The following is a 53,050-nucleotide window of genomic DNA, read 5'->3' as shown; positions in this document are numbered from 1 at the left end:
AGAGCTGCTTCAACAGTTCTACTTTACTGCCACGGGACGTAGGTTTGAATTCGGTGCTTCCAGGAAGTCAAGTAACGCTGGTGGCCATGATCGGTACAGGATACACACATGGAGCTTCCAGCTCAAAATGTTTCTTTGTCCTGTTTCTGGGGACCGATGCCAAACACCGTGTGACTGAACTTCTCGAGTTTCATATGGAAACCAAGTCTGGAAGAGCTCAAGAAGCTGACGTGTGCAGTGAGAGACACCTACCCATTTTTAGTTCCCCCCCAAAAAAACTCTTCCACTGAAGATCTATTTTCCCCCCAGAAACGAAAATGAGATCATTCAGAATCTCTTTACTGCACGTCTACAAACACAAGTACAGGAACGTGACACTTCAGAATGTTTTGTAGAACCGACAAACGTGAACTCGAGGCGCAACAACCATTTCCTCCTTGCATGCTGTAATCACATCACTGGACCTTCCTTCTCTGGAGAATCTTGAACCTGCTGCTACCTGCTGCTGCACAGCTACTGGTTACTTGCAGGGGCACCTAAAGCGCGTCTCATGGTCCTGGCACTGGGCCGACTCCTGCCGGACGTTCGGACGCACCGGAGCGGTGGACGGACCAAACCTGGGAACCCAAAGGCCGTTAGATCATGGCGTTGCTGCGGCGGGACCAGAATCCCAGGAGACCCGCAGCTCTCCTACTTCTCAAAGGAGTCTCCGGTGTGCCGGGCAGGGGTCCCCGTTGAGTGTACGAGCCTCCGAGCCAAGTGGGCGAGAACACGTGTCCAGGGTGCTTTGCTCCGATTTTAGTTGTGGTCTCAAAGTCCCCGGTTCCAGCGGGTCTATCGACATCAAGCCACTGCGTCCAGCAGACGGGGGGAAATAGCAGATTTCTGTTTCTCTGGAAAAAGGTCTTATCAAGAACACTGCAGATCTTCACGCCGGAGTTCTGTGTCAGTAGCCCTCCTGAAGTGGATCCACTAGTGAATGAAGGTACTGGAGTGTCCAGGTGACCATGTCGTTGGCAAGGATTCCTGCTGCAAGGAAGTGGCTCCTTACTGTTCCTCATGGGATCCACTCACCGTGTTACTGATCATGTTAAGCCCGGATAGGGCAATTTCATAGTCTTGGAGCGATCTCGGGCAAAGTGAGCCTGGAAGAGGCGAGTTTTCAGACTCTTTTTAAATGTAGACAGAGATTCAGCAGTTCTGAGTGAGAGGGGGAGGTCGTTCCACCACAACGGAGCCAGAACCGAGAACCTCCGTGCTTTACCTTTTATGCATGGGACCACGAAGCGAGCGGAAGCAGACGAGCGAAGGGGTCTGGTTGGGGTGTAGCGGTTGATCAAGTCCTGTAAATATCTGGGAGCAGTTCTATTGATGCATTTGTAGACAATAACCAGGGTCTTGAATTTGATCCAGGCAAGTATGGAAAGCAAGGGGGTGCAGTGGGTTGGGCCTGTGCCTGCTCTTGGGGGGGGTCTGGGGTTCGAGTCCCCCTTAGAGTGCCTTGCGATGGATTGGCATCCCCTCCAGCCTTGTGCCCTCTGTTGTCGGGTTAGGCTCCAGTTTGCCGCAACCCCATTTGGGACGAGCAGTTTCAGTCAACGTGTGTGTGTGTGAGCGAGCTATAGGAAGTCATTGTAGAGGAGATACATGCAAATGCTTTGGCAAGTCAAGCACAACTTATACCGTGGTATTCTGTTTCAGCTGTAGAGGTTTGATGGCAGTAGCAAGAAGGCCACATAGGAGAAAGTTGCAGTATCCAGATGGGATGTCACCATGGCCTGGACAAGTAGTTGGGCACACACATGGTAAACAGAGTTATCAGCAGTAAGTGAGACTGACTGAACAGAGAGCTCTGTTGGTGGAGCTCTTCATACTGGGACATCAGTTACCATTCTCTCAAAAAAAGTTTTACATACCTGTAATTTTACTGTTTCATACTGCAAAGCCATTTTATGTTCGTAGCCCATTGTGTTTGCAAGACTGTTGGACAGAACTGGATGTCTTTCTTTCTACTATTCACATCTGTAAATCTGTCATGTGTGACACATGGTGTCACAATCGTGTCTCTCCACATCGGTGTCATCATCTGTCCTTCGCGAAGGGTTACTGCACATGTGCCATGAATAATATGTGGTGAGAACTGCAAGAGCTCCGCTTTCCAAGCTTATCGTTCCTTATCGAAACTCCGAAGATCTTGGAACCGAAACAAGATTAGAAGATCAATTTCAATACTTTGAAAATTTGTAAGCTGGACTTTTGTAACACCAGGTGCAAATATAGAAATTCTTTAAGTTTTTAGAATTTAATGGAAAATATAGAGTACGAAACAACACAACAATATGAAAAATGACAGTTGACAGTCCGTGTGGATTTTGCATGCTCTCCCAGAGTCTGCGTGGGTTTCCTCCGGGTGCTCTGGTTTCCTCCCACATGCTGTTCAGGTTCCCGATAGTGTGTGAGTGACAGATTGTGTGTGTGTGTGTTCCACTGATGTGTGGACGAGTGACCCATTGTAGGTAGTGTATCTAGCAGTGTAAGTCCCTGCGGTGAGCAAGGTGTGTGGGCTGATAATATTTATTTAAATATACTTAGATTTACTAACAAGGGGCAGGGTGGCACAGTGGCAGAGCGGGTTGGACCGGGTCCCGCCCTCCCGTGGGTCTGGGGTTCGAGTCCCGCTTGGGGTGCCGTCCTGGGTGTCCCTCCGGCCCTACGCCGTGTTGCCGGGTAGGCTCCGGTTCCCCGCAAACCCGAATGGGACAAGCGGTTCTGAAAATGTATGCGTACTTATTTACTATTCCTCCAACTATATATATAATTGTACATATTTTTATCTTGTATTTTTCCACTTGTTTTTATATTTTTTATATTGCAAGTATTTTCAGACTTGTATTCTGCTGCTGTAACATAATAATTTCCTTTGTGGGATCTATCTATCCATCCATCCATCCACCCATCTAGTAACACTACATAGAGTTCATTGGAAGTTACTTTGTAGTAAAGCCCCAGCTAAATAAAGGAATATAAATGTAACATCAAATATTGATCATCTTCTATTTCATGGTGTGTGTGTGTGAGAGAGAGAGAGAGAGAGAGAGAGAGTACACTGAGTACCGTAGTCAGTCACAGTACCTCACCTGTAGAAACCAGGTGAACGGAGCCGAGGATGAACATGAGCACTGCACACACCCCCATGGCAGAAACAAAGTCCCTGCTGGTTACTCTCCTTGTCCACACACACACCCTGGATTTTAAAGATGTGTGTTAGTTTGCTATAAAATATTAAAGGACTTTGTGTGACATTAATGATAAAAGAGTTAAAAGTCACGTTGAAATGACGTTAATTCAGTCAGGAAGGAGGCCGGCGCCGGGGGAAGCTGAACCATGGTGAACACGGTGAACGAGGTGGAGTGAAACGATTGAGTTACACACTACATAATGGCACAAAGGAGCATCACTAACCTGTCGAACCTGTGTGACTGCAATAAGAAAGCGGCGGCTGCACGAGGGACGCTGGGACACGTTCGGCTCTCCTTGAAGGAGGTGACCCCCCTGCCCGGTGTGAACTGCTGGGGCCCGGTAATAGAAGCGGACACCACCGAACCCCACAATGCAGCGCTGGGGAAGCACAAGAGTTCCTTAAGCTGGACCAGTCTGGCTACTTCGTGCTGGCCGTCCACAGAGCGCGGTGATTCGAAGCTCTACGTGTTGCCTGGTGCTTCGCTCCCCCCGCAGCCACCGATGTCCACAGCAGCTCCTTCGAAGCGACGCTCGGCCGCTCGGTCAAGTTTCGTTGTTCTCGTTTTACACTCGGAATCCTCCGGGCGGCGTCCGGGTGCTGCGAGGTACCTTCCGCTTCCCGATGTCTGGACCGGCGGTGTCCCTGGGACGGATCCACGCGCTGGGACATTATTGCGTCCTACTTGTGCACTGGGTCCTTCTTCATCTCTTTCGTGTCATGTCTTCACTGACGACAGCAGCGTTTTATCCACAACACGCACGTTTCTTTCTTGGTTTGCAGGTGCATTTACATTTACTTGGTCACTTATCAGACACTTTTGTCCAACACCCTCACTTTTGACGAACACCTCATAGAAAATACAATGCGTTCATTACATATTAGCAGGAGGAGACACTTAGATACAGACATGCGATTCTGAAGTGCAGTGAGTTTGTTACTTTCTACCACATGAAGCATCGTTCATCACGAGAAGCTGTGTAAAACTATCCTAACGTTGACGATTCCTGATCACTTTCCTAGTAATAGTTTTATTTTTTTGAGAAAAATATAAACACTTAGCAACTGTGTAAAGGCATATCTGGTGATGATCATGAAGTTACGATACATGAACATTTACACCACACGAGCTGGAGATCTCGGGCAAAATGGGTCCGGAAAAGGCGAGTTTTCAGACCCTTCTTGAATGTAGACAAGGGTTTCAGCAGTTCTGAGTGACAGGGTGAGGTCGTTCCACCACAACGGAGCCAGAACCGAGAACCTCCGAGCTTTACTTTTCGTGCACGGGACCGTCGAGCACCAGCGAGACAATAAAAGTTGAACGAAGGACAGGGGCGGGATGGGCGGCTGCCCGGTTCTCCTCGCAGAAGGACACGGAGCCACGACCTCTGAACTCAGTTGTTCTTCAAGAATTTATTCTTTCAGCTGGAACAAGGGCGCCGGGGAGAAGAAGGGCAATGGGAGCAGAGGGCAGCCACTCCAGCTTCTCAACTCTGGTCGCTCGTCTTTTTCCGTCTCTCGCTCCGGGGGGACAACCGCCTTCACCCTGTCAAAGCACAGCATTAAGTGGGGGAGTCGTGGAAACTAGGTGCTCGTTTACCCTTAACTCGTTGTTTTCGGGAGGCATGGCAACCAGCGTGGTAAGCAGATGCCAAAGATCCCCCAGTTGATGGTACCGCTCACCTGGGCGGGAAAGCGACTCGTCTTGGGGACACAAACGGACACGTTTCCATCGAATTATTGCAACTCTGCCATTACCTGCCGCCGGAGTCTCCGGGCTTCTTGGGGGAGGGGCTTTTGTTTGGGGCTCCCCGCCGACTCGTGGTTCTGCCGGAGACCCAGGCGCTGTCCGAGAAGCACGAAACACGGCCTGAGCGGACGAGTCGACTCAAAGGTCGAACGAGGACCACGTTTCCCCCAGACAGTCGGTCTGGGTGCTCGCATTTATCTGACGACTCCAGAGAACCCAGAGCACGGCGCCAACAGCGAGCAGCAGCAGGACGATGCCGAAGATCCCCCCAACGATGCCACCGGTCACCGGAGCCTGGTGCGGCAGCGGCTTGTCTTGGGGAGACACGACACATGTAATTACTCAGGGCTCATTAAGAGCTCATTACTATTCATGAACGGCTCAACTCTCGTCTCTTTAAAGGTCGGCCTGTAAAAGAGGAACGACTAAAGGAAGCCGTTGCACTGATTTATAACCAAGTTCCAAAGATAAGCTTTTGCTCCGCAGCCTTTGCAAGAGAACTATTGAAACACACAGTAATGATATGTGAGAAACGCGGAAACAACTGTCTAAATATGTCGGCAAAATCGCTTCAATGCGCCACCGAGGTCTCGTGCGTCCCGTCTTCCACGCACGACACTCCCTCGAGTTATCGGTGTCGCGGGGAGGCCCGGCTTCCTTCGGCTCGCACTTCACAGCGCAGACCCGAGTGGCGTCACGCAACGCGAGCGCTGAGCAATGCTCCATGCGTCCATGCGGGGGCGCCGCCACCAGAGGAGCGGCAGGGACGCGCTGATGTTTGGACTCGGAGGCTTCGCATTGATGTTTTTGAGAAAGCCGAGCAGAGCTCCTCGCAGCCCTTGGGGAAGTCCCCTGAGAAGAAGGTTCGGAACCGACTTGCCACCCAACGGGTAAAGCCTACCTTCGGTTAGCGCGTGTCCCGTGTGGACCCCCAGGGCCGGGCGCGGTGCGCGTGGCAGTACGGCTCACCTCTGATCACGGGCGTGACCCGCTGCCTCCCCACTCCCAGGCGGTTGGACGCTTCGCACACAAAGGTGGCGTTCATCCTGCGGTCCACCTTCGGCACGGTCAAGATGTTCTCCTTGACCCGCACGGTCCCGGGCATCAGGTCTGAGGGTCTGGCAGAGAGGGGAGGGACACTGCTTGCTCTCATGTCGCCAGTAGCATATATACCTGTGTGTGTGTGTGTGTGTGCGTGCGCGCGTGTGTAGACACATACACTACTACATCACAGCAGTATATAACCCCGTTCCAGTAGTTTTATATCCCATCACACTCCCAACAAATGCGTCAAAGTGCCGCGACGGCTTCAGCCGAGAGCACAGCTGACCGATGTCCCCGGTTCCGACCGCACGCCCCTCTGTGCCCAAACACCGGGTCACTCACACTGTCCACGTCACGGCGGAGGGGGGAGGGTTCCCGTCGGCCTGGCAGACGAGCCGGGCGTTGCCGCCGCCCACGTACCACTCGTCATCATAGACCGCAATGGTCACCTGTGGGGGGTCTGAGACACAGAAGGACACCGGTGGAGATCGGGGCGTCGGGGTGCGAGCTGCCGGCGGACACCGAGAAAGGCCGCGCCGCTCTTACACTCAATGGAGAGCCACATGTCAATGGTCTCGGGCTTCTCCTGAGCGCGATGGCTTACGACACAGCGGACGTCTCTGCCGTTGTCGGCAGCCGTCGGTACGAGCCACAGCTCGCTCGTTACCGTCCTCGTGCTCCCGGTGCCCGGCGTCTCCGTGACGGTCGCGTTGCCGTCGACCCCCGTTGCCCAGGAGATCTGCGCCGCCGGCTTCCCGTTGGTCGAGTTGCAGCGAGCGACCACAACGGGCGCCGCGCCCGCCGCCACGGTCACCGGGGAAGCCGTGTTTATGGGCTTGGCTGCAGTGACGCGGGAAGAGGGAAAGGAGACGTGTTCCGAGTGAGACGAGTCCACGTTACCGGCAATCCGCCGTCCAAACGGTCACACGCAGCTGAGCGAGCGCACACTGACCGAGCACAACGAGGGACGTGACGATCCTCACAAACAGACCACTGGGAAGGTTCAGGTACGAGCAGATGTACTCGCACTCGTCGCTCATCTTCACGTCGGCGATGATGATGCTGCTGTCCGACAGCGAGGCCTCCGTGAAGGACACCCGTCCTTTGAGGGGGGAGTCCAGGTAAGCGGGACCCAGTCCTGGGGCCAACTGGGCGACGTCGACTCGCCGCCTCTCCGGGGGCTTCAGAAACCACTCGACCTACACGGCAGGGGACGGGAAACTGAGGACGCCGGAGCCCGAGAGCTGTCCGCTCGAGACGTCTACAGTTCTACGTGTCCACTTACGTACGCGACCTCGTCTCCGTCCTCGCTCGCAGGGTAACAGGGTAAAATGACCGCATCCCCCTGGTTCGCCTCCACTTCGTGGCGCGGCTCCCGCTGACCTTCGGCACCTGGAGGGAAGCATCCAAACGGGCTTGAGCGAAGCACCGTCCCCACCCGTCTGGACGGAGCCACGTCCCGCGTCCTGGGTCCGAGGTGCGGAGACCACCGCGCAACACTTTTACCGTGGTACTAACTGTTTTGCAGCTAATTCGTCAGAGTGGGAGCCGGGCTGGGCAGATATGGGTCGTCCAGTGTCCGGTGTCCAGCCAGTGTCCCTGTCCGGTCCAAGTCACGTTTCTGTCCATTCAGTCCGTTTCCGTCAGGAGACACAGACAGAGCGCCGCGTGCGTCTCCGCGTCTCACTTCGGCTCTTTCTTTCTTCGCACGGCGCGCGCGCGCGCGCGCACACAGACACGCACACGGACGGAGACACACGCGGAGACACACACATATTCCGCGGCATCGCGCAGGTGCCACTTTCGCTCCGACACAGGAGGAACCGGGCCGATCGGTTCTTACCTCCTACGGGTGTAAAGAGCAGGAGCACGTGCACGAGTGAAAGCGTGGCTCGAGCGCCGTCTCCTCCCATGATCTGGAGCGAAAGCGGTCCCAAGCAAGACGCGCAGAGCTCCGCGTATCCGACCAGTCGGGGTCCGGTGAGTCGGGGTCCCGAATTGCGTCTCGACAGGCGTCCCGTTGCCGTGGAGACCAGTGAACGCGGCAGGAAGCGGGCGACTGTTCACACACACACACACACACGTGCGTCCGGATGTGTCCAGCTGGATGGTCCGCGCGCCGCACGGGTTCCCAGAGGGAGGGAAGAGGAGCGCGTCTGCCATCCTATGGCCCAAATTCGTCCCCACACATTTACAGTTAACATTTATTCGTTACGGAAACTATGTAGTGTTATGAGCACACACACCGTATTCACCGCGTGACTTACACTGCTAGATACACTACTTACACTGGGTCACTCATCCATACATCAGTGGAACACACACACACACTCTCTGTCACTCACATTCTATGGGGGGAACCTGAATAGCATGTGTTTGGACTGTGGGAGGAAACCAGAGCACTCCAAGGAAACCCGCGCAGACATTGGAAGAACATGCAAACACCACACAGGCTGAGATGACTGAGCACACACACACACACACACACACACACACACACACACACACACAGACATACAAATGAAACGTTTAGCGAGGGTCGTGTGAACCCCAGTCCAGGAGACTTGTACCCTGTCACAGTAGCAGAGTAAAAGTCCCAAAGTGCAGTGAGGGACATTCAGGGGATGAACTGGATGCCAAAGGAGCTCCGGGGAGGGACTTCACGTAGTCCTTAGAAGACAAGTCCTGTTCCCACAGCACCCCCTGAGTGCACCATAGAGCCAGTGCCACCAACACGTGGTAAAACAGTGTAAAATGCTCAGGTCATGTGCTGGGAGCTGCTTCTCACCTTTAGTTAACTCTGCGTGGCGGGTCTGGGGTTCGAGCCCTGCGTGGGGTGCTTCGCGACAGACTGGCGTCCCGTCCTGGGCGTGCCCCTCGTTTCTGGGATAGGCTCCGGCTCACCGCGACCCCGTTGCTGACGGTGGCCGGTCGGTTGTCCATTGTCCATTCTTGTGTCACAGATGCGAGGTGACAAACGTCAAGGTGCAGACACCGTTTTCTTATGTTTAAATTCTGGGACAGCGTGTTTGTCACGATTTTCCTGAGCAACAGCGTGAACTAAGGTGTGAGGTCACACTCGACGTGATTTCAAGAACGATTTCGGCTTCGTCTTGTCAGGAATGAGAGCGGTTCGTATTGACCATGTTCCCGGTGAGCTTTCGTTTCACACCGAAACGGTGACGCGTTGCGAGGACGAAAACGACGCGTCCAGTGAGCAGTCCAGTCCACTATTCGATACAATTGCGAGTGACGCATATTAATGAGCAGAGCTCCTAATAAGGGTCAGATAGGTGTGTGAGAAAGTTCTCCGAAATCCTGCATCTAACCGACGGCCCGGTGATCATTTCCAAAGGAAATACGAACCGTTTCAACACAAAAGGGTAAAAGAAGGATGCGACCCCAGTAAAAGTGTGTGACATCTGTCAGAAACCGGGACACGTGATCCAGGGAAGCAGAGAGCAGAGAGGGGGAGCAAAAGCCAAACTCTACCAGCAGCCGTGGACAAAGAAGCTCCGGAGCGGAGCGTCCACGGCGAGGAGCTGGACGGCGCCACTTCACACACAAAGCGTCGAAGGAACGATCGAGTCCCTGTTCGGTGTCACTTCCCTCCTGAACGTTTCGTCGGACCCCACACCTGCGCGTTGTGTCCCGTAATAAATACGTAAATACACAGGTAGCTAGATGGACATACTGTACGTATTGCTTCGTGGTACCTGCTGACAGTGCGAACATTTCATTTGCTCGAAATGCGTGACAAATAAAGAGTTGGTGCGGAAAGCGCGCGGTCCAGACGAGCGCGTGAAGAATTTGATTTCTACCCGAGGAACGTCCCCGTGTCTCCGTGGCGTCCGACTCGGCGCGGACGCTCGCAGGCCCCGGCGGAGGCGGCGGATGGGAAAGGTTCCCAAAGTCGCGAGGAAATTGTGCTAAACTACTGTACGCAACGGCTTCTTTGGGTTCGAATCCCGTTCGGGGCAGATCGCCGTCACTGTCCCTGCCGCCTTCCCCCGTCACCAAATGGCGGTCCTCCGGTTGCTTCTTTTCTGTCGGCGGCCCGCCTTCCGGGACGGAGCGCGTACCGTCAACATGGTTAACCAGGAGCCCTCCAGAGTACCGGGTTTCCTCGTTGGAGCCGCGGTAAGAGCGGAGCTCAGCGCCCGGCGTCACGGATCAAACGACAGGGTGATAAAAAGGTCCCGAAACGTCCCGTTTGGGTGAAAAGTGCACGTTTTCATGTCGTGAGCACAGTTTCGCTGTATTTGGGAGTGTGTGTGTGTGTATGTGTGTGTGTGTGTGTGTGTGCGTGTGTGTGCGCGCGCGTGCGTGTCTTTCGCACAGCCGAAATGCGTCACTTTGCGTCCCCGTGTTTCTTTTCCCTTTTGTCACTCGTGAGGAACTGGTTTTGCCACATGCTTCGCTCGTGTCTCTGTTAATAGGCAGCTCTCAACAGCACGTTCCGGACTTGCTGGACTCTCGTTCCCGGAGCGCGGCGCACCTGAGCTTCGGTTGCCATCATGAGTCTCTCTGGGGAGAACGAGGAGCCACATTCTGCCCCGGACCCGAGGACCGAAAGGTCGGCGTGAGTTTTACGCGGCTGCGCAAAAGTGACCCTTCTGATCTCTACAGGTTTCCTACACTCTCCATGGACGTGTAAAGGTCGTGCGTCGTCGCGCTCAAAACCCCCACCCGTCGCTCGGTCGGCGCTGCCTTACGCCGCTTCCCTACGGCAGCACGGCCGTGAGCCAAGGTGCTTCACGTGGAAAAGGTAAACGGTACACGAGGGGACGAGAGCGTGACGCTCACCGGGAGCTCTTTCTCTGTGTCCCGGTCAAAGAGTCCAGGTGGGGAGAGCAGGGTCGCCTGTGCCCAGCTGTTCCTCCGAGACGAGCGAAAAGCCCACGAGTTACCCGGCGGATGTGAACGCAGCACTTCGCGATGCTTCGAGGTGATCTCTTGGATCATTCTGACACGTACCCTGCATCGAGGCTCAGCCTCATCGCTGCTCTGTATCCTGTTTCAAGGGGTGGTAGCAAGAGCGGAGGCTGAGCGGAAGCCGATCTCACGTGTGATTCGCAGAGTCCGGCCGCAGAGAGCAGGGACACCTGTGGCCAGCTGCACGTCCATGAAGACTGACAACTCCATGGACTATCCCATCAATTTAAAGGGAGAAGAGGCGCGTGATTCCAGGTGATCTCGGTGGCTCGCAGCCCGATTTCTTTAACCTCGCCGGTCGTCCCATCGCACGCCGCGATGACTCTGCATGCTAGTCACCGTCGCACCGAGGATGCGGGGCTGAAAAATGTGAAAAATGTCGTCTCTCCCGTTCTCCCGCTCTCCTCGTTCGCAGGCCGAGACAACCCGCGGATCCCGACAAGACGGACCGGTCTACGTACTTCGTGCTCGCTCTCGAGGTCTGCTTTCCTATTCTCTTGCTACTCGGTTCTCCACGACGAAATGACAGCGGCGCTGCAGTGCGAGTCAGTCGCGGCAGTCTCCGTGATCGCTTCCTACCTGCCGCGCTCTTGCTTCACACACGCCGCTGTACACCTACACGTTCCACACCCGTGTTTCCTGCTGCAAGGCTACTCGTTTTCCCTCCTTGCCGTTCAGAGAGCCCGTTTCCGTAGCAACCGCACGCTCGCTTACCTCACCTAACTGGCAAGCAGCGCGAGTGCGGAGGCGCCGCGCTGCCGCAACTGGCGCTTCATCGCACTCCGTGTGCTGGGACACCTCTCCGCACGGCAGCGCCGTTGACTTCATTATTTACTCATTTATTTACTTCATCAGTCTTCATTACACGCATCTCTACTTATTTGGTCACACTTGGGAACCCTTTTTCTGCAAAGCATCAAAGTGCATTGTATAACACGCGTAGGGCTTAGACGCGCTACGCGCACACACACACAGTGTAATTCCGGGTGAGCCGTGCCTTTCCGTACAAAGTACTTCTCCGTGATCAGACGGATGTGTTCTTTGGCTCTCGCAGTCTCTCCAGAGCGCTCTCGGGAAGCTCACGAAGGACGAGCTGACAGAGTTCAGCAGGCAGGTGAGCCAACATTACCCAGAATGCTTTGAGGCTCTGCAGGACACAGGCAGCGCGATCATCCCTGAGAAGATGATGGAGGCCTGGGGTGAAGAGAGGGCTCTGAAGATCACACTGCACATCCTGAGGAACATCAACCAGATGGACCTTGCACACTCGCTGGAGAGAGAGGAGCAGAGGAGTAAGAGCTGCTTTGTCTTGGAAGACCTGGAACCGGTTCATTCGGTCGGTTGCGGCAGGACAGACCGCCAGTGGAGGAAGCAGACTTTGTTACCGTGTTTCCTCTCAATATTCCATTCGAAACCCTTGTCAGCTTTGCCGTTGACACCATTTAGTTTACTGCCGACGTTATAATAAATTCCATGATATATTTGAAAAAGGGGGTGCGGTGGCGCAGTGGGTTGGACCGCAGTCCTGCTCTCCGGTGGGTCTGGGGTTCGAGTCCCGCTTGGGGTGCCTTGCGGCGGACTGGCGTCCCGTCCTGGGTGTGTCTCCTCCCCCTCCGGCCTTACGCCCTGTGTTGCCGGGTAGGCTCCGGTTCCCCGTGACCCCGTAAGGGACAAGCGGTTCTGAAAATGTGTGTGTGTGTGTGTGTGTGTATTTGAAATGTTATGCTTTAAATGGTCTGGAGGTGGTGCGGTATTTGTTTGTGGCCACTGGTTCACTCTACGCGTGGCGCAGCATACTGTATACAGAGCCTCTTCGCCGCTGATATTCCACAAAACTCTGCTGTCCTCTCAAATTTTCTTTCCTTTTAGTACCATTTGGGTTCTGCAGTATTCCTTCCGGTGATCGTGCAACGTAGTGTTTGGCAAAGAGAATGACGGCATCACAATTCCTAACTCTAAAGCAGCTCTTAAATGACCAGTGGACCTGTTGTGCGGGGCAGCGATTGGGGACGTTTAGAAGATTCCTGAAGGTGTAAATACTGATTTCATTTAACTCGTTGTTTTACTTTTATCCTTAGATCAGTCAATAAAAATAGGCCAACAGAAACTGAAGGAGCATCTGAAGAGAAGGCATGAATGCGTTTCTGAAGGCATAGCAAGGCAAGGGAGCTCAGTCCTCCTGAATGACATCCACACAGAGCTGTGCATCACCGTGGGTGGAAGTGACCTGGTCAGTGAAGAACATGGCATGAGTGCGGTTAAGGGGACCTCGGTTAAATGCAACGATATCTTTAAGCGCTTGGCTGGGCGCCCGAAAGCCATGAGAACTGTGCTCACAAAGGGCATTGCTGGCATCGGAAAAACCATCTCTGTGCGGAAATTCATACTTGACTGGGCCGAAGGAAAGGCCAACGGACATATTAATTTCGTTTTTCCTCTTTCTTTTCGTGATCTTAACCTTCAAAAAGGTAAAAAATGCAGCCTTCAGCAACTGCTCCAGTTGTACTTTCCAGAACTTAAAGGACTTGAAAGTGTTGACCTGGATGAATTGAACGTTTTGCTCATACTTGACGGTCTGGATGAAAGCCGACTTTCTCTAGACTTCCACAACAACGACAACTTGTTTGACGTAAGACGGTCAGCATCTTTAGATGTGCTGCTGACCAACCTCATCAAGGGGAACCTGCTCCCATCGGCCCTCCTCTGGATAACCTCCCAACCAGCAGCAGCCGCTCGAGTCCCAGCTGAGTGTGTCCACCGCGTGACTGAGATACATGGGTTCGGAAAGCCTCAGACAAAGGAATATTTCCTGAAGAAAGTCGGTGACGTGGACCTTGCCTACAAAGTGATGTCGCACATAAAGAAATCAAAAGGTCTCTGCACCATGTGTCACATACCAGTGTTCTGCTGGATTTTAGCTACATTTCTTGAGCCTACCATGTCAGGTGAGAGCGAGAGCAGAGAAATCCCCACCACTCTTACACAAATATACATAAGCTTTGTCCTTATTCAGACCAACATGAAGAAGGAGAAGCATTCCGAGAGCAGAGAGCCAGACCTGAAGGTCCTGTCACAAGATGACAAAGAACTCATTCAGAAACTGGCCAAGTTTGCATTTCATCAGCTGGAAAAGGAAAACTTTGTGTTTTATGAGGGAGACCTGAAAGAGTGTGGGATTGACGCTACTCAAGCTTCATTGCACTCTGGGCTCTGTACAGAGATCTTCCCAGAGGAAGATGTGCTCGTTCAGTGCAAGGCGTACAGCTTTGTGCACCTCAGCGTCCAGGAGTTCTTGGCTGCTCTCTATGTGTTCAATTCATATGCAGACACATACAAGAACCTCCTTGACCCTGAACCAAGGACAGGTGCCCCACATCGGGAGAAGTGTGCAAGAATAACATTGTTTGACTTGCACAAGAGTGCAGTGGACAAGGCTCTGGGCAGTAAGAACCCTAACCTGAACCTCTTCCTGCGCTTCCTTCTGGGGCTCTCGCTGGAGTCCAGGAAAGGTCTCCTACAAGGTGCGTTGGCACGGACTGAGAGCGGGCCACTCGATCTGCAGGAAACAGCTCGCTACATCATGGAGAAGATGAAGGAGAACGTGTCTCCGCAGATGACAAACGAGCTCCGCTACTGCTTAAAAGAAATGGAGCACGTGTGTCCCGAGGAAAGAGGCAATCTAACAATGACTTTAGCGGACAGGAAGAACACGAGACGTGACGAGGAGGAGCTGGAAGACGGAGGAAGTGTCTTGCAGTGATTTCCCTTCGTTACACTGCTTTACTTATCCGCAGTGAAGCCAAAGAGACGCATTGAGCGGTAAATAGTCAAGTGACTTCTGGACAATGACTCAAATCGGTTTTGTTCAATGCATTGTGTGCATGTCTGATCACAACTGGTGTCTGTTTGGAGCTCATAATCTGGGCACCGTTGTATTTGTGTTGCACTTGCATCCAGTTACAGCCACAGCACTGTCCCCTCATTCACAGCTCATTCTCATACGTCTGCATGTCATTTATAGCACGTTAAAGTTATCGCTCTTTACGATTATTTTATGTTTCACGTTTAGAAAGAAAGCCACTCGTCAGTGTCGCCCGCAGTACATGGTTTCCATGATAGGCGTTAGAGGAGGGAGAAGCAGGAGATTCGGCTCCTTTCATCATCTTTAACTTTTTGAACGACGCTTTTTGAAAAGGTGATCTTCCGTGCCGAACTTAGTTATCCGCTCGTCTCCACAACAGGGCGACGCGACACACACCTCCACAGCACCACTGAGCCGCTCAGCTCAACGCAAATGTTTGTTTGCAAAATCACTGAACTCTAATGGAGTTTTCTGCAATGTCAGCGCACTGTGGAGGAGCAGGTGGAGCGCGAGACGGAAAGGGGCACCAACCGAACCGTGACGCATTGCCCTTTTCGACAGGTGATCATGTCAGTCATGCTACTTTGAAATCCAGACGTTGCCCTTTAACCTCACACATGCTGCGAGAAGTGTGTTTGGGGAGGATACGTCTCTCTTCACTGGGACGTCCATGATGGAATAGAAAGAAGATGGGAAGTAGCAGCCTTTGCTCCTCTTAGACTTGCCTGCACATTTAGAAGGTAGAAACTTTCTGGGAAACAAAATGGTCTCCAAGAGCTGAAGGAGACAGAAAGAGCTGGAATAGCAAAGATGCGATGGATGTGCACAGAGCCGAGAGAAAGACACGAATGAACCAGAGCAAGTACATTTCGCAGGAAGCGCTCTGGGCAGAGAGTGTGGAGCAAAGAGCTTCTTCTGTGCCATGGTGTTTGGGTCTCCGCTGTTGTGGCGAAGAAGAGTGGAGTGACAGAGAACAAGAGAAAGTCAGAAAGGAGGAGGAGGAGAAGGAGGAAAACTAGGAGAAAGAGCCATTAGGAGAGAGAACGAGGAGGCTGTGCTCCGCTCCGCTGCACCACGGTCCCTCCAGTGAAGCAGGTGATGCCCCACATTCCACAAGTGTGTGTCCCTTTTCTGTTGAGGGAGCAGAAGACTGACTCTTGATGGACTGTAGAGGAAAAGTGAGGATAAGAAGGAGAAGCGGAGACCCCACGGCGACCGGTACGGTTCCTCATTAAACTTCATTGCAACGCCAGGGTTCTGTGCTCAGCTCCAGGGTAAAAGTGTGGTGTTCAGGTAGAGAGGAGGTCACTTCCTCAGCAGGGAACATGTCGCGAGGTGTGCAGAATGTGGGACGAGAGCCGGTGGCCCTGCTTCTGGAGCCGAAGAGCAGGCATGAGCAGCAGGTGTGAGCAGCAGATGTGCGTTTCATTCCTGGGCCAAAATGTTGTAAGGAGCAGCAGCAGTACAAGGCTGTGAGTGCAGAACTGTGCTGCCGGGTGTGAGACAGCGTGGTGTTACCGTGTTCCTTCCATTGGTTCACAGTTTGTTTTCACGTCCTTACTTTTTGTCTTTTACAGCCCTGTCTTGGTTCTGTGTTGTACTTTCTGTCTATTAAAAGTGTGACATGCCGCCCGAGGCACACAGCCCAACCCTACTGTCTTTTTTTCACACACGTCAGAGCTGTGCAGTGATTTCTTCTTTGTCCTGAAGAGCATTTTATAGAACAGAAGATGTGCGGTATGTCACTGAACGCGTTTTCAGTTCTCACACGTGTAGTGTACACACACACACACACACACACACACACACACACACACACACGGCAGCTGTGAAGCCCGCAGTAATGTGCTGCTGAGAAGTGACTCCAGGAACAACAAGGGTTTTCACAAGAAAGTGAATGCAAAACCTGCCAGACGAGGAGCACATAGCCGTCCATGTCATCGTGGTAAAGAAACATGTTCCAATTTGCAGTTGAAACAGAGAAGAGAAACACCAGTGAGTCATTAGGTTATTTTTATTGTACCTGAGAAGGACCGGTCAGTTTCCCAAGACCAGATTATTTCGGTCAGAGTACCGCAGTCATGCGACTGGGAACGAATCATCTTTACACGACGTCCACAGAGGTCAAGGTCACGTCCCCCCAGATCGCCAGGGTCTGAATGAGGCTGAAGTCACGGACACGATGCGGGAAGGTGAAGGGTTGCTGTCCAGTGATGTCCACGTCATACCCGTCCATGGTGCAGGTAACAGTGATCTGGGAGAGAAGCGCAGTGTGAACTCTGTGTCCAAAGCCACATCCACACACTGTATACTAGTATAAAAAATACTCTGCTGTATGTTAGTGTGCTGCTGAATAGTATGTTACATGAATTAGACTTTGTTGTCTTTCTTTGTGTTTCTTCGCAGTTCTTAGACTTTATATGTCAGAATCAAAGTACGAGTAGCGCTTGGACTAAGTGCACACAACTTTGTACAAGAGCACTGAGCAGCTCAGTGTGCCGTCTGTGCAGAGGAGCAGCTCTGAGAGCAGAACACACACACACACCTTGAAGGCTTTGTCCTTCTCAAAGGCACAAAGGCAGTGACGCTCCTCAGAGCACCAAGAACCGCAGCTGAGGTTGTTGCACACGATGATCTTCTCTTTGAAGCGCAGGTTGAGGTGGAACACAATGTCGTTTCCCTGCACGAAGTCCATTGCAAACCTGAGAGGATGAGAATCATCACATTACGGTGATTCACACATTAACACACCATGAGAGAATGAAATTGGCCACTTCTTGGTGACTCAGCAAAAGAAAGAGGATAACAGCACACGGTGACACTGAGGCAGCATGAGACACTGTCCCAGTGGCTGGATGTGCGGGAACAAGTCAAGAGAACCTCTGAGCCTCAGAATCCACCGAGCCGCTGACCGTGGCCGTCTTCCCCGGGGTCATTCCCTGGCAGATGAACTTTTTAAACTAGCAGACAGAGACAATTAATATTTGATCCCTTGAAGGTCAGCACAGTAAATGGCTCTGAATGGCCTGCAATGCACAAGAGTGTTTCTGGAGCACATGAAGGCATAGAGAACATTCCAGACTTTCACTATGTCGGTGTTAAAGTGGCTCTTTTTGCAAACCAGAGAAATACGGGATATAACAATAACAAAGATGATGCACAGAACATCTGAACACATTTCCCGTGTACATCCCTTACTCTGTTTTTTATGTCAGTAAGTGTAGAAAAGCGTAGCTCCAACTCACTTGCATCCTGGAGCAGAAGTCGAGTGTGTTCTGGAGAGTTCTGTGCTTCGAGAAAAGAGCTCTTTTCTGGGTGGACAGGAGCAGCTCCAGCTCTTTTTATGGTCTATCGAGCTGTGGATTGACCGCAGGTTTGAGTTCTTGTGAATCGCACACAAGGACTGAAGGGACTTTCTCATGAATTTAATCACCTGTTATGAACCAAAGTGCTGCTCAGATAAGGAAACGAGCAGTTCCACAGCACAACAAAACAGGAGAATGCTAATTCCAGTTTTTAATCTCTACATGTGCTGGTGTTGGGACTGTGCCGTGTGCAATAACTCCCTGGAGCACAGTGAACCACACAGTGCAATTCGGTTCATGTTGATGGAGCTCTTCTCACACAGAGACACAGAGCGCTAACAAAGGATGGGACACATCCACAAATGGAAGGTTGGCTATACAGTAAATAAGTACAGGAGGCAAACTGGGGCAGCTGGTACCGTAGTGCTTACAGCTATTGCCGTTGGACCTGAATGTTACAGGTTTGATTCCCACCTCTGGCTGTAGTACCACTGAGCAAGGTACTTAACCCTAAATTGCTCTACTAAAATTACGCAGCTGTATAAATGGGTGAATAATTGTAAACAACTTAACATTGCAAGTTGCTTTGGACAAAAGTGTCGGCTAGATGAACAAATGTAACCATGTCATTTTCACGGGCTAAAGAGGAAAAATGACGATAAGAAAAACCATTCAATGATACTTTTACATATTAAAGTTGTAAGTAAGCCAACTGGCCACAAAGGAAGGGAACGAAAAACTTCCAACCAAAAGGCAAAGGAGAAAAAAAGCTCTGGAGGTCCAAGAGCCAGTGAACTTGTGCAATAAAGCTAGATGGTAAATTAGAGGGTAAATGGTGTTCAACTAAATTGCACATTCATTATGTACCCTGGTACGACTGTGGAAAAAATACAGAAAAGCACTTTTTCATGCCAGATACAAACATTATGTGAAGTTACTTGATGAAAATCCGAATAATCCTCATTTTTTGTTTAATACCATTGCTTATTAAACACAAAGATACACACAAAGATGAACAATGTAATGATAAATTAGAGAATATCCAGGCATCCATTGTACCATGTACTCTTGTCTCAGGCAGCATAATGGGTTCGACCTTTAATAATATATGTTCTCTGCACTGTTTCAGTAACTTCAATTTACTTACTAAAGAGGAAATTACCACGGTAATTTGCTCTATGAAATGTACTTCCTGTCCTTCAGACCCAATCCCCACTAAATTACTTAAAGTCACAGTTTCTTGTTGTAATAATGAGAGGACGTGGGGAGAAGAAAGGTTGGACCCAAGTGCAGGTTTTGTTGAAAAGTATTGGGACACTGTTTTTGTTTGGGTGCGGTGTTGAAGAAGAGCTGTGGTCGAGGTCCGGGTCGAAGCAGAGCTGGTTGTTTTGATCCATGCAGCAAATCCAAAATCCAGGACCAGGGACCAAGCGCAGCTCAAAAGCAGTGGAACAGACAGTTGTTAGTATGAAATTCTGCAAGTGGTGTGTGAGGTGAAGCTGCTTTTATCCCTCCCCTCGATTTGGTGCAGGTGTATTTACCTGACTGTCTTCCCTGAGGTCATTCCATCGCAGAGGCACTTCTGTATCTGGGGCATGACAGGAATAAAGAAGAGTCACTTTGGCCCGTACGTGTGTGTCCGACAGACGAGCACAAGGAGCTCTGCGAGCAGGACCATTCGGCCTGAGGTGCAGAAGCAGGACAGCGTGAGACACCAGCAAACCCGTGAGCTCCCGCGAGCGCTGATACGAACTCGAGAATGACGCCGCGTTCCTGCTGCACACTTGGTTCTGTCGTTCTGAGCCCATTTAAGCCGTAGCAGTGTGCGTGCGGCACGGTGCGCTGTACCGGAACTCACCGGCATCCTTCGGGTTACTCTACTGTCCCCCGGAGACACTCTCCTTCCGTGCTGTGGTGTCAAAGACCGTGGGGGGTCTGCTGAGGAGCGCTCTTCATACAGTTCTTTAGAGTATCCCTGGGTGGGCCTGCAGTGCCATTCTAACGCACTCATTTGCATGTTTCCACATTAACCTTTTTCAGCTTTTTTTTTTTTTTTTACACAGTTGTTGACAAGCATCTTTCAACAGAGTTCACCGTTTCTAAACTGCACACAGCTCTCGACAGAAACAGCAAGTTTGATGCGAGTGTTCATTTTATGCTCAAACTGCGCTAAAGCTCTGGAGGTCAGTGGCTGACCCCCCACGCTCCCAGGCAGTCTTGAATTAGAAAAGATTTTTAAGTCAATTTACAGCTATTCATTTTTTTTTTATCATTTATAACATTGGTGCTATATTAGTACTAGCTTGACAATAGCTTGACAAGCTGGTGCACCACTAATATTCTGCATTTTCAACGCATGTGTACCGGTGGAATGATACTGGAGCATGGTGTGCTGTTATCCTGCTATTTGCACATCACTTCCATATGCAGTTATTATGATTTACCCCTTTTTACAGCTGGCTGTTTTTACTGTGTCTGTCCAGGGTACTGGAACCTGGGTCCTTCGAGTGCGTGGCAGCGGTTATTAGCACTACAGCACCCGCTGACAAGAGACCAAACGAAGGTGAAAAAGTGACCCAATCTGTTCCGCACTCATAATGACTCGTCCCAGGACGGAGCCGAAGGCTTCGGTACTGACTTGTGCTCTTAAGCCGCGCATTGTCCCCAGTTCCTCAGAGCTACAGCGGCAGCATCCCGAGTCCACACTGTCCACAGGACCTGGTCCTGAGGGATGACTTTGTCTCAGACTTGGGGCTTCTCCAGCACTTTGCATTTTTCTGTGTCATTTATCTCAAGTGGCTTCAGTGGTTTTCAACAATGTGGGAGATTCTCAGGGCGGACAGTTCTGTGGAAAAGCGAGAGGATGACGAGCGTGCGGGCACCGTGATGCTGAGGGCCAAAGGAGTGTGTGTGTGTGTGTGTGTGTGTGTGTTATACCTCAGCCATGCCCCAATAAAGGAATTTGCCAGCCGCCCAAAGGAGAAGCAGAGGCATTTCTCAGGTATGCGTTCCAACGGAGTGTTTGCACTCTCACTCGTTCTCATACTAGTGGTCACGTACTTTCTTGAACCGTGTCCATTGCGGGCGTCAGTACTATGAATGAAAGTGGGAATTATAGCCAAGAAATACTAACTGCTGTAAGACCACGGCGTTTCGCTGGACTTGGCGATACGAGCCCTTGCACCGGTACCGGCTTAAAATATATGATATATAAGCAGAGAGAGATGAAGAAACAGAGACACAGAGGCCCTTCGCAGCTCAGCCGCAAGGAGTCTCTCCGATCGCTGCTGGGCTCAGTCACAGAGGCCCGAGCTCTTCCCGCACACAGTAAAACACAGTAAACAGCGCGTGGCCAGACATGTAAAGATTAAAGCAGTTTTGCAAAGTAACGGTTTTCTAACTTCTTCCCTCTGCGGCAAATACGGCAGTCTCCATCGTGTGGAACCCGCCATTTTCTTTTGGGCCTGCGAGAACACAAAGCCCATTACTGCACGGCGGGCGACGCGCCACCTCTTGCTCTCTCACGGACCCAGGAAGGAGCGAGACGTGCGACCGTCGGAGTGAAGAGAGACATGGAAGGAAAGCGGCTTTCCTGCTACGTGGTAGTAGTGCGTGTCCACAATCATTCGTTGCGTGGCGACGGAACCAGAACAGAACAGGCCACCAGCGCACCACCGGGCCTTTCTGGGCCACTTTCACAGAATGAGACGTGTTCCTCTCCGTGTCCTTCTTCACTCCTTCAATAAAGCGTTTGGACAAAATTTTGATTCTGTACAGAAAAGTTCAGTTCGCCGCTCGCTCAGGAGCTACTACTCGCTCGCTGCCAGTACTGCAGCGCGCGCCGCTCCGCGTCCGAGTCGAATGGCGCCAAAAAGGACAAACTCTGGGACACCAGAGCGCGTGCGCTCCCTCGCGCTCCCCACTCACCCTCTTGCAATAACACTCATTTCTCATTTTTCGCACGACTGCCAACATTTTTTTCCCGCTCGAACGTCGTAAACGCTCTTCACTAAGTTTGTAACGCGTCGTTACGCTATTAAAACACTCTGTAAAAAATTCAATATTATTTTTCATCTCAGTTGCAACCTGTACGTACTTCCCCTGCCCTTTTTCTACTTTTGTATTGTTTTCTTTCTGTTCTTTGTGTATTGTTTCGTGTGTTATGTCATGAACGTCGAGCCCCGCATCCAGTATTGAACGAAGTCAGTGACGTCACTACGCTGGTACGTCTTACGTCAGTGCGACGTCTGACAGCGGCCAATGAAGCGCCTGCAAGGAAAGGCGGCAGTGATGTTTAGTTGCGGAGTAGAAGTGGGTCGAGCTGCTGTGGGGTTTCTGTGTGACTTTCATGTCACCTTAAATTAAAATTAGCCTGAATTCATCGTTATCTTAATCGGCCGTAATGGCCGGTGTGATCCGGCGGCTGGACGAGGCGGTGGTGAACCGCATCGCGGCGGGGGAAGTGATCCAACGGCCCGCCAACGCCGTGAAGGAGATGCTGGAAAACTGGTACCCTATTATTAATATTCCATTCAACATTCCAAAGAATATTAAGAAAGAACAAGAAAATAGCTGCAGCGAGTTATCAACACTGAGGGGACGTTGGTTACAGAGGTACCGGGATAGGCGGCCCCTGCTATGATATGCTAATTCTATGAATTATATGCTAATGAGATGCTAATAGAATGCTAGTGGGATGCTAATGAGAACTTATGTGTTCATCCGCAGTCTGGACGCGGGGTCCAGCAGCATCCAAGTCACGGTGAAGGACGGAGGACTGAAGCTCATCCAGATCCAGGACAATGGCTGTGGCATCAGGGTGAGAGAATGGTGGCTGCTCTACTTAATTGGCCTTCTGCTCGAGCGTAGATGTCGTAAACACAGCTGTCCTACCTCTGTCCGTGTGTGTGTGTGTGTCTGGGCCGCACAGCGAGTAGTGCTGCTGTCTCACAGTGCCTGGGTGATGCGAAAGGACATGGGTTTGATTCCCACTCAGTCTGTGTGGAGTTTGCATGTTCTTCCTGTGTCTGTGTGGGTTTCCTCTGGGTGCTCTGGTTTCCTCCCACAGGCCAAAGACATGCTCTTCAGGTTCACCATAGTGTGTGAGTGACGGAGAGAGTGTGTGTTCCACTGATGTGTGGATGAGTGACCCATTGTAAGTTGTGTATCTAGCAGCGTAAGTCACTGCGGTGAATAAGGTGTGTGGTCTGATAGTGTTTATACATAGTTACATAGAGTTCATTGGAAGTCGCTTTAGAGAGAAGCATCTGCTAAATAAATGTAAATGTGAGTGTGTGTGCTGCAGAAGGAGGACATGGAGATCGTGTGTGAGAGGTTCACCACAAGCAAACTGCGGGCCTTCGAGGACCTCAGCGTCATCACCACTTACGGCTTCCGCGGAGAGGTGTGTGTCACAGACACTGAAAGAGTGTATTTTCTCTATTATTTTTTACAGGTATTACCTCAGTGCTGTGTGTGTGAGAGCACAGTTTCACCTGAAGTAATGTTCATCATCCATCTGATAGGGCCTGTTTTTCTAGGTCATATTTATATTTATTTTTCCTCAGACTTTTTCCATAGCTACTTACAGTGATTTAACCCTTTATACAGCAGGGTTATCATTTTACTGTGTCAGTTCAGCGTGTGTACCTTGACCAAGGGTATTGCAGCACAAGGTTGGATTTGAATCCAGTTCCTTTGAGTGTAAACAGCAGCTGCCCCCTTTGTTTTTTTTAATCCTGTGAGGCCAACATATGTGGTACTTTTGTGGTACATTTACCTGACGCTTCTCTCCAAGGCAACTTCGTGTTAAGCTACTTACAACTATTTACTGCTTTGTACTGTGTACTTACCCTAAATTGGACCCCAGCGGACCTGTCAGACTCCAGCAACTCCTTACTCTAAATTGCTCCAGTGAAATAAGGCAGCTGCCTTATTTTACTGGAGCAATTTAGGGTAAGTACACTGGTCAAGGACTGGCGTCCCTTCCTGGGTGTGTCCCCCTCCCCCTCCGGCCTTACGCCCTGTGTGCCGGTTAGGCTCCGGTTCCCTGTGACCCGTATGGGGCGAGCGGTTCGGACGGACGGACGGACACTGCTCAAGGGTACTACTAGAGGTGGGATGCCAACCTGCAACCTTTTTGCTCCAAAGGCAGCAGCTCTAAATGGGTAAATAATTGTGAGTTGCTTTGGGGACAGGTGTCAGCTAGATGAGTGAAAGAAATTCAAGATTCAGCATTCAAGAGTTTATTGTCATGTGTCAGTAAACAGTTTGTTACATCGTACAAAGAGATTCTTACTCTGTGAATCCTCTCAGCAGCCTATGACACATGAAATCTAAGTGTTTGATGAATGCATACAAGTGTGTTTGACTGTAAAGGTAAATTGTTTGCTGTCACACCACTATTTGCTCTGCAGGCCCTTGCCAGCATCAGTCATGTGGCTCACCTTACCATAACAACGAAAACAGCTGATGGAAAATGTGCCTACAGGTCAGTGTCTCTTTGTTTTACCTGCCCTTGCGCACTCTGTTGGCTGGAGGCCGGTACTGACACGTTTTCTCTCCTCTGCTGCCCAGAGCCGCTTACTCTGATGGGAAGCTGAAGGCTTCCCCCAAACCGTGTGCAGGGAACCAGGGCACCCAGATTACGGTATGTGCCTTGGAGGAAGCAGGTTCGCTAGTGAAGGAGTGCTACGTGTAAAGGAGACATGTTCTCCTGGTACTACTTTACATTTACATTACTTTATTTAGCAGATGCTTTTTTCCAAAATGACTTCCAATGGATAAGATGTATTGTTACCAGCCCAAACACCTTACTCACTGCAGTGACTTACACTGCTAGATACACTACTTACACGGGGTCACTCATCCATACATCAGTGAAACACAAACACTTTGTCACTCACACACCATGGGGGAACCTGAACAGCATGTGGACTGTGGGAGGAAACCAGAGCACCTAGAAGAAACCCACGCAGATATGGGGAGAACATGCAAACTGCACACAGACTGAGCGGGGATCGAACCCACGTCCTCTCGCACCACCCAGGTGCTGTGAGACAGCAGCGCTACTCGCTGTGCCACTATGCTGCCCAGTTTTAAGATTAATACCTTGATTTCCCGAAGAATGTTCTTCAGACCCACACAAAACAACCAGTTATTCGTACACCAGTCACACATTTTCCTGTTATCAGAGGAACCGCATCTGAGTTCATTCCTTGCAGTGTTGCCCAGTCTGCTGTTTTTGTGGGTTGTTGGGCACTAGGGGGCATGAGTGAGCATGCTGATGGATCTTTTGGTCCCCGGTTGTGATTGAAGAGCTCCGGTGGACTCGTGAACGGGGGTCGGGTGAATGAGAAGAGTGTGACGGTGTAGTGATGAGGGTGTTCCTCATGGTCCCCTTGCCTCTTCCACACCTGGGCCCTGTGTGCAGGTGGAGGACCTGTTCTACAACGTGTCCACACGCAGGAAGGCCCTGAGAAGCCCCAGCGAGGAGTACAGCAAGATCGTGGAGGTGGTCAGCAGGCGAGTGGAACGAGACTTCAATAATAAGAGCGCTAACATAGCATACCTGGACCCGAGTGGGGTGCAGCTCGAACCCTAACATGTTGGGCCGTCTTTTACAGATACGCCATCCACAATTCAGGCAAGAGCTTTGCAGTGAAGAAGGTGTGTGTTCTTTACGGGCTTCAGCAGTGTGGAAATGATGTGGGGTTTCAGCCCATATGAGCTTGTGTCCAGTAACTGTGCACTATAGGCAGTGAGTCGTCTTGTCCAGTCGGGTTCTCAGGGATCTCAGTGTAACATGAGCGTTCATCTTTATTTACTTATTAATCCCATAAATACTGCAGCATTTACTGCAACCCTGACCCAAACCGTTTGCTGCAAATTTGGGACTGGGGTTCTGACAATGTGTGTCCCGTCAGCAAGGGGACACCACGGCAGACCTGAGGACTCTTCTTAACGCCTCGATGGTGGACAACATCCGGGCCGTGTTCGGCAACGCTGTGAGCAGGTACCTTTTTACCTTCGTTCGGTGTCTCTGCATAGTCATATACCACATATTTGTACAGTATGTCGCCCAGCAGAACGTGCGGCGTGCAGCAGTGTTAGTGCCTCTGGCCGGTGTGTGCGTCGCAGGACGACTCGAGTGCCAGGTGATGGAGCCGCTGTCTCTGAACAGGGAGCTCATCGAAGTCGGATGTGAGGACCAGAAACTGGCTTTCAAACTGAGGGGCTTCATCTCCAATGCCAACTATTCGGTGAAGAAGTGCATCTTCCTGCTCTTCATCAACCGTGCGTATGACTGCGGACGAGGCCGATCGCAGTTTGCTATGTGGAGCGTGTGCTCATGGTGGCCTTCTTTCCCAGACCGCCTGGTCGATTCCAGCGCACTCAAGAAGGCCATCGAGACTGTCTACTCGGCGTACCTCCCCAAGAACACACACCCCTTCCTCTACCTCAGGTAAGGAGGAGTGCGTGCGTGCGTGCGTGCGTGCGTGCAGTGCTGACCATGGGCTGCTCCCCCCATCAGCCTGGAGATCAGTCCGCAGAATGTGGACGTCAACGTCCACCCCACAAAGCATGAGGTGCACTTCCTGCACGAGGATGCCATCATCGAGAGTGTCCAGAAACACGTGGAGGGGAAACTGCTTGGCTCCAACTCCTCGCGCACCTACTTCACACAGGTGCACCCAGTTTTTCCAAACGGTGCTGGTCTCTCCCTGTCCTGTACGATCCAGTCTCATACTAATATGGCACTAGTCTCTTTCTGCCCTGTGCAGACCCTACTCCCGGGACTTCCTGCCCCTGGGGGTGACGTGAGGCCATCCTCCAGCTGTCTGTCGGACCCCAGCGAGCGCCCCTCCGCCCAGCACATGGTGCGCACAGACTGCCGCGCACAGAAGCTGGACGCGTTTCTGCAGCCTGGTGTCGGCGTCAGTGCCCCTGATGCCCCAGACCAGCAGGGGCGCCCTCGCGAAGACTCACGTGGGCTGGATGACGCAAGGATGCCGACAGCCCTCGAGGAGGAGGAGGAGCCCAAAATCTCGGAGGGCGTCCAAAAAGGGAGCCCCGTCCTTCCGGAAGTCTCCTCCAGGTTAGCCTCCTGGGTGCGAGGGTCGCCTGCGTGTCAAGCTTCTTGCCGTCACTCCTGTGTGCCTCTCCCAGGAAGCGCCCACGCGTCGAGCCTCCCCAGGAGTCTCCGCCTCCTGCCACACCCTCCAGACGCAACATCCGGCTGACGAGCGTTAAGGAGCTGCGCGTAGAGATCAGTGACCGTGCCCATGCAGGTGAGCAGCCGCATGGGGCCATGCAGAAGCTTGGCATGGTCAACATCACATGGAATGAACACATCTTCTCTCGTTGCTGTTACTGGTAACAAAGCAGTGCTTTTAGTGACCCATGTAGTCTGACAGACTGTGAGCATATCTCGCGTGTGTGTGTGTAGGCCTGCAGGAGATGCTGCAGAACCACACGTTTGTGGGCTGTGTCACACCCCAGTGGGCCCTGGTGCAGCACCAGACCAAACTGTACCTGCTGGACGTCACCAGGCTAAGGTGAGGCCCTTGCTGAAGAGCTCAGGTGGAACCACCCAGCTGCAGAAGTTTTACGCTGTAAGGGAGACGCGTGTCTCCCCTACACGTGTGTCTCCACTGAACTGCCCTCTTTTCCCTGGGACAGTTTGGTGGAAATAGCTGCTTAGACCTGCTTTCACCCAGAATGTTTGACAGCCTCGTTTCAAAGTGGATCAGGGCCGACGGAGACGAGACGATGCACTTTGGGATTGTCCTTACTTCTGGGACGTCTTCTTTCTCAGCCAGGAGCTCTTCTACCAGATTGTCATCTACGACTTCGGCAACTTTGGGCTCTTGAGATTATCTGTAAGTTTGTTTTACTGTCACAGAGTCTCTGCAAGAATCAAGTTAAGATTCATTAGTGTTTCCTTGCCTAACAAATGCACAGATTACAGGTTTGGATTGTGAGCTCATGTCATTTGTACCCCAAATTTTGCACAGTGAGCCATCGGCTCACGGGGAGAAACGCTTCATGAAAACAAATTAATTTCACCAGACTGCGCAAACAGCCTCCTCCTTGTACGGCGCCCCTCGCAAGCATTTCCCATAATAACGAAGAGTAAAGCAAAAAAAACAAAGTGCAAAAAGGAGTTTCAAAGTCTTACCTCTTAGTTTAAAACTGATATTACGCATTGACTGTTGCCCTCGAAAGACTGTATTGTGACAAATGGCTTAGTGTGACTTCATGGACGGTTCTTTAGCCACAAATGTTCCAACAAATAGCTTAGCAGAGGCGAGGCTCCAGCGAGTGACTGCACGACGAGAATTGCCTGGCAGCAGATATTCTGCCCTTGGTGTGAGTGAGATTTTGAGTTTAAAAGACAGGAATACTTGATGTTTGAGTTTAACCGGAAAAAAAAAAACAGGTGAGCATCTTTTTCTCCATTCAGATTAATGGTAACCAGGAGCTGGTTTTAGGAGAATTCACCTTGTGAGCAGGTTGTAGTTTGAATGGAGGAAGCCTGGTTCACCTCAAACCCGTGTCTGTGGTGCCCAGCAGAGTCCGGCTCCTCTCTACGACCTGGCCATGCTGGCGCTGGAGATGGAGGAGAGTGGCTGGTCTGAGGACGATGGCCCCAAGGAAGGCCTGGCCCAGTACATCGTGGACTTCCTCCAGAAGAAGGCGGAGATGCTAGAGGACTACTTCTCCATGGAGATCGATCAGGTCACCGTGCGAACGTGACACGCTCATTTCAGCAGGAGGGACTACTGGAGGTCGCTGCTTAACACTGACCCGTGTGTGTTTGTGTCCACTGCGTCTGCCCCTCAGGAGGGCAATCTGACAGGGCTGCCCCTGCTCCTGGATGGATACACGCCAGCCATGGAGGGCCTCCCCATGTTCGTGCTGCGCTTGGCCACAGAGGTGAGCTCCATAGTGTATGACTGGCTAATTAGCATATTCTCTGGCACCCGGGCAGCATCGAGTCCTCAGGGCGAGGAGCAACGCTGAAGGTGTGTGTTGTGTGCCAGGTGAACTGGGACGAGGAGAAGGAGTGTTTCCGGGACTTCAGCCGCGAGTGCAGCATGTTTTATTCCATGAGGAAGCAGTACATGCCAGAGGACACACTGGAAGCGGAGCCCAAGGTAGGCTGCGCCCACCATGGTACTTTTAAAGTTAAAACTCTGGCCCCAAGGGCCTAGCTGTCGTACTGTCAACTGAAGTTTTACCCTGGTATGGTACTTGTTTTGACATTGCAGGAGCAGGGCACCACAGGCCCTTCTTGGAGGTGGACTGTGGAACATCTGCTCTTTAAGGCCTTCAGGACTCTACTGAGCCCCCCAGGGACCTCCACCCAGGACGGCAGTGTGCTGCAGATCGCCAACCTGCCCGACCTCTACAAGGTCTTTGAGAGGTGCTGAGAGCGGCACCTCCCTCAGGATCTGGCTTGAATGACCACTGTGATTGCTGTGTGAGGTGTTCAATAAAGAGTGTATTGTGCAGTACAGAGTTTCTTACACACACGGGAGGAAGGAGAGGAGGCGCAGTGTTTGCGTCACAAGGTGAACTTTAATGCGCAGCAGCTCTGCTCCTGAGACTGAGACTGGCAGGTGCTCAGTATTGTGGAGGAGCTGCAGCCTGGAACCCGTGTTCGACAAACCACCACCCTCCGACACCTCCTGCGAGAAAGACGTTCAAATACTTTTTCTCACCACGAAGCTCATGCTCTCAATGGCCTCTCTTCATAGGCTTAAGTCCTAAGCTGCACCCTATTCCAAAGATGTCCTTCTGGTGCATCCGTACTGTGGTAAATGGCAGCCCCGGGCAGTGCCATACCGCTCCTCGTAAAGGCACTTCGAGGGACCGAGGGCCCGACTTTGGGTCCGAAAGCACTAGAGACCAATTCATGCAGCTCATGGGAAAACAAACTAGTGAAGCACCCAGCAGGGAACAAACGAAACCTCGGTGAGTATCATGATGTACAAAAGCTTCCGACTAACAGAACTAAATAAAGGGTAAAACAAATTCCTGTGAAAGGGTAACCTCGCCCCCGCTGAAGAGCCCACAGGACCCCCAGAGGTCTCCGTTTGCTCTGAGGAAGAGGGGCGTGGCCAAGAGAAAGGCTATTCCCGCTGATGCGGGGCCGGGGTTCACTGCTGCGAGAGCAGGGCGTTGCGGTTGGCCTTCATCTTCTCCAGGCGCTTCACCAGGTGGCTGTTGGTCATCTCCATCTCCTCAATCTTGTCCAGCGCTGTGCGCAGCTGCGAGCGACACCAGTGTTTGTCACAAGCCAAGCGCAGGGAGAGAAGCCAGTTACCACAATAAACCAGTGTCGAAATGTAATCGTACCTCTCGCTGAAGCTTTCTCTTCTCCACCTTGAGCTCGTCCTCGATCTTCTCGGAGTTGTCCGCAGCCGCCTTGTATCTGGACACCTGTCCCTCAAGTCTGCTGATCTGAAAGGGGAGGTCACACTCTTTACCGCACTGGTGCTTTCTGTCCCTTAATTCACTGTCCAGACTCAAGAGGAAAACTAGGAACAATGATGAAAAGGAGATGGACAGCAGTGAGTGTTCAATGTATTGTTGCCGTGGCAACGAAGAACCACACTCACATTCTGCTCCATTGTGGCCATTTCCTGCTCCGCCTTTGAGAGCTTGAACTTGTACTCACTAATCTGGCGATTCGCATCTCCTAGGCAAAGGGGGAGAAACACTTATGAACCAGGAGAAAGTTCCACTGGAGCACAGCAGGGGGTGCAGCGGGTTGGGGGGGGTGAGGCAAATGCTGGGAAACGTACTCTGCAGCTCTATCAAGTGCAGGTCCGTGCCGTTCTCGAGGCGCTCTGCGTCTGTGAACACACTCTCCATCTTGGAGCTCTTTTGCCGCTCCTCCTCCAGCTGCATCTTCAGCTTTCTGATCTGAGGGAGGAAGGAGAGCCACTGGTGAACATCTGTGTGTGTTTGTGTGTGCGGATTTCCGGCTCGTTTCACACCCTGCACTACGCTGTACTCTGGGGGCAGGATCACGGGGCTACCTGTGTCAGGAGCTCCTCCTTCTCCTCGGCCAGCTTCCTTAGCCTCACATCTGAGAAAAACACACACGCAAGATACCAGCGTGAGATGCTGCTGAGATGAGTGGTGCCGTTCAGTGACTCAGGAAGACCTCCAGCCACACTCACCTAGCGGACCCTCTCCAGCCGCCTCAAGGACTTGCGCCGCCTCCTGTGTGACCACAGTAATGGCTCCGCCCATCAGCTCATGGCCCACGTCCCCGTTGGGAGTTCCCTCCGGGATGACCACTAGGCCGTGTTTCTGTAGGAGCCAACAGTGTGTCAGCACACAGGTGTGTACCACGATGAGCACGAAGAGCTGGAAATACACAGCGAGTGCTATATGTGTGGCGCAGACTCATGACATCACCAATCACCAACTCATCAGAGACCGTTGAGAAGCCACTGAAGTGGTCAAGAGCACTTTGCCTTTTGCGCTGATCCACCAAATCCATTAACTGTCTGTTCTGCGCTGAGAAAAAGGAGGCGGATCTTTAAATAACTGGCCAATGAGGACACAGACCATTAGAATGACTTGTGTCCCGGAAACCCGTTTTCTTTTCACCGGAGACCAATTTTAGTCCTTGACATGGTTTTGATGAGCAGCAAAAAAAAAAAAAAAAAAAAAAAAAAAAAAAAAAAATCCATTCCACATCGGTCTGTGTATGTTGCATTCATTCGTTTTTAGATTCGAAATTGAAAAACCAAATGCATATTACAATGCCTTCATACGTTTTTTGATTTAATACTGAAAGCAGAAAATGGAGAAAAACAGCTTTTTATTGTTTCTGAGCACACAAAAAAAGGACTTATTTTCCCTTTTCATGTAATCATAGAAAGTGTAGAAATCAAAATCTCAAAATACCAAATATGATGAATGCCCTAAAGTGTACAATATTTCCAATCTAACAAGTAGCCTAACCTGGAACTGGTGACACGGTGGCACAGGGAGTAGTGCTGCTGTGTCACAGCGCCTGGCTGGTGCGAGACGACGTGGGTTCCATCCCCACTCGGTCTATGCCTACGTCCCACTCGGTTTGCATGTTCTCCTCACATCTGTGTGGGTTTCCTCCGGGTGCTCTGGTTTCCTCCCACAGTCCAAAGACACGCTGTTCAGGTTCACCCACAGTGTGTGAGTGACAAAGAGTGTGTGTGTGTGTGTGTTCCACTGATGTATGGATGAGTGACCCAGTGTAAGTAGTATATCTAGCAGTGTAAGTCAGTGTGGTGAATAAGGTGCGTGGGCTGATAACACTACATAGAGTTCATTGGAAGTCACTCTGGAGTAAACTAGAACTTCAGGGCACTTTTAACACCCCTGCTTCATCAGTTAAAAAAAAAAAAAAAAAAAAAAAAAAAACTCGTAAGTAGCAGCACCTGAAAAAAAACATCCTGCCGATTTTCTCAGTGGACTTGTCATCCTCCCTTACTGTCGCTTTCTTGCTGCTTTTGAAAAGCACCAGTGATCCATATTCACTGATGAATTATAACCTGGCGCGAAGGTAGCACGTTCAATGAAGCCACTGATGTACTGTGTGTGTTTTCAATTAGTTTACATGCAGGTTGTTCAAGAATAGCACAAAACGAAAAAACTCAGTCAAAACACAAGACGGCAAGAAACTATAAATAAGGCATATTCTAAATATTTTACATTTTGAGCAAAAAATGGTTTTTAAATATAGTTAATTCATACTTTGTTTTTCATTTTAAAACAAAAAACGAAGGCATCGTAATTCGCATTTTGTTTTTCAATTTCAAATTGAAAAACGAATGAACGCGACGTACACGAACCTGCGTATAACATACGTACTGTATAATACACACATTTTACACAGTATATGTACACACACACAAATACAAAATAACAGTAAAAATCCAACTCACTTGCACAGTGTTTACAGCTATCGTGTTTATGGAACAAATCAGTCAAGGTCTTTGAGAGAGGCTGAGAACACTGGCTGTGGTCGTGGTTGCGCTTGTGACGCCCCCGAGTAACTGGCAGGAGCGACCGTCGACCACTAGCATTAACCAGCCATCATGTCATCTTGGGTTGTTCTCGTTAGTGTACCGATGAGCACCGCACCACACCGAGGGACAAAGAGGGCAAATGCTGGCTGCGACGCCTCGTCTGCCCCGACACTTTCCCAGGACCTACCTCGGGCAACTTGGTCTTCCCCTTGAGGTCGGCCAGCTCATCTCTGAGCTCATCCCTCTCATTCCTAATGCAGTCAAAGTACTCCTTCTGTCTCTCAAGGGCCTGGGGCCCCAGGGATAGGGATGATGAGAGAAGAGGAGAGGGGTGTGGCCATGAGATGGAAGGAGGCTGAGAGTGACATGTACAGCTGGGTAACTTCAGAGTGGCATGCAGTCTCACATACATGCACACACAGTCATGTCACATCGGAAGAAAGAGCCTCTTGTGCAGAGGAGAAGAAAGCAGTGGACAGATGAGCGCAGCACCGCGGTAACGGTCCCTTCCGGCATCCAGCTCGGTCAAACGAAGCACCCGGGCGTTGCCATCTGGATACGGTCACCTCACAGGACCGGCCGTACGTAGAGATCGGGAAGACATTCCAAAGTGAACGTGAAACAGAGCGTGTGCTGCTGTTTGGACACGACTGCAGTGCACGGGGCACCTGTGATCGGCTGAAAATCACCTGTATTTACATATCATAGACAGCCGCCCCCCCCACCCACCCCACTGTCCTGCAACAGCTCCTCTTCCCCCCCAGTGACGAGAGCGGCAGTTGTCTGGGTTGACAGTGTGAGCACATGCTGACCCCAGGTAACCTTGACATGTGGACGTGTCAAAGACCTCAAGCGGACAGTGGCATAAAGACAGGTTCCTCCCATGGGATCAACGCAGTTTGTGAGATTAATAAGCAAAACACACACACTAATAAACAAACAAGCACATTAATGAGCGGGAGGTGCTGTCTGAGTGGAAGGGCATGCGGAAAAAACGGTGCGCGTTTCTCAAATGTAGCCCTGGTCCTCGATGACTGACTGCAGGGGGCTCGTTTCAATTATGAGGACTGCTAGGTATCTCGTCAGCGGGACCGAGTGATGTCTGAGCCTCTATCATGTCTATCAATCAATTATAATTCAGCACAAACACTGTCCACTGTCTGTCCAGCGGAACAGTGACAACATTTACTCCATAAATGTAACAACTCGGTGTCTGGTGTGTACTTGAATTATGGGTGCCGTCCAGCTTTCCACCGACCCGTGCTTTGGGTCACGTGACAGGTGGGTCACGAGGGGTTGAGTCATCCTGGGCGGTGCAGAGTGTCCCGCGAGGACCGGGGCAGAGGGACATGTGTGGAACTGGGAACCATGTATCATGCAGCAAGAGAGCAGCGGCTCTCACAACAACCGCGGTACTGAAGCCCTACAGTAGAGCCGTGTCCCAGTGAGGTCCTAGAGCCCCCCTGAGAGCCGCCTACCCCAATCTTTTTGTCCTTCCAGTTAATGGTTTCTTGCAGGTCAAAGAGCTCCCTGGTGAGGGAGTCCAGCTGTTGCTGGATGCGCTGGTTCTCCTGGGGCGCCGAGCAGAAACAGCAGGAGCACAAGGATGGAAAGGAGGACAAGGAAAAAGACAGGGCAGGAGAAACACAGATGAGCCTGAGAGAGGAGATGAAGCGGGACACCGGAGACACGCCTGCGCATACGGTTGCATTGTGAACCGTTTTCGAATGGGTGAGGAGCAGCACTGCATACCGTGTTAGGAACCACAGGGCGGACCCAGTTAACACACTGTTGACCACCCAGGGTTTGTCTGGAGATTACCTCGTCATGGACAGAAACCTGAAGATGCATTATGCACCCCAATGACAACAGAGCTGTGGAGAGAGACTTTAACCCATCTCTGTGGCTGTGGACATCTCACCTCAATCAGATCATCTCTCTGTCGGATGCCCTCCTTCAACTCCTCCTGTTTGTGCTGTAACACGGTGCACAGGTGCTTCTGTCTCTCCAGCTCCTGCAGTCAAACCACACAATGAACGACAATGAAGCATGATGAAACTCAACAGAAGAATGAAACTCAATGATACACAATAAAACAAACAGAAAAAATTAAACACAGAACTCAAGCAACTGTACAAAAATCATCGAAACTCAGCGAAGCTCAACGAAACAAAACAAAAGTCAATTCAAACCCCTCAAATACAATGTCACTGGTGCCACCAACAGCATAATTGACCTCAAGCAGCTCCATGCCTTTGAGGAAGTGAAAAGACAAGGACCCTCCTTCACAGGTGAGACCTGGAAGACTGAACTGAAGCCTGAAACCGTGAGTCTCTTGATGGGCAGTGAGAACAATAGAAGAGTGGAACACAAAAAGACTCCTGTGTAGTTCGTTTCTTGGTGCAGCCTCTCCTCCTCTGCGTTGGTCTCTATGCTGTTCTCATCTGAACTTTTTCCCTTCTCCTTCCTCCTCTCTCCTACAGGGATCCCTAGCCTGTCAGGACACCACTGCTATATGGAGGTCCAGCCTACCTTAGACTTCTCCTCCACCTCTCGGTGCAGCTCAGCCATATGCTCCTCCATCACCTCAATCACGTCCTTTAGCGTGTCCACCTGGTAGATGAGGTTGGCCTTCTCATTGTCCAGCTGAGCATTGGACACCATAGCCTTCTTGTATTTCTCCTCCACCTCAGTCAGAGAGTCCTGTGGTACACGGGAGTCAACATTTACACAAGGAGGCACAAGAGACACTGTCTGAGAGCCGCACAACATCGAAACAACCTCTCAGCAACAGGGGCAGAACCTATCAGCTACAGAGGGAAGTCGTTCTCCGTGCACAGCTGTGCCCTTCAGGCTCATGGAGGATACAGAGCTGCCAATGCAAGATCTGCTCTGAAGAGCCACACACTGTTTACTTGAGCTACACACTACAAGTGCACATTGTTTACACACACACACACACACACACACACACCATTGCTTGGGGTTTGGGCTGCAGGCAGCTGAAGAAACTGTGAACCTCCACCTGCTGCTCAACCTCAGAGAACATGGGTGGGTGTGGGGGGAGGGGCAGGGAGGACTCACACCTCAGGTGTTACACGGGTGCCACATGACTGTCTTGCAGTCACCCCTTCGAGGAGGGCCTATGGTGTGGGGGCTGGGGGTTAGTGAAGGAGGTGAGATCAGCGAGCAGCAGAGTATGAGAGTCAATGATGTAAAGAGCACACAAAGCTACGCTCCAGGGTGTCTACAGTGTGAACGCCCCACCTGGTCCTGGTCCACTTCCTCGCACAGCAGACCTGTGGACCCCTGTCATCTCCAACCCCTCCCTCACAGCAGCAGGGGTGACACACAGCTGCCATGCAGCTCATGCAGTGTGACAGCTAGCAAGGAGCAAGATTCTCAAAGGCAGAAAGACAAATGGATGGGGGGGGGAGGGGGGAGGTTCTGTGGGCTGCAGGAAACACAAGTCATGCTGGGAGTTTGAGCCCTTCTACCTTGAGCTCTTTGAGCCCCTGCATGTAGCGACCCTCCACATCCTCTATCTGGTCCTTCAGCTCATAGATGTCCTGTTGGCAGACAGAGAAGCTCGCAGAGGTCACCGCGAATGGGGGGTTTTGGGTGGGGGGGCATGCTGGGGCATGTGGGGGGAGCAGCCACACCTTCGGAGATGCACGTCACAGTGGTCGCAGTTAGGTCTTTACCTGGGTTTACCTAGATTTACCCCACTCTCAGCCCAAGTGCTGGAGGAGTGAGCGAATGCGGAAACAGGCGTCTCGGGACTGACTGAGCGCTATCGGTGCCATCGAGAGCGATCAGTAGTGTTCAACATTGATCAATAACGATCGACAGTGATCATTAGTGACCGAGAGCTCACCAAGAGCACCTCCTGGGCACTGCACTCACACTAACGCTGTTCTGGCAGGAGAGACACGAGGAGGAGCAGCCGATGAGGAGCTGCTGGGTTCCACCAGTGTGACAACAGCTACATTTGGTGAAAAACACACCACGTTATACCACGTTGAGCTGGCCCTGGTTCTACAAACTTACCCTGAGTTCACCGAGCGAGGCATCGGGGTCCATCAGGCTGCCCGTGTCTCCGCTGCCCCTCCGTGACGAGGTGCCGCCCAGCGACGCCAGGCTGGAGGCCGACAGAGCTGGTGTGGTGCAGCGGGAGGATGGCTATGGGACACACGGGGGACACATGTACAGTAAAAAACAAAAATGGGCAGGAAGAGTTGTTCTTCTGACTCTTGGAGTAAAAGTTGTCATGGGAGACTCGGGACCCCCTCGACCAATGGAGCAGTATATTGACTGTGGTGCATCAGGGACGCTCGGTGGCAGCCCTCCCTTTCACTCACCCGGCTGTAGGCCTCCGTGAACTGCTTGTCGCTCTTCTCATCCAGCTGAGGGGTTGAAAGAGGGTGTTAGAGAGGGAGGTGATGCATGGGCGGGCGCGTGCGCGCACACACACATTTCATCAAGTGCCAATACACTTCAGACACACAACCCGGTGCCGCTCATTGGCACCAGACGAGTTTTTAGACTGCTCAGAGAGGCTGTAGCTAAAGGACAGTGGCCAAGTCGCTGCTGTGGCGTCGCTCTGCAGAGCAGAAAGGAGGGAGTTAGTGAGAAACACAACTTGTCGATAAAGTTTCTGGCGTTCAAACCCGGAGCCAAACACTAGAGCAACCTGTTTCCTCCTCTTCCTTCATGCCGCACGGCCACCCAGTACACACCCCCATCGGTCGCACGGCACGTCATTCCCTTTAAGAGGCCCCGCCCCCTTCACCTTTCCTCACAGGGGTCCCACTTTCAATGCACCAGTAGTCTCAGACTAACAGTCCTTAGTGTCTGTCTCGCTCTCTCCGTGCCACAGAGTTAGTGCAGTGATTGCACTGTCTGCTTGTCTCCAAGTGGTGTATCTGAGCAATGTGGGCGTGTCCTGTGATCACCTGCCTGAGTGACTAACTGCACTGTTTACCTTACGTTTCCCTGTACAAACACACACGCAAGCAGGGACACACACCACAGCGTGCTGTGAATGTGGGAGGAGCATGCCAGGCCCACACCGAGGGGAGTTATTGCATAAGGAGGCCCCGCCCCACTCACGCTATCCAGGTCCGCAATGCTGAGCTCGTCCAGGTCGGACACGATGCTGCCCCTGCGGTTGGAGCGGCTGAAATAGTCGGCTGCCGTCTCACTGATGCCAGAGAAGTCCGAGCACTGGCCGGCGGCGAGGACGGACACGGCGAGCAAGGGACATGGGGACACAGACAGGAGTGAGACGGGCCAGACACACAGAGGACCCAGAAAGGACACGCTTTCCCAGCTTCTCTTGAGCTCAGGCCACGCTGACAGGCAGGAAGTACGAGAGCTGAGAACCACGAGTGCAGGCATGTTTTCTTCGTCCCTCTTTCTCCCCCCCAACACACACACACACACACACACACACACACACACACTAAATACAGAAACCAACAATGAAAACCACAGCCCTGCCCTGGGTGCACCTTCCAAAACCAGCACAAACGCCTTAAGTCATTCTCCACCTCTGAGTCTCATTCGCCATCAATACTTCCAGGTCTCATTCTCCATTCCTCATGGACACCCCAGCACATTTGGAATCAGCGCCATCAGCTCCATGCTCTATTCCCCATTTTAACCACCTTAACTAAGTCTTGCTGCTCAACTTTCACATATTCCAAGAAGCACTTGCAGATCAGCTGCTAGCAAACTGTCCAGAGGAGCCAAGGGCACACCTGACAGGTGCATTCTGGGAAATCAGTCCCAGCTTGTCATGTCAGGGAGCTACACTACAGGTGAGGTACAGCTACAAGGAAGAGTTTCCGAAACCTTTGGAATTACTTGCTTTTCCGCATGAGGGGCTTCCAAAATGTGATCTCATCTTCATCTAAGTCACAATACCACATGAACACAATGTGATTAAACAAGAAGCACATGCCAAATGGTACAGCACAACATGTTTAGTCAACATACTCTTCAAACACTCAAGGTCAGAGACACAAAAAGGATGTGGACCTCTAGGACACAGCAACTCTTAACTGCCAAGGAATCTCACAAATGAGAGAAGTCCAGTCCGGTACTGCTGCCACTCTCCCCAGGAGACAGAGTCCCACAAAGACCCCTCAAAGAGTGTACTGAGCAGTACTGAGGCCAGTGACCAAGGACCCCAGGGTGACAGCTACAACACTGAACGTGAGTGAACCTGCCCTCCCCTCCAGGACCTGTACATGTCCCGTGTCAGGAAACAGGCTGAGAAAATCATAGGGGACCCCTCACACCCCACTCACTGTCTGTTTAGCCTACTTCCCTCTGGCAGGCGATACAGACTGATCAAAACAACAACTAGCAGACACCAAAACAGCTTTTTCCGGCAGCCATAAAGATTCTAAACACCCTCTTATAACCTCAATCTACACTGGACTTTTTACTACTGCTGTACCCTACTTGTTCAAGATTACACCCATGTGCAGTATGTTCTTTACATCTTTTGTGCAACATCATGTGCAATACGTTTTCTTATATCTTTTGTGCAATATCATATCCATGTGCAATATGTTTCTTTATATCTTTTGAGTAACATCATACCCATGTGCAATGTTCTCCAAATAACTGACAATCACTGCACTATAATGTCACTTTATGATACAGGTCAACGCGTCCTTTTTTTCTATGCTTGGTCATTTAGTTGTATTATGTTTGCATGGTTTTATGTTGTCTGCATTCTACTATGTTCTTGTCTGCTGCATTTCAGTAATCATGTTTGAATTAGTCTATGTCTAGTTCAGTATGTGCATATGTAGCCTGTATGTGTGAATGTGTACTGTAGGTTTGCTCTAAACCGGAAACAAATTCCTTGTATGCTCAAGTATACTTGGCCAATAAAGCAGATTCTGATTCTGATGTTCATGGAGACAAGAGCTGGACTTCTGTGTAAAAGCTCATAGGGAAGTGACTGAAGAAAACAGAAAACTGAAAAACCTCATCCGAGCTGTGCGGCATGGTGGTGGGTGCATCATGACGTGGGGCCCCAACTGGAATTAATGAGCAAGGCTGGATTCCAAGATGCAAGAGGACATTATACAACAGACTGCCAAGGTGTCGGTCTGTGATCTGACGCTCAGAAGAACATGGATTGTGCAACGTGAGCGTAAGCCCTGAAAAGCAGAGTAAATTGCAGAGAGGCTGGAACACAAAAAACTGAACATTAAAATGGTCAAGTCAGAGTGCTGACCTCAAACGCACTGAAATGCGGGGGCATGATTTGAAGGAAGCCGTTCAACTGACAAATCACAGAAAGAAATATGACGTGGATCAACTATGTGAAGACCCCCTACCCACTGTGCAGCGACAGGAAGTGTTTAAGGTTACTGCTGCAAATGGAGGCTGAGGGCCCACACAGAGCTCCACCCCGACCCTGAATATTTGAACACATTCCATGAACATATGACAACGTGGTGTGAGCTGTCTTTCGCAGACTGCCTTCATCGGTTCAGGAGTAGGACGAAAATCAGGTCACCTTTCAGAAGATATTCATGCAGAAATAGACACTTCCAAAGGTTCACACACTTTCTCCGACAACTGTAGCTGCAGAAGTCTAATGTAATGCCCAAATTGTATTCTCTGAGATGTATGTCGCTTTGAAGAAATGCATCTACTAAATGAATAAATGTAAACGTAAGCCACATCATTCCAGCTGCTGCACAACGGGAGGAAACCCCGCTCATAAGACATGCCCTCGCTTGCCACATTGTGCAAGCAGCTCACCACGCTGCCCCTCCGTCCGCAACCGGGGTGCTCCTGGGACACAGTGCTGGAGGAGTCGTCGTCTGAAGAGGACTGGAGGGTGACCACAGAGAAAACGAAAACAAGGTGACGTGCAGAAAGAGGGCACGTCACCCACGTGACACTAGTGGAACCACATCCATGCTGCAAACAGATGCCCCAGATAAGCATCTGGAGCCAACCTACAACTGCTAAAAAAGGCCAGGATGCAAAACATCAGAGGAGGAATAAGGAGCGACAGGAGTGCGTCAGTGGGCATTATCAACTTCCAGCGAAACGCCTTCTCTAATGGTCCCGGAAGCTTCCTGAGATAAGACCAACCACCAAATAAGCAAAAGGTTATACGTGTGTGTGTATCTATAGCCATCATCCCTCACCTCCATCCATCAGTGGCGCATGTCCTGCAGCTCTGTGGTCCACCCAGGAACATGACCTCCTACCCAGGTCTTCTACTGACCTGAGGGCATTTTAACCTCCAAGCTTCATGCAAAATGAGGAGACGGTCATGATTGTGAGCTACCAGTAACTCCACTATGGAAGCTTTTCCACTGCAAGAAAGGGCCGCAATCCATTGGTCAGTCCTGTGCAGCTGACTGTTAAGGAGCTGCTGACACACAGGTGTGTGTGGTGGAGATACACCTGGTGCTATCGATGGGTGGAGCTTTTGCTCCCAAGTACAATGACCGTTTTCATGGTCAAGTGCGCTCAAGATTCCTCTGAGCGCGTAGTTCACAGTCGTTCACACAGCAGATGGACTGGATGCAAACGAAGGAGTGTTTACACTCATATGAGTACACAAACTGACACACACAAAGAGGCGCTGTAAGAGTGCTGTATGTTCTGGGCAACCACAGTGATGCTGCCAGAGGGAGACAACATTGATGATGGGAGGAGGGTACCACCCCCGCTTCAGTGCACACACTGCATTACATTGTCCACAGTATGACAGCCAGAGGCATTAAGGAGCACCTTCACACCAACACGGGACTGACATGTGGCACAGGTGGAACATGAGACAAGTGTTCAACTGAACCAGAACACGCGGAGCGATTCACTTGTTCTGGACCATAACCCGTAAGCCTGCAGTGCGGTGTGTGTGCGCGCACGCTCACCGCTGGGCTGCTCCGTGTTGAGCTCTCTGTAGAGGAGTACCAGCTGCACTCAGAGGGCTGGGGACAGAGCGGGCACAGTGACAGTTACTACGGTAACTAAACTCCAACTCCTCCATCTCCCATGGCTGCACACAAGTGGTCACTCTTTTGTCAGGCGATGACATCACACACGGCACACGATAACAGCACTTACAGTCCTGGAGCTGTACGAGCCATAGAGACCGTCATCATACAGAGAGGCCTGAGGGCACAGATGACACACAATTGAACCCAGAACCACCAGGGATCAGAGCGCAGTACGCTGCGCACAGCACATACTAGTAGCGTGGACTAGTACACGCTAAGATGTATTAGTACATGCTTATGTGGATTAGCATTAGTGCACAAACTCCAAACACCCAGTAGGGTTAGAATTCGTGTCACCACTTTGTCTGCAACGCGCAGCATGAGAAACACACTCAGTGTGGCAACATGTGTGTTAGCACACAGATCATGAGCCGCACACAGATCATGAGCCACACCCAAGGACAACCCCCCTCCCTCCTCTAGGGTAGAAACACGGACACATTGCAAACGTGGTGCAAACTGACCAGGCTGTAGCTCCGTGTCATGCTAGGAGTGGGGGGTGTGGGTGGGGCCATAGGCAGGGCTGTAGGGGGGGCCTGCTGGTGGACAGGAGGGCACACATTTAGGGACAGACAGCGGTGCCTTCGTATGGAGGGGGGCAGGAACAGCAGCACTGACCCGGTGACTGAGGCTACTCATTGGGGGGGCGCTGTAGAGTGAAGACGACTGCAGAAACACAAAGGGACAGCATGATGAGTGGAAAGCTCTGGGTGCGAGAGACACCAAGGACCCTAACTGCACGTGGCCCTTGTGCATTGCGGCCCGGGGGGGGTGGTAGTGGTGGTGGTGGTGGTGGTTACGCACCCGAGGCTGGTAGGAGGGAAGGGCCTTAGAGCTCTTGAGACTGCTGTAGTTCCTCTTGTCATGGTACAGTCCACTCTGACAGGAGGGGCAGAGACTTGAGAAGAAAGTGCAGTAAAGCATGCTAAAGTGTGGTAAAACTGCATGCAGTGCTGGCTGACGGAATGTTTCCCTTCGACTGATGGCCAACAACTGTGCCCCCCCTCACGCGCTGGGACAGGCCTGTCAAACACACATATGCGGAGGATCGTGAGACTGACCTCTCATCTACCCACACACAGCACCGAAACCAGCTAATACAGCGTGGGCAGCAGGAATGCTGGGATACATTTACGTTCCGCACCCAAATGCGGACGGGGTGTATCTCTGGTGACGCCGACAGCCCTGGGTGGGGGGGAAGGGGGGCTGGGATACCTGCACTCATCTCTCTAATGGGAGTTTGGGTCACGTATAGGTCACACAGAGGTCACTGACCAGGAGGTCCTTCCGGGAGCTGCTGGACACCGGGGTCTTCGCGCTGTGGGATTCGCTGTACAGAGAAGTCTGCCGAGGCAACCGGGGGACAGAGCGCAGGATCAGAACCCACACACACACACACACACACACACACACACGAGCAGGCAGCCTAGTCCAGTGCAAACCATGATAAAACTAGATTTTACCTTCACGAACCCTGACCTCTTCCTCAGTGCTAAAAAGCTCCTCTCGGTCTTTGCGCAGCACTTGTCGCACGAACACTTTTTCCATGACAAAGTTAGTTGTTCCCAAAAACACGAAGAGCACACGGACACACACTGATGGCAAACAGATGGCGACCCGCAGACAGATGCGGATCAACACGTAAATGCATGAATCCACATGCATAAAAGGCAGCGAGTTACATACTGATGATCGAGAGCTTCTCATAGACGACCTGCTGGAGGTGCCATCAAGCTGCGGGGGAACCACAAAGTCGAGTGAGTGTTGGAGCAGCGGCGAGTCATTAGTTGTTAGCATGCTAGCTATTAGCTGTGCCATGGGAGTATGTGCTGGAGCTGCACAGCTTCCCTAAGCGATACGCTCACTAACGATGACTGTCACGATGGGAACTTATGTGCTGGAGTCCAAGGCCCCTGATACCAAACAGCTACAGGCTCAGCACCAGTGCAAAGGCATGGAGGAAAACACACACACACACACACACACACACACACACACACACACACACACACACACACCATAAGGTCCCGTCTGCGCGAGGTCTCTGCTCGGCTCCGATGAGAGCTGCCCACGTCCCGCAGCGAAGAAGAGGAAGATGACTTCAAAAGAGAAACAAAGACATCACCATGGTGACCGTCACCACAATCCCCACAGGGGGTGGCCAGCCGCCCCCCGGGACAAAGGCTGCAGTCCAGAGGACTCAGAGCTACTTGTGCACTGCAAACCACAATTAGAGCACCGAGGCGACTGGCGCCCCCTAGTGCGCAGCTCGCACTCCTGCTCTCCCTGCAACATCAGTCACGGCAGAGGGTCAGTCATAGCAGAGCACTCTTTCACGTCACACGCTACATCAGACAGATGAAGGATGGGAGAGGTACCAACCCTGTAGCTGCCAACACTGTGCAGTGATGCTGAGTCATCAGCGAGTCCCTGGAACACAGCGAGTGAGAACAGAGGGAGACAAGCACTGAGACACAGATAGATGGAGCACTGAGACGAAGAACTGAGTAAATGAGAACAGAGGGAGACAGCAAGGGAGAACAGAGAGAGGAGAGAGACAGCGAGGGAGAATAGAGAGACGGGGCACTGAGAGCAAGGAGCGAGGGAAAGGAACAGCGTGGGATGGGGGAGATACGAACCCTGCGCCGGTGACCGGCCGACCTGTGAGACAGCGTGGCCATCTCTGAATCCACCTGATGGCAACGGACGCGAGGAGCAGAGCCGGGAACCCGAAACAGAGAGCAACAGGTTGGGCTTAAAAGTGGAGACACGGTGCGTGCAAACACCGAGGAGGAAACACACACTCGTGCAGAAACACACTCCTGCGAGGAAAAACACCCGTGTGCGTGTCCCAATGTGGTTTGAAATACCACCGCAAGTTTCTCCTCCGAGAACACATTGTGGTCCCCTTATTTTAGCCCCAGAGCTACAAGCGCTAGGCTAACCACTCTGAGCAGAATTAACCTGTCTGCTTCGAGTACCACTAACTACCCAAACTAACCACTCCAAGCACCGCTAACCACCCAAACTAAGCACCCTGAGCACAATTAACATGTCAACCTGCTTTAACCTTAACTACCCACTGTCAGTAACCCCCGAGAGCAGCTTTAACAGCTCTCACTATGGACTCAGAAGTAAAAGTTGCAGTTAAGTAACTGCCATCAGATACAAGACGACAGCACCGGACACCACACACACACACACCTGTGGACACGCAACATGCACGTGTGCTGGCTGCAAATGCAACAATACGGCGATGCTACAGAGCTGTTAGTACGACACGGGGGCGTGGCCCGTGGGCGTGGCCGTGTCCTACCATCCACTGGTGGATCTGACCCCACTTCCTGCTGGAGGACAGCTGGTGAGACTGCAACATGGGGAGCACAGCAGTTACACCCTGCACTCCCGCGAGCGCACACGCACAGAAAGGACCCATATTTACAGTGTGAAAGTGTTTTGGAACATCACTACAGAACACTGACGTGCGTCTCCAATTCGCCACGTTCCCTCAAGCAAACGTGTGAGAACTACGACCGACAACACGGTCGGGACAAACTGCTCACCAGCGGTGGGTCGCCCCAATCACACTGAACACGAGCGTTACTAAGGTGACACGATGCCAAAGGCCGGGCGTAAAGTGACACGTATGGAGAGCTGGCACAGCCTTGATCAAACACGGGTACGGAACAGAGAACGCAGAGCGACCGGTCCTCCGGGTCAGACCTCAAGTCCCAGCCTGCCAACGGTCACAGCTACAAGGGTGGCGAGAGCACACCCCACGCAAAGGTTAGTGGTATAAGAGAGACTGAGCGAAACACGGGACTGAATACAGAGTAAAGCAGAGTACAGTCAAAGAGGACAGCGGTGCCGAGATGCTGGGGACCAGAGAGATGTGGACTGTAGGAAAAACGCTGGATGGGCCCCCGGGGGCCACGGCGAGTCCAGCTGTAAGAAGCCTACAGTGAGGGCAAAGTGGTGACAAACAACAGTGGTCCTGTGCGCGCGAACACATACAATACAGTACCTCTTTTTGCTGCCGCTCCAGCTCCCGCATACGGATGTCTCGGGCTTCTGCGCGCGCCGCCCGCTTCGCTGCCAACCGGGCCTCGGCCTGGGGATGAGAGGAGAGTGTGTGAGCGCCACACGGTGGAACATTGCAGCACGGCAGGCAGAGAGGGCCACCAAAGGGACAAACAGAAACACACACAGAGAGAAATAAATACACTGGGGAGACGGGACAAACTCACTCCTTTCATACTCACTTCTCCGCTGATCGCTAAAGCACAATAAACATAAACATTTATGTTTAATTATTTTGTGATAACGGATAAACCTTTATGCAACTGATAGCGTGACGTACACTGGTTCATACCGCGGTATGTGACAAGTTGACTGTACTCTACAATCACGTGTCTGCATCCAAGTCTTTCCTCCTGTTGATGTAATGAACTTACTGTGTTTTACTCTGAGATGAACGGCGCTTTGGTGAAAAGCATGTGATAAACTAATACGTTAATAAATTAATGAATGTAAATGTCCCGGTAGGAGTTGTCGCCAGGCACTCTACGGTACCCATGCTAGAATGGCACTTCCTGCTGTAGTACCCCTGATCATGTAGCGTTGGAGGAAAGCGTGAGACAAATTAATAAAATGTCAATATGTAATTATTAGCAGCTCAGAGTGGGTGTTACTCATGTTACTCTGCTCTACTACGGTACCACAGTACTGTCCTAAAAGCAAAATGCGCAGGTGGATGAACAGAGTCAGCGGCTGCTGTGAGCGTGAGCCTCAGACAGACGCGGCGATAATGAGGAGCACTGGCGACCTCCCGGCACTTTCCACCGCACCCTGACTCGCCGAGCCGTGCCACATTCCTCTCGCTCAGGCTCACGCGCTCGGCAGGAAGAGGACGCACTGCGCACGGGTACGAGGGAACGGCAGCCAATCGCAGTGTTCGTGGCGGGAGGGTGCGGCCCAACAGTTCATCGCTGGTGCTGTGCTGCTGTCATGGTGTCCAGTGCTGATAAACAGAAAGGTGCTGAACTCACTATCTGCACTACTGTGCGCGCGCGCGCGCACGCACACACACACACACACACACACACAGGTGGTCAGGGCAGCTCCTGAGCACACTGAGGTCAAAGGTCACTGTGCAGGGACGGAGCAGCTGAGCGGCACAGCGCCCCCCAAGGGAGGCCCAGGTCACGTGTCGGTCACTGTCCCTCACCGGAAGGTGCGTCTCCACCTCGTGGACTTTCCCCCGTCCTTGCGTCCTTACGCTGGGAATCTGGGTGGCTCCCCCACCCCAACCGGCTCCGCCCAGCACAGGGTCCATGGTGCCAGGCTGCTGAGTCACAGGCAGAGCGGCTCTGTGACTCACATCTCAGTGTTTGGGGCACTGCGCGCTGCGTTTGCTTTAGCAACGGACACACAAAGGGAATGGGGGAGGGGAGCAGCTTGTGATGTGGGGGGTGTGTGTGTGTGTTTTATGTCCACCAGCTCTACATTGCCTCATTTGCTCACACAAATGGCACAGTTGTGCATGGATCAGCACAGGGGCCCACAAGGTTGCTGGTTCAGGTCCCAAACAGTGTCCCTGTGGTAAATGTGGGGCTATATCTCCAGGAAGCGGCAGCGCGGTGTTTCCTGCACAGTGCACACACAGGCACGCTAAAATTAGCCAGCACACAGCCACAGTGCGCACATGTGTGTGTGGATGACAGGCCCCTCCCCCAGGCTGCGGGTCGAGTTGGGTTGTGGATCACAACGCAGAGCCCCAGTGCACCACAGCCAGGCCCAAAATAGTCAAACGGGGTGACGTCAGCTCCACTCCTTCCCAGAATGCCTCGGGAGGAGGAGCACTGCCACAAGGCCTTCAAGGGGCACTGTGTGTGTGTGTTTTTCACATGGGAGTCAGCTGCTCAAGCTAAGTGGGTGGACTAAATCACACACCTGGTTAACTGGCTGAGTTAACTAACCAGTTGTGTGACACCTGCTCAGAGCTGCTGATCAGCCGGACCTCTCCTGTCTCCCTCTCACACACACACAAATTCCAGTCACACACCCATCGGTGAGAGAGGCATTCCATGAACATGAGATCTGACACCAGCTGTAAACACTGTGGAAGTGAACTGAATCAAGTCGGTCCTACACTGCTGTTCTAGCTGCGTGCTCTTTACTGCCCTCTATAGGTTATGAGGGTAAATATGTCACTGTCACACTACTGAACCCTTAAAGTCACGAACCCTAACTAACACAAATGGTCACTAACCCAAACCCCAAGGAGGAGGTGAGAAAATAAAAGCAAACAGAAACGAGTGTGTCTGTGAAAGTGTGTAATGGTGCAGTCCACAAAAGGGGGGGGTGTGTTCAAAACACGTATGTTCCAAAGAGGGGGTGCTGCTCTCACACACACACATTCCCGACACCTCAGCAGATGTGGCCTCAACATGTCAGCTTCACACACTCCAGAGCACACTGGAATTTTAACCGCTCTTATCGGAGTTCAGCGGTACAGTCAAAACAGGACCACACCTCTTCACAGGGAGGCACCTCACGCACTCCTGCGCACCGTGGTAATATAGCCTACACCACGGTAACAGAGTCGACCTGTTTCTGTGCAGTGCGGTAACACAGATGACCATGAAGCAGGAGTTCACACAGCTGTCCTCGCTTCAGCTTCTTGTCTTTCTCAGCCCACCTGGCATCACAGAGCCACAAAGCACAGGTTCGAGTCGGAGTGGCACCGATCCCTGGCTGAGGTTTTTTGCCAAGTGCGCGCGCACACATTCGCACATGTTCTCTCTCACGCAGTCTCTTCACACACCTCACAGAGCAGACTGACACCTGTGTGTCTGAAACACACACTGCAGTGTAACAGTGTGGCTGCGAGGGGGCCTTGTTCCGATGTTCACAAGCAGGATACACACACGCATGCAACACTGGAGTGCTGTGAACCTGTCAAGCAGAAGAGCAGTGTGTGTGTGTGTGTGTTCCATGAGCAGCGTGAACTCTCACATGCAAATGCAAAACATTTACACACTTTCACTGCAGGCATCCCTGAAGAGCGTGTGTCAATAGGCAGCAGCATCAGGTGCGTGTCTGTGTGCGGGTGGGGCGGTGCAATGCACTGTCCTTACCACCATTTACACACTAACAAACACAGACAACAGCACACACGATGGACATGTCCACAAACCCCCACCCGAGAAGCGGAGTGCCGCCGAGGACCTGCAAGGGGCAGTAGCGCTCTTAAACACTCACTGGAGCCTGTGACGGGTAGAGGCACGACTGCGATTTTGCGGTAAAGAGACATGCAGGCTGGAGCCAGTCCTCCCCTCAGGTCCTGCCCACCAGCCCCCTGGCACCAACACACACACACACACACACACACACACACGGAGCAGGCCTGGAGGAACCTGTACTTCCACATAGAGAGGAGCGGCCAGACGAGACACAGCTCTGCGCAAATACACTGTGGGCGGAGCCACAAAGAGGACGGGCACGTGGCTGGACACGTGGGGACCAGGTGAGAGACACCGGCACAGTGTCCACATTTCCCGTGAGCAACCCAGCATGCAAGCACATGCACCAGCGCACTTCGGGGTGCTCCGAGTTCAAGGAGCGAATGAGGGAGGAGCACACCGAGTAAAGCCTGAACGGCGCCTGTCAATGCACAGCGGGGAAACTCAAACGCGCGCTTCATTTGACATGTTCCCTCCAGCTCGGCCGTTGGCGTGCAGTCCAGTGACCAGTGTGGCACCGTGCAGCCAACCAGATCATAAGGGCGGCACGCTGCTCAAGGGCACCCCAGCGGGGCCATCCGGGGACTTGAACCAGATGCCCTCCGGTTATGACTCCATGAGAAAGCACTGAAGAGACGTGAGCCGGGCAAAACGATGACACGATACCGCCTCGGAAACCGAATAAAACAGAACGGCTGGATCCAGCCAGTCAAGTCAAGTCAAGCATGTAAAGGCCTGAAAGTAACATGTGTTCAGGTGTGAACTGTGAACTTGTGTCACCGGCGCAGAGTAACACAGTTCTCTACAGCGTTAAAAGAGAACGTGGTGGCGTGGAACACCCCGCGTCAGCTGTGCACATTTCCCCGCGATCAGCAGTCGGCTGTCAGCACTAGAGGAAGCAGAAACACGGCAGCAAGCAGCTTTCCAGGGGTATGCGCACAGGCGTGCATGAGCGTGCATGTGCGCACTCACCTCGCGGGCGATGCTGCTTAGGGCCTCATCCTCAGCCGAGAAGCGGTCCTTGATGGGAGCGCGTTTGCGTCCCGACCCCGGCGTTGCCATATCCACGGATCCAAGTCCTCCAGCGGAGCTGCACACGGAAACATGTGAACAGTGAGAACACAGAACACGTTCACATTACACTGAGATCCGGTCATTCGTATATCATTCAGTAAGTTTTATGAACATTAGCACTTAGTAAATGAGCATGGCGACACAGAAATATTGGCCTGTCATATTCCATGTAAACAGGTAAATTGTTAGTTATTAATCATTCTTTCTTCAGGTGGTGTTTCAACATTACAAACATGTAAACAAGAGCCAACCCACAGCACACATCAAGCATGTGAACAAGACCAAAGCGCTCAGCCCACAAGAGCACCACACGAACACACACAAGTTACAGATGTCTTCAGTGTTATCAATCAGAGACAGTTACATAAACGAGCGACCACATCGTACACCCCAAAAACCACGGAAGGATGCGAGACGTGCGACCGCTAACGCCTGTGTGCGTCGGGGTGACGTCGACCACAGCGGAGTTTCAGCGAGCATGACAGGTTTGAGAAAGTGTGTCAGGGAAGCCACACACTCAGCATGTCTCTACAGGTGTGTTCACTGCGATAGCTCACAGGTAAGCGCAGTAAATAACCAGTAAATAAGAGCGTGCTCACGGCCCATTGATATGTATGTTTATCCATTAGCTTCCATTTCCTGGCTACTGTTCACTTCCTGTTTTCCTACACCAACAGCCAGTGGCTGCTTAGCACAGAGAAAACATTTTAGTCTGCAGGAGCACCAGCTGGGCAACAGGAGGCACTACATGGGGTGGAGCACTATGACTGGACAGGGTGTCATACACAGTGTGTGTGTGTGTGTGTACGTACATACACAAAGCTAAATGGGCTGACCTCGCATAGCAGAATTCACAGGATGGGCAAGGAGCTACTGGTTTTTGGACCCCCAAGACATTTATTTCCTCCCCCTTCTTCCTGGTTGAGAGTTATTTTGTTCTCATCTCCTCAGTTACCAGCTGGATCGTCTGAACCCCAAATCCTGTTCAATAGATGAATGCAACTCCAGACTTTCTGTACAAGGTATCACACACTATAACAGTGTAGAATTCCCTGTAACTGCATTTCTAACTGTAACACTATAAAATGCGTAACTATCTAACACCATCATTGTCTCTAACCGCATCTCACTGTAATGCTGTTTCTCTCATTGTAACATTTTGTCTAACACTTTATCTCTTGCTGAAACTATCATATCTGTAATGGCAGCTCACTTTAACATTGTCTCTCACTGTAACAGTACCATTTAATCATGGCATTTCACTGCAACAGTTTCTCTCACTGTAATACTGCATGTTTCACAATAACTGTATCTCTCTTTACAACACTCTGTATTGCTAATCATCACATCATATCATTCTCTATAACTCTATATTTCACTGTAGCACTTGATCGATCACTGTAACTGTATCTCACTGCATCACAATGTGTCTCACTCACTGTAACACACTGTATGTCTCACTAGTGTAAGACGATGTGTTTCACTCACAGTGTAACTGTATATCAGCGTAACACTAACTTACTATGTCTCGTAATATCAGTCAGTGTAACTGTAAGTGTCACTGTTGCTGGCACAGTAACTAAGTAGAGTAGTTGTGTGTTTAATAATTCGGTTATTTTCCAAGATTCACACTGTTAACATTTGCCCTTAGTGAAACATTCCGCGTTAGTGAGCGATATAACAACAAGACACACACACACACACACACACACACACAGTGTGACTCACCAGGCTCTGTGGCGGCCCGGCCCGGCCCGGTCCGGCGCGGCGGACAGTCCGTCAGCAGCAGCGGGCCTCCCTCCCTGGGAGAGCCGCAGGCCGGGGCGGGGGGAGGAGCGCGGCCTGCTGCTGCTGCTGCTGCTGCTGCTGCTGGCCCGGTCTCTGCTCGCCTCCTCCTCGGCCTGTTCGAAGCCGCTCCGCGGGGCTCCTCTTACTTTACCTCCGCCGCGTCAGTGCGTGTTTTTAACGTGGACAAAAAAGCCGTCCGCGCGCTTTCAACACACACTTCACGCACTGCTCCGCAACGCACCACCCGTATCGCTGTCTCGCTCTGCCTGCCTGCCTGTCTGTCTGACTGCCTGCCTGCCTCCCTGTGTGTGTCTCTCTCTCGCTCTCTCTCTGTCTCTTCCAGCCGCTCCGAGTGACACAATGACGCGCCAGTGCCCGGATGTGCGCCGGACACTCCTGTTGTGTCCTTTTTCACCGCACAGCAAACGAACATAAATCTGATTGGCCCACTAGCTGCAGACCACCAACCAGAAGCTAGATTGTCGAAATGGCGTTCAATAAAGCAACTCATCGCAAACGACGTTTTATCGGTTGAAGTCGTCTGAACCGTCGGTGGTACTCAAAACGACTTTTCTGATATTGACTAAAGACCCATAACTAAACCACGAAACTAAGTAGATATAGTTTCATTCGCGTTTCTCCCAGGACGTCCTTATTAACACCGACACTGTTGAATTCAACAGTTTTTTCCCCACATTTGAACAGTTTTTTTTTTTTTTTTTTTTTTACTT

The 53,050-nt window shown here is 51.6% G+C and overlaps 5 protein-coding genes across 17 annotated transcripts; 2 read left to right on the top strand and 3 right to left on the bottom strand.

Moving 5' to 3' along the window:
• Window positions 1–4,464: 4,464 nt before the first annotated feature.
• Window positions 4,465–11,042, bottom strand: LOC108923690 (nectin-2-like). Of its 3 annotated transcripts, XR_003798312.1 has the most exons (9): window positions 8,821–8,852; window positions 7,876–8,091; window positions 7,318–7,424; window positions 6,985–7,231; window positions 6,579–6,872; window positions 6,375–6,492; window positions 5,958–6,106; window positions 4,997–5,302; window positions 4,465–4,784 (listed from the first exon to the last, which is right to left on the bottom strand). XR_003798312.1 is itself a non-coding variant. In XM_029259871.1 (8 exons), the coding sequence occupies exons 2-8, from the start codon at window positions 7,943–7,945 to the stop codon at window positions 5,127–5,129; spliced, it is 1,161 nt and encodes a 386-aa protein (XP_029115704.1). In that variant the 5' UTR covers window positions 7,946–8,091; window positions 8,821–8,852; the 3' UTR covers window positions 4,465–5,126. The 3 variants fall into 3 exon arrangements, 2 of the variants coding, with proteins under 2 accessions (XP_029115704.1, XP_029115705.1); XM_029259871.1 differs by having other exon boundaries at window positions 4,465–5,302; XM_029259872.1 differs by lacking the exons at window positions 7,876–8,091; window positions 8,821–8,852 and adding an exon at window positions 11,010–11,042 and having other exon boundaries at window positions 4,465–5,302.
• LOC108923689 (protein NLRC3-like) lies at window positions 10,381–16,471 on the top strand. 4 transcript variants are annotated; one of them, XM_018734610.2, is made up of 6 exons: window positions 10,381–10,782; window positions 10,870–10,980; window positions 11,057–11,222; window positions 11,383–11,446; window positions 12,022–12,259; window positions 13,046–16,471. In XM_018734610.2, exons 2-6 carry the CDS (start codon window positions 10,971–10,973, stop codon window positions 14,725–14,727), a joined length of 2,160 nt encoding a protein of 719 aa, XP_018590126.2. In that variant the 5' UTR covers window positions 10,381–10,782; window positions 10,870–10,970; the 3' UTR covers window positions 14,728–16,471. The 4 variants fall into 4 exon arrangements, with proteins under 4 accessions (XP_018590126.2, XP_029115700.1, XP_018590124.2 ...); XM_018734608.2 differs by having other exon boundaries at window positions 10,382–10,614; window positions 11,112–11,222; XM_018734609.2 differs by having other exon boundaries at window positions 10,384–10,608; window positions 11,112–11,222.
• Window positions 16,472–16,828: 357 nt separating this feature from the next.
• Window positions 16,829–17,573, bottom strand: LOC108923692 (galectin-3-like). Its single transcript, XM_018734612.1, has 2 exons — window positions 17,375–17,573; window positions 16,829–17,083 (listed from the first exon to the last, which is right to left on the bottom strand). Exons 1-2 carry the CDS (start codon window positions 17,522–17,524, stop codon window positions 16,934–16,936), a joined length of 300 nt encoding a protein of 99 aa, XP_018590128.1. The 5' UTR covers window positions 17,525–17,573; the 3' UTR covers window positions 16,829–16,933.
• A 4,820-nt stretch (window positions 17,574–22,393) lies between these two features.
• mlh1 (mutL homolog 1, colon cancer, nonpolyposis type 2 (E. coli)) lies at window positions 22,394–29,626 on the top strand. 2 transcript variants are annotated; one of them, XM_018734600.2, is made up of 19 exons: window positions 22,394–22,643; window positions 22,863–22,953; window positions 23,440–23,538; window positions 24,551–24,624; window positions 24,711–24,783; window positions 25,567–25,658; window positions 25,760–25,802; window positions 26,060–26,148; window positions 26,317–26,429; window positions 26,505–26,598; window positions 26,668–26,821; window positions 26,918–27,231; window positions 27,303–27,424; window positions 27,583–27,691; window positions 27,952–28,015; window positions 28,710–28,874; window positions 28,980–29,072; window positions 29,180–29,293; window positions 29,408–29,626. In XM_018734600.2, the coding sequence occupies exons 1-19, from the start codon at window positions 22,537–22,539 to the stop codon at window positions 29,567–29,569; spliced, it is 2,172 nt and encodes a 723-aa protein (XP_018590116.2). In that variant the 5' UTR covers window positions 22,394–22,536; the 3' UTR covers window positions 29,570–29,626. The 2 variants fall into 2 exon arrangements, with proteins under 2 accessions (XP_018590116.2, XP_018590115.2); XM_018734599.2 differs by having other exon boundaries at window positions 28,707–28,874.
• A 71-nt stretch (window positions 29,627–29,697) lies between these two features.
• On the bottom strand, window positions 29,698–52,332 carry lrrfip2 (leucine rich repeat (in FLII) interacting protein 2). 7 transcript variants are annotated; one of them, XM_018734596.2, is made up of 29 exons: window positions 52,260–52,332; window positions 50,430–50,547; window positions 46,238–46,324; window positions 45,530–45,580; window positions 44,853–44,906; window positions 44,596–44,643; window positions 44,232–44,312; window positions 43,900–43,947; window positions 43,489–43,557; window positions 43,018–43,092; window positions 42,832–42,879; window positions 42,678–42,749; window positions 42,281–42,328; window positions 42,088–42,144; window positions 40,958–41,029; window positions 38,279–38,392; window positions 37,528–37,572; window positions 37,217–37,348; window positions 36,664–36,735; window positions 35,699–35,869; window positions 35,088–35,180; window positions 34,645–34,737; window positions 33,354–33,455; window positions 31,328–31,460; window positions 31,184–31,233; window positions 30,947–31,067; window positions 30,761–30,840; window positions 30,498–30,602; window positions 29,698–30,409 (listed from the first exon to the last, which is right to left on the bottom strand). In XM_018734596.2, the coding sequence occupies exons 2-29, from the start codon at window positions 50,517–50,519 to the stop codon at window positions 30,299–30,301; spliced, it is 2,322 nt and encodes a 773-aa protein (XP_018590112.2). In that variant the 5' UTR covers window positions 50,520–50,547; window positions 52,260–52,332; the 3' UTR covers window positions 29,698–30,298. The 7 variants fall into 7 exon arrangements, with proteins under 7 accessions (XP_018590112.2, XP_029115697.1, XP_029115696.1 ...); XM_029259864.1 differs by lacking the exon at window positions 36,664–36,735 and having other exon boundaries at window positions 30,238–30,409; XM_029259863.1 differs by lacking the exon at window positions 40,958–41,029 and having other exon boundaries at window positions 30,238–30,409.
• Window positions 52,333–53,050: the final 718 nt, after the last annotated feature.

Source organism: Scleropages formosus, chromosome 18 (genome assembly GCF_900964775.1).
Source record: "Scleropages formosus chromosome 18, fSclFor1.1, whole genome shotgun sequence".
In the NCBI taxonomy this organism is placed as follows: domain Eukaryota; kingdom Metazoa; phylum Chordata; class Actinopteri; order Osteoglossiformes; family Osteoglossidae; genus Scleropages; species Scleropages formosus.
Note: the sequence above shows the minus strand (reverse complement) of the source record. Positions and strands in the feature narration are given on the sequence as shown.

Bases quoted from the DNA above. Each gene is read 5' to 3' on its own strand.
- LOC108923690 (XM_029259871.1), bottom strand. From the start codon at position 7,945: ATGGGAGGAGACGGCGCTCGAGCCACGCTTTCACTCGTGCACGTGCTC. The intron at 6,873-6,984 runs GTCAGTGTGCGC...GCGTCACTGCAG, and splicing joins CACGTCCCTCGTTGTGCTCG to CCAAGCCCATAAACACGGCT. The intron at 6,107-6,374 runs GTGAGTGACCCG...CCTCTCTGCCAG, and splicing joins TCCGCCGTGACGTGGACAGT to ACCCTCAGACCTGATGCCCG.
- LOC108923689 (XM_018734608.2), top strand. From the start codon at position 10,550: ATGAGTCTCTCTGGGGAGAACGAGGAGCCACATTCTGCCCCGGACCCG. The intron at 10,615-10,869 runs GTGAGTTTTACG...TCCCGGTCAAAG, and splicing joins CCGAGGACCGAAAGGTCGGC to AGTCCAGGTGGGGAGAGCAG. The intron at 11,223-11,382 runs GTGATCTCGGTG...CCTCGTTCGCAG, and splicing joins GAAGAGGCGCGTGATTCCAG to GCCGAGACAACCCGCGGATC.
- LOC108923692 (XM_018734612.1), bottom strand. From the start codon at position 17,524: ATGGACTTCGTGCAGGGAAACGACATTGTGTTCCACCTCAACCTGCGC. The intron at 17,084-17,374 runs GTGTGTGTGTGT...CTTCTCTCCCAG, and splicing joins AGAAGGACAAAGCCTTCAAG to ATCACTGTTACCTGCACCAT.
- mlh1 (XM_018734599.2), top strand. From the start codon at position 22,537: ATGGCCGGTGTGATCCGGCGGCTGGACGAGGCGGTGGTGAACCGCATC. The intron at 22,954-23,439 runs GTGAGAGAATGG...TGTGTGCTGCAG, and splicing joins ACAATGGCTGTGGCATCAGG to AAGGAGGACATGGAGATCGT. The intron at 26,149-26,316 runs GTACCTTTTTAC...GTCTCTGAACAG, and splicing joins TTCGGCAACGCTGTGAGCAG to GGAGCTCATCGAAGTCGGAT.
- lrrfip2 (XM_018734596.2), bottom strand. From the start codon at position 50,519: ATGGCAACGCCGGGGTCGGGACGCAAACGCGCTCCCATCAAGGACCGC. The intron at 42,145-42,280 runs GTAAGTGCTGTT...CTCTGTCCCCAG, and splicing joins GCTCGTACAGCTCCAGGACT to CCCTCTGAGTGCAGCTGGTA. The intron at 31,234-31,327 runs GTGAGTGTGGCT...TGTTTTTCTCAG, and splicing joins GGCTGGAGAGGGTCCGCTAG to ATGTGAGGCTAAGGAAGCTG.